The following is a 72,089-nucleotide window of genomic DNA, read 5'->3' as shown; positions in this document are numbered from 1 at the left end:
ATATTTATATTTATGAAACATTTCTTCTAGTGAATTTTCTTTTGTTTAATTTCATTTTAGTCTCCATGCATGTTAATTTTAGTTTACTTTTAGTCTTTAATTATATAAACTTTATATTTTAGTTCTTCTAGAAATAGACGATAGAGATTAACAAAGACAAAAATGATGTGTATATTGATTAAAATGGAATGCTTTTAACTATAGAATAAGATACAAAGTTTACAAAACTGTAAGGATTAAAAAGGTAATAAACTTAATTTTTTTATGCAAATCTAGAGTATCTTTTGCATGAGGTAATTTTGCTCGAGAGTAGGGTTCTTAAAGTGAGTCAAAATCTGTGAGCTAATCTAGTCCACTATGAGTTTGAGTTAAGTTGAGTTAGAAAATTTTGACCATTCTAATTATAAGAAAAATTTGACGTGACTCACTATAAGCCAACCCGTGGGGAGCCAAGTTGGTGACTCACAGGTTGGTTGACCTAGTATACTTTTAATTTTTTATTTTTAGATCAAATATGATTTTAGTCCTTTAAATTTAGGGTGAATTTATTTTTTGTTCCTCAAATTTGAAACGATTGATTTTAGTCTTTGTAATTTTTTAAAATTTTATTTTAGTCCCTCATATCATCAATAACATATATAAAAGTGACATATATATTGAAACAGTTATACAGTATCAATTGAGTTTAATGTGATGTCTTCACTAATAGGGACACTAGTAGATAGATTTTATGCAATAGTATTTAACATATTCCTTAACAAAATTTGAATATAAATACTAAAACAAGATATTTTTTTAAATTATAGGGACGACTAAAAATAACTATTTTAAATTTGAGGAAACAAAAATAAATTTATCATAAATTTGAGGGATTAAAAACATATTTAAGCTTTTATTATTTTATTTTATTTTTTAGGTTTCTAAATATTAATTTATGTGATTATAAATTTATATCATTGACTAAATTGTATATACTAGTTGTGAATTATGATAATTAGTACCAATTTGATATTATTTATCAATATTTTATGCAATAACTTTGATTTTATAAATTGATTAAGTTGATTGTGAATGATGCCTATTTTTTTATATTTTATTTATCTTATTTGTTGACATAGTTATAATTTTAAAATATAATATTATAATATATATATATATTATAAATTTCAATATTTTTTTATTTAAATAGATATATATTAATTTAAATAAGTCAACCTGTTTAACTCACTAACTTGTGGTGAGTTAGGTTGGGTTGGGTTGATTTTTTTAAACTCATCTAAAAATAAGTTGAATTAGGTTAGCATACACCTATTTTCCAACTCGGGATGAGTCAGATCAGGTTGAATTATCCACTTTAACAACTCAACTCGAGAAGTGAAGATAGATAAGATTATATATTATAAATTGCAGAACTCTTCTATTAATATTTGATATTGTTGCATAATAATAAATTAAATTCAAAATTAGTAGTTAAGTTTGGACAATTTCATGTTAGTCGATTTATATAATAACTATAAAGTGGTTAAATTATTTTTTTTATTTCTATAATTTTTCAAAATTTTAATTAAGTCTCTATAATTAAAAACACTTAAAAGAATTCCTTATAATTTAAAACTCATGTAATTAATTCTTCATTCGCTAAAAGTGTCACTACTGTGTTGGTTTATATTGATCCGATATTGTGATATAATAATTAAAATTTTATTTAAGGTTAAATTAATTTATAAGTTCTTATAATTTTTTTAAAAATTTGTAATTAAGTTTCTATAGTTAAAACACTTTAAAAAAATCATTGTAATTTAAAAATTTTGTAATTAAATTCTCTTTCACTAACGCTGTTACAATGCCGTTAATAGCTTTTTTACAAGTTAGGGGTATTTTTTTAAAAAAATTCTCAAAATGAATATTTCTTTTTGAAAAAAAAATGGATAAGTCATATCTGTGAAATGCTGCGACTATCATTTGGAAGTCGTGTTTCACATACAAAACTTTGACTTTTATTTTTCTTCTTTTTAGAATTAGAAGTTGTGATTTTCAAACATCACATTGATCATTATTTTTCATTTTAAAAATGATAAGTTATGTTTTACACTAATAATACATCACCAATATATCTTATTTTAAAGACTTCTGATTAAATCTCTAATTTTATGTTATAATTTCCAAGGGAAATTACGTAAATAATTAATCATAATTGCATGCATCGAGTTTCCACAATATAGAAACAATTAATCATCCCACAAATTATTCTTGGAATAATAAGTACTTACTGCTATATGTACACATAAAGTATATATGAGTCCTTTGTGCTCCCAACAAACTCACAGAATAGAGGCACTGATTCGGACACATCCATTTATTTTAGATTTTAAGCATTATCATACTTATCAAATGCGTGCCATTAATTACTCCACTTCCCATGCTCACATATGCAACCTTGTTCACAACTTTAAGCATCAAAATCACAAAATCTATGCCTTTCCTTTAATGATCTGATTGTGATACCACTAATTTTTTTGATATTGATGCCAAAAGCAAGATATCTTGATGCTAATCTCAGCTTTTGAAATTCCTTTGTTTAATTATTATTAATGCATGCATCTAACTATTCAAGCTAAGAGTCTCATATACATGTGCCAATCCGAGCACGTGTTATAATTGATCCTACTTTTAGAGTCATGAAATATATTTAGACCTTCTTATACATCACATTTTTTTTAATACTTTATTATATCATTTTTTTTTATTTCTCTAAATATGTTAACTAGAGATAGATATCACTATTTTCTTTCTTAATTTTCTACACCGAAACATGATTTAAAAGGGAAAAGGAACTAGTGATGATATGCTGTACATGATAAGATATAAAGAAAAATGCTTTCAAAAATAAAATATATATGGATAAAGATGAAGCATATGGCGTGCAAAATTTGACTGATACTTCCCGCATTAATGAAATTTCATCCATAAATAAATGGATTAGTGAATCAGTCAAATCAAGCAACTTTTTATTTTTTTTAAATTTGGCTTCGTAAGAATAAATTCAATTTGTATGTTGTAGGAATTAAATAAATCATTCAATATTTTTTATTTATATGTTAGAATTAAAATGTTAATAACAATAATAATATAAAATATATTAAATTGAATATATTATATATATCCACACAAATTAACAAAGTTTAATTTCACTTAATAAATAAGTAAGAAGTTTTAGTCTAATCTTAATTTATTAATCTTTAACTTTTTTTATTGAATTTTTAGGCTAAATACCTATTTTGGTCCCTTATAATCTTTTTTTGTTTTAATGTAGTCCTACTTTTATTTTTGGTCTCAATTTAGTCCCAAACTAATTAATTGGTTTCAATTTAGTCCCTAATAAATTAATTGGTTTCAATGTGGGATTTCCGTCCAAATTTCTTTAACGAAGTTAACTGTTGCACGGGTGGATGCCACGTGGATGAATAGGTGGATGCCACGTAGATGCCACGTGGATGCCAATTTTTTGAAAACACTTGGAACTAGAACGGCCCGTTCTGGTTTCAGAACGGGCCGTTCTGGTTCCAGACTGCTAAACATAAACCATCAATGATTATAGTTCACGGTTGTGAATCATGGAAGGAAAAAGACCCAAGGTACAAAACATTTCAAACACTGAATTTGGTAATATTGTCAATGGAAATTGATAACTTCAATTGCTAAACAGTTAGATTATACAATGTATTATTAAGAACAATGCAATGTATCACTAAAGGATGAACCACTTACTACCAAATTGACACTATACAGTAAAGGATGAAATGACACTATATTGTCAATGAAATGACACTATACAGTAAATGATGAAATGACATTATTAATTATATTTTAATTATGTTGTTATATCTAATATAATAAATATATTAATATTTTTATATATTTTATTTTATTGTTTAATTGTTTTTTATTTTGTAGTAAAATTATTTTTATTTTTAATGAAGAAAAAATTTACTTACTTCAATAGTAAGTCGTGATAGATTTATTCTATTTAATAATTAATGTTCTATATCAAATTTTTAAGAATTTAATTGTTAAATTAAAAAGTTTTTCATGTATAGATCAAATTTATAAAAAATTAAAAATCATATAACACTTTGTTAAATTAATTCAAATTAACATATAAAATATTTTTATTTTAAATGAATGTAAAAATTTAGAGGACACTAAAAGAAAATAAATTAATATTATGTTTATCCTATTAATTTTTATCATTTTATTCCTCTAATTTTAAGTAAGTTACAAAAAATTATAAAGTGACACTTAAATATTTCTTCAGATAGAAAGAGAAAAAGAAAAAGTTATTACTCTATTTATAAGGTAATTGTATTTTATAAAAATAAGTAATTTTAAAATTTTTACCATAAAAAAATATTTTTCAAAATTATTACATTTTTTTATAAAATTAATAAATAATATTTTATTCTCAGTTTTGGAACGGGCCGTTCTGATTTTAGAACGGCCCGTTCTGAAACTAGAACAGGCCAGAACGGACCGTTCTGGTGTACTCTTGTGTGTAAATTTTGCATTTGGAATGGCCCGTTTCTGATACAAAGTTAACACACCAAAAGCGCATCCACAACGGCCCGTTCTGGTTTCAGAACGGGCCGTTCTGGTTCCAGGTGTTTTCAAAAAAATTTCATCCACGTGGCATCCACCTATCCATCTAGGTGGCATCCACGTGGCCAATAGTTAACTCCGTTAAAGAAATTTGGACGGAAGTTCCACATTGAAACCAATTAATTTATTAGAGACCAAATTAAAACCAGTTAATTAGTTTGAGACCAAATTGAGACAAAAAATAAAAGCAGAACTACATTGAAACAAAAAAAGATTATAAGAGACCAAAATAGATATTTAGCCGAATCTTTAATAAATTAAGAAAGTAACTCAGATTTAAAGTATTTGATTGACAGCATCAAAAAGTGTATCTGATTATAATTAAACTGAACTGTTTTGATTCAAATCAAACAAATAATATAAAAGAATTATGGAGTGTTAATTTGAAAAATGAAGAGAGAGGGGGGGGGGGGGGGGCACAAGGTTATATAAAATACAATCGGTTTTTAAATAAATTAATTTTAAGGTAATTTATTATATTGAAATTTTAAAAGATTTTATTTATTATAATTTTTTAATAGTATTCAATTAAAAATTTGAAATAATAGAAATAAAATTTGTGTTATTCATTTAGGACTATCATTTTTCTTAAAGAGAATATTAAATTTTGGTAATTTTCAATTGGGACTATTTATCATTCACAAGAAGTCTCACAGTATTAAAATTTTTTTTTGATAGATTATTTTATAAGACAAATTTTGTGACTTTTTTTTTTTTAATTTTTTTTATAAAATTTATAAATATTTCACCAATCCAATAATCTCACTCAAATTGTAAGATTTTGTGATACTTTTTTCTATTATTTTTTTTCTTGCTCTCTTTTCTCACCTTTCTTTTATTGTCTTTCTCTCTTTTTCACCTTTCCCCTCCCTTTCTTCATTTTCTTTCTTCTTTTCTTGCGTCTTATTGTTTCATTGTCAAACATTCTCTATATTCTCTCTCAATATATCTTTCTTCTATCTATTAATATTGATGAAAAATTATTGACATTTTAATAATTAATATTTTTCAATAAAAAAAAAAAATTAATAAAAAATTATCAATATTCACTGCTCAAATTTAAATTTTTTAATATAGAATTAGGTGATATAAAAAAGTGAAGACTTTTTAGATTAGTTAATGAACCAATGCTAAAAAGGCTTTTTACATCATTTACGAGTAGAAGTAGAAGTGGTGTAAAAATGACATTGAGACATTGTCTATATGCTTTTTGCGGATATTGCTGTTGAAATGGTTTGAGGTGTGATATTATTAAATGCCACCAAAATGTTGCATTTTTTTCTTTGCTCTAAAACACATTTATTTTTTCCTTCCCATAAAATCACGGTTGAATCATATTCCATCAAATATTAAATAGCATATTTTAGAGTTTTTTTTTTATAAAAACAATCGGAGTGTTTTTGAACATAATTAATATTTTGAAACTTTTGATTATTTTTAACCGTTATTTTTCCTACAAAAATATTATTCCCAAATTACCCAAAAATTTTGAACAACTTTTTTTTCTTCTTTCTCTTAAAGCATTTTGCTCAACACTTTATACCCTCTTTCATAATTTATTAAGTGAAAGATGATTTCATATATTATTTTTTTGTCAAATAGGGGCTAAGCCCCAAAGAGAAGATTGAAATTAAAAATTATGATAATATGAAATATTACAAACATCAACTAAAACCTTAAAAGAAGTAAAATTAGAAATTGACTCACAAATAAACAAATTAGACAAATATAAATCATAATTGACTAAAGTTGTCAACTACTTGATTGACCTTCCTTAAAACATGAGACTATAATTGTACTCCCACTCCACCTATCATCTGATGAATGGATTAAAAAAGTCAAGCATAGTGGTAATCATGATTACAATAACTATGAAAAAGGTTGATCGCATACTTCGAGTCAGATTCCATAAAAAATATTAGTAAAACCTATACAAGCTAGCAACTTAATTTTCATCTTAATGACTATCAATTCAACCATATTAATGGAGGGTGCCTTAATCTTAATAGAGAAATCAAACACAATAGTATAAAGAGAATCCCTAAGCACCCCACCACAAGCTGCATTACCAAGATGAATCATAAAAGTATCACAATTTATCTTAAGGAAACCTTCAGGAGAATGATCTCAATTAATAAAGACACTTTTATCAACAACAAAATTTTTGGGAGGTAAAACCAAGTTGGCCTAAAAACAACTTGGATATCTGAAACACCCATTTGCATTAATGAATCCACTGTATTCACCAAATTAGAGAAAATGAACTTGTTTTTGTGCCTCCAAATGGTATTATAGACAACTCTAAAGACAATATACTAATTGCCCATAAGGTGATTTATCAAGGTCTTTAAATTAAAAAGCATCCACTAATACAAATACAAACCAAAAAGATTATTTGACAAATTTATGGAGTCTAAAGAAAATAACTAGACCCGTCGTGCCAAGGAGCAATCACGCAAATAATGTAAAATAGATTCAACATGATAGTTGCATAAAGAACACACCTTTGAGACAACCATCTGTCTCCAAAACATAACCCGATTTGCTAGCAAAGCATTGTGAGCAGATTTTTAAAGGAAAAGCCTAATTATTTTTGAATTGTGCCATTTCCAAACGATTCTAAATAATGGATCCTCCATTTCATGCACACCCAATATGAATCTTTGAGTTTGTACATGACACTAGTGGAAAAAATACTTTTAAAATCAGTCGTTTTTTACTTTTAAAATCGGTTCTATGACCAATTTTAAAAGAGCCGATTTTGAAAACTGGCACTTTTAAAATCGGTCACTGACCGATTTTAAAAGTCGCACTTTTAAAATCGGTCACTGTTGACCGATTTTAAAAGTCCCACTTTTAAAATCGATCACTTTTGACTGATTTTAAAAGTGAGACTTTTAAAATCGGTCATGCCATGACCGATTTTAAAAGTTGTTAATTTTTTTTAAATATTTGACTTATTTTAGGAGGATCCCTGAACAAAACCTGCAAATTAATAAAATACCAGACAATTCATATATTTTTAATATACCAAATTACATACAAATAACAAGAGTTGGTAAATGTCAACCATATATGTAATCAAAGTAACTTACAAATTATTTACATCCTAAACTACAAAATGATATAACATACAATCATTTGGGGACGCATGTATCTTCTTATACTCCAAACCCATAGGACACAACACTTTTTTTGCCTCGTAGTTACGATTAGGCAATGTGTTACCCTTTGGAAGCATTTCTTTCAGTAGCTCTAACAATTCTGTGAAGCTTTTATCACTCCATCCATTTCTTGCCTTCAAATTGAACAATCTTAATATCGCTGAAAGTCTTGTGAATTTTATGCATTTTGGATACAACGGCTTCTCCAAATCGTTGCACATAGTTTCATACATATGTGCACGCTTGAATGATTCTGGACCAACATCACGAAGCATCTCCTCTAACCGATCATCCATATCTATCTCTTGTGTAAATGTTTGAGTTTGAGTTTCGACTGATTCACTTTGAATGCCAACATTTTCACCATGCCATATCCAACGTGTATAATTGTTAAGAAATACATCACACAAAAGATGTTCTCTTATAACATCAAGTTCTAGGCGAGTCGCATTACAGCAATTAACACAAGGACAAAAAAACCTTCCATTCATATCATCATTAGCATTTCGTATTACATATTCAATAAAATATTCTACTCCAGTCTCATACTTATCACTTATACGTGATGCATATGTATCCAACTTCGATTCAATAACCAACTTTTATCCATAACTTCTGTTCTTCATAAAAAAAAACATACACCATGAACGCTAATCTCACTATTTTAATCATTTATATTAAATTTCAAAAGGGAAACTAAGGTTCACTCAATATGTGCATAAATATAACATCATACTAATTTATAAAAATCAAATAAACCACCTAATTTTTCTAAACACTAAATTACTAGGTAGACATTAATTATATCACAAATTATTAATAAAATACAAATATATAACACATACATACAAGGGGTCCAATTTAGAAAAATGCCTAAAATTGCTTCAGTGTCTGGAACGGCCCCAGAATGGGCCATTCTGCAAGCAGCACGACCTGTACTGCTTGCAGAACGGCCTGTACTGCTTGCAGAAAGGCCCGTACTGCAATCAGAACGGCCCGTACTGCAAGCAGAACGGGCCGTTTTGGGGCCGTTCCAGACTCAAAGTTCGCCTAGAAACAACGAAATAAGACGCATGAAACGAAAATGTTACCTCAATGTTGTATTCGTCCCAGAAAATGAGAAGCTGCATACTTCAGATGAGAGTCCCAGAGAGTAAAGAGGAAGAATATATGATATTGAAGCAAAATAGTAGAGAATGGAGCAATAGGAGCAAAGATAGTGTAATTAATTCTCTAATACTACTTTTAAAATCGGTTGTTCAATAACCGATTTTAAAAGTCTCACTTTTAAAATCGGCTGTTCAAGAGCCGATTTTAAAAGTAGCGTTAGAGACTTTTAAAATCGGTCATAACGTAGCCAATTTTAAAAGTAATGCCATTATTTACAAAATTGCCACTGCATCACTTTTAAAATCGGCTACCTGATGACCGATTTTAAAACCCCGATTTTAAAAGCCATTTTTGTACTAGTGTGATTTTTAGCAAACAAGCTCTCGCACCCTACATGACCTTCATTTAGAAGCAATTTATGAGCAAACGAGCTCTTGCATCCCTTACACGAACCTCCGAGTTCATGTGCGATTTTCAAGTGAATGAGCTTTCGCATCCTTCACATGCGATTTTTGAGAAAATGAACTTTCACGTCTCTCACAAGAACCTTTGAGTTCATGCACGATTTCTAAGAAAAAAAGTTGTCACACCCTTCTCACAACTATTCCAATGCAATTTTTGAGCAAACAAGCTCTCACATTCCTTACATGAACCTCCAAGTTCATACACGATTTTCGAGCAAACGAGCCCATGCGCCTTTCACATACTTCATTAACACTCAATTTTTGAGCTAATGAGCTCTAACACCCTTCACACAACCCTCGTTCATATACAATTTTTGAGCAAACTAGTTCTTGCTTCCCTTACACAAACATCATTTTTAAGAGATTATTGAGAAAACAAGCTATCCCACTCATAACAAAGGCATAAACATGAAGGCGACAACCAAATCACTAACAAAGAACAAAATCCAAACAAACAAGTTAAATAAAAAATCACACAACAAAACATTTTTTCATATACAAAACAACAAAATACACGGAATGCCTCTCCTATCACCTCGACCATTAACATCTTTGGAAGTCTTGCCCATAAAAATAATATTCTTCTTGTTGGAAACTAAACCCATAGCAGAAACACATCGACCCCAAAGGCCATGAACTTCTAAATTTATGGGTGATGTTTTAGCAAATGAGTTCTTATGCCTTAACAAAACATTCATGTGCAACATCGACCTTCCAATTGTCACGAATTTCGACAACTCCTACACTACACAATAGTGAATTGTCAAGTACCCATAATATTGAGCTTCCAAGCTCTCACAACTTAACAACCAACCACAAGCTCCTAAATCCAAAAACAATCCCAAAACTCTTAAACCAAGAATTCCCCGCGCCACCACAACTACAAATTCCCTACCTTAGAAACACGCAATAACAAAATATGATGTCGACAACCAAACCTCTTACAATGAACAAAGTTCAACAAAACAAAACAAACACAAGATGATCTTTTTACCATAATGATCACAAACTGATCACTTAAATCTTTCAAGCTCTTATACTAAAATGATCACAAGATGATCTCTTTATCATTATGATCACAAGTTGATTACTTCAAGATTTTGAGCTTTTAAATAATCACAAGATGATCTCTTCACCATTATGATCACAAACTAATCATTTTGTCAAAATGATCACAAGTTAATCCCTTTTAAGCTCTTTAACTAAAATGATCACAAGTTAATCTCTTTATCATAATGAGGAGAGTTCAAATGACACCGGTAAAAATGACCACAAGCTAATCTCTTTAATGAGCTGTGTAACACTTAGTAAAAGTTATATCGGTATCGTTTTAACCTCTTTAACTAAAATGATCTCTTTGTAGGTGTCTCTCCTTGTCATGAAATTAGAGAAACTAGGACGTTGTCCTCGCCTTTGAAATACTTGCAAATATTGGTAAGAACATAAATTTGTTATTCAATAAATGGATTGACAAAATTTATCTTTAATAAAATTATTATCGATATAATAATTATTGATAAAAGTTATATTGTTGTGATTTGATTGGTTCATTTCTAATATATATATATATATATATATATAACTTAGGTATTTAATTTTTTTTATTGTAATAATTTAGTTATATAATTTTTTTTTCTTTTTCAATTAATGAAAATAAAGTGTTAGTTATACAATACGCATAAAAAATCACTTGCCCTTGACACGTCACATGTGAAAAATCGGCCGCCATGATCCTAAACAGTGACCAATGATACGAAAAGCATAGATAAGTTGGCCATAGCCGTCATCTAAAAGATAAAAGATTGTGAAAGGGGAAGTCGGAAGCGGTTTCTACTTTCTATTCTCTCTCATTAACTCAACTGTTTTTTTTTTCTTCTTCTTTTTTTTTTAACAAGTAACTAAAAAGTAAAAAAAAAATAAAAACAGTTTAAAAATTTACAACGTGGAGAAATGTACAAGGTTGGGAGTAGTCATGGAGATTTGAGAATTATTGACAAGACATAAACTTTGCCAAGTTACAATGTAGGAGAATAAAAAGCCAAACCAGCTGTGATCCCAATTCTTAACGTGTTTCATGTACACTATTAACTTTAAAAAGAAGCCCATTGGTGGATTAATTTACTCGAATTACTCTTCAAAAGATTGGACTAGGGTTCCTTCTCAAACCCTATAGCATAGAACCCACGAGCACTATAGGGTTTATTGAATTTAAAAACACAAACGCTTGTACCCACTCCAAGTACACAAAAATGTTTTCACATGTAACATTATGAATTGCATGTGGAGATATTCTTTCTTGAATAGAAAATAAAATATCTGATATGAACACTGAACTAAATAAAAATCATTATTATTATTATTATGTGACATTAAGCATATGTTTAGTAGGAGCCAATTTCTTTTGACTGTGAAACGAGATTTAGCGGATAATATTGGAATCAGAATTTAGCACGTGGGCCCGGGTGAGTCGAGATCCGGATCCGGATAATGATATTGGAGATTAATGCGGTGACGACCACAGAAAACCGTTGGAGGAGCGTGTGAACGCTTGCCACGTAAGATGAAACAGTCAAAAGAGGGCTTCAGGCACTGACACGTGTACGACGCTGGGTGAGATTAGTGTTATGGGTGTGGTGGCATTTCCGTCACGCGCTTTTGCACTGTTACCGCAGCAGATAACAATACTAATAAATAATGTAATATAACGTCACGCATGAGTCACGTTGGCGCGTGTGAACACAGCGTTATTTAATGCTTTACTTCATAGTCCAAGCCTTGGACCAAGTCTTTGTCTTTCCTTGATTCCAAGAGGATCCTTCTTGATAGGGTTTTGTTGTCTTAATCACCCCCTCATGCTGCTTTTCTTTCACTAATGACACATGTAAATAGCTTTTCTTTATCCTAATCATGAAAGGATGAGAGGTTAATTTTTTTTAGTTAAATGTAAATATCTTTTTTCAATTATTCATTTCATGCAACACAAAAATATTTAGTAAGTATGATACATCTTCTCACAAATATTTATAATTAAATTTCACAATACACAAATATTTCGTTATATATATAATATATACTTGTATAAAGTTCTGCATAAATTTACACAATATTTACATGAAATTTTCCATGACTTGTTACTATTTACCTTGATTTACACGTTAACAAATCAGTTGAAATATTGATGTGGGATTCTTCCACCCATAATTGATTTGTTTTTCACTCCTCGTCCCCTCACCTCTCATGGATGGTAGTTGCTGGTTGGAGGCTTTATATAGTATTAGCAGGAAAAAGATATTTCGTGTTTACATTGTATTAAAAAAAATTAAAAATTAAAAAATAAAAAATTATTCATAAAAAAAAATAATTATTAAAAAATAAATAAAAGATAAAATAATTCATATAAAAATAAAAATTAAAAATAATTATTGTAAAAATAATTTATTAATTTTAAAATTTTAAATTTAATTAAAAAATATTTTTTTTAATTTTTAACATAAAAAAATATAACAGTAAAAAAAAATAGAGATCAAAGTAATTACTAAAAAAAGTACTCTTTTATATATTAGTAATTTAGTATAAATATTAAATTATAATTTTTTACTTTTTTATTTATGGGTAGAAATTATAATCATTTAATAAAGTTTAAATTTAGGATCGTATATATATTATCTCAATTCATCATTAAATCAATTTTAATAATTCTAATTATAATATTTTTGTTATATAATTATTGTTTTTAATATTAATAATATTATCAATAAGCTAAAATTGATAATTAAACTCTAATTTATTATTCTTATTTGCTAATCATAGAGACTGGTGATAGATCTGTTAGAATAACATTATAACAAAAAATAATAATTTTAATAAAAACAGAAAAAATTGTTGAAACTTAACAAAAAAGTCTTGTCTTGTCAATTATTATTTTTATAAAATTTTATAATATTTATTTATAATTAATAATCACCGATGAATATTAGACAACATACGTTCAATAGGATATTATGAGATCGAACACAACTTAATCTCATATAATTAACTTGTACATAATTGCCTTTTATTTCTACAAAGTTTGAGTTTTTTTTTTCATAATAATTTTGTTACTATATACTAATAATTATATTTCATATTTTATGAATTTTATTATCATTTTAAAATATAACTGAAATTAAAAAACATATAATGCAAAACACTCGGTGTCAGACACAATCCCGAACTTTGTGGACCTTAAAAACTTGGGTGAAACTTGATTACCATGATTTATTGTTACCTAGTTTGATGTTATATATTCCAACTAATATCAATTTGAGTTAGTGAGAGTATTACTGATTTACTCAAGTAGTTAGAGATTAAATTTTTAATTTTCATAAATATAAAAATTCAAATTAAAAGATGAAGTTTACTTATTTAGTGTCTATCAAATTTCATAAAATCTATCTCCATAAAAAAAAAAATTCTATATTCAACGTACTCTGACTAATAGTATACTAATTTTTTGGCCTCAACAACAATCTTTCTCTTATAGATTTAGTAACAAATGCTAAAAAAAAAATTAAAATTCTACAAATATTACTTCATATTTTAAATTATATTTTGACAAACCCTAGTAATAAAAAATATTAAAAACCACATTAGTGACATAATCATGTGAAATTATGTTATCATGGTGTCATTAATGCTTAAAACGAGAGAGTGGAAGCACGACCCGCGTAGAGGTGAGTAGAAAGCGCCACGAATGTTCTACGGCAAGTCCCAACGTGTGGTCGGCTCCGTTTAAAATACGCGCCGCAACTACGCATTGCTATCCGTACGATTTCAACCATTCCGTTACCGTTACCGTCACCCTTGTCATCCTTATCACTCTTCGCTCATACCCAAACACTTCCTTCTCTATATATAACATCCAAACACCCTTCCCCTACTTCATCTAAACCAAAGCACGCACATACCAAACACAAATCATCATTAACAAACAAAAAACATCCAAGCTACACAATTTCACAGCCCAGTTCAACGAAGCCCAACACTCTCAACTCTTTGAGGTGATTTAATCTTTTTTTTTTTAATTTATTTATTTTAATTTTCTGTTTTTTCTTATAGTTATCGTTCTTCAGGGACTTGTCATGTTAATGGACACGTAATGAATAACCCATCACGAGATATGTGTATGTTTTCGTTTTGCCTTTGTTAGCATTCTCGATATTCCAAAGCAATACGACGTCGCTGGTTGTCTGAATTAAACATTTGACTATGTATCTGTTTTCCCTGTCTTTTTATTTTGTTTTATTTTTATTTTGTGTTTGTATTAGTTCTCAATGTTTCAGCGTGCTGCTTCTTTAATTGGATTACTTTTTTTAATTAAAAGGTTTCATCATGGATTTTTTTTTTTTTTTTTACTTAATTTCAGTTATATTACACCATTTTTTATTTCATAGTAGTTTGGCTTGGATGGGGTTTATATGTGGGTTTTGAATTAGGACAGTGATTTCTGGGTTTGGAACAATTTTTTTGCTTTCAATTGTTGAAAACATTTTAATGCTGTATTTGTATGAAATCCACCAACCGGCCAACGGAAGTGGGATCAATTATAAAATAAAAAATATAGATGGTATTGATTTTCATAGTGGTTTACTTTGATATTAATGATTTTGCTATGCAATCATGGGAGAATTTTCACTTGCTGATTTACATCTAAGAAGTGAATTTAATTTTTCAAAGTTAATCAGCTTGGATTTTCTAGTGTTTGCTCACTTCCTTTATTTCTCCTGTGTGCACGTGTTTATCTTCTCCACAAATTGCAGTTTCGCTAGATGATTGATATTATGAACTTGTGATTGTGCTATTATTAAAATACTCATTCGTGCTTGTCTATGTTGTCATTGCAGGTTTGTGTAATTTTATTGAAACTGCTGCGCTTCAAGTCTGAAGCAAAATCTTGAGAACTTTGCTAGTCAAATTATAAAAATCCCTCTTCACATTAACAGCTGATGCCATAACCTTAGCATGGATTCACAACAGCTTTTCAGTTTTGGTGTTACTAGTGCAGAATTACCTTACATGTCATCTTTTCCCACTGTTCCATCTCTACCCAACAGGCTACTAGGACCCTTGAAATATGACACAGGAAACTCACCAAACTCACCCTTTTCCACTCACTTTGATTCTGATACTCTTTCTGCATTGAGTGACAGCCAGGAGCAATACAGCCCCGGAGAAATCCTCTCTAGTGTCACCCCCTTTTGCAACTCTTTGCTGGAAACCAACCATTACATGCACAGATCAATCTCTCTTCTACAGAATGCTAGTTGCAACCAAAAAATCAAACACGCATTACTTGAGCTCGAAACCGCTCTGATGGCCCCTGATGATGATGAATTTACGACATCAAAAGCATTGGCTGAGACCACCTCCAGGCCAATGGCATCTGGCCAGAGAGACAGATCCTGGAGCCATGAGAATCATGGATCACAATATACTCAGAATCAGCCATCATATGTTACCGGCAATAGGCAGTCTAGTGAGGTTGTGCGTGTAGAGAAACGGCAAAAGTTGATGGAGGAACCATCACTGCAAGCTTTCCCTCCCAACAATTTGAAGCAATTGTTGATATCATGTGCTAGGGCCCTTGCTGAGAACAGCATGGATGATTTTGATCAATTGCTAGCAAAGGCTAGAGATGCTGTGTCCATCAACGGTGAGCCGATCCAGCGGCTTGGCGCTTATATGGTAGAAGGACTTGTTGCAAGGAAGGAAGCATCAGGGAATAGCATCTACCATGCCCTTAGGTGTAGGGAGCCTGAAGGTGATGAGTTACTCTCTTACATGCAACTTTTGTTTGAAATCTGTCCCTACTTGAAATTTGGTTACATGGCTGCCAATGGAGCCATTGCGGAGGCTTGCAGAAACGAGGATCGGATACACATCATAGATTTCCAAATTGCTCAGGGATCTCAATGGATGACACTTCTTCAGGCCCTTGCAGCAAGACCTGGTGGTGCTCCTCATGTTAGGATCACGGGGATTGATGATCCTGTTTCAAAGTATGCTCGTGGTGGTGGATTAGATATTGTTGGCAAAAGGTTGGCCTTGATGTCTGAGAAATTTGGCATCCAAGTTGAGTTTCATGGAGTGCCAGTTTTTGCTCCTGATGTGACAAGGGAAATGCTTGATATCAGGCCTGGTGAGGCCTTGGCCGTGAACTTCTCCTTGCAGCTCCATCACACAGCTGATGAGAGTGTTCATGTGAGTAACCCCAGGGATGGACTTTTGAGATTGGTGAAGTCACTTTCTCCCAAGGTGACCACACTGGTGGAGCAGGAATCAAACACAAACACAACCCCTTTCTTACTTAGGTTCATTGAGACCTTGGATTACTACTTGGCAATCTTTGAGTCTATCGATGTCACCCTTTCAAGAGATAGCAAGGACAGGATCAATGTGGAGCAGCATTGTCTGGCCAGGGATATTGTGAACATCATTGCTTGTGAAGGCAAGGAAAGGGTTGAGAGACATGAATTGTTCGGCAAGTGGAAGTCTAGGTTAACAATGGCTGGTTTTACTCAGTGCCCTTTGAGCTCTTATGTGAATTCTGTCATAAGAAGCCTTCTGAGGTGTTATTCAGAACATTATACACTAATGGAGAAGGATGGTGCCATGTTGCTGGGGTGGAAGAGCAGAAATTTGATATCAGCTTCAGCTTGGCATTGATAAAAACATAGATAGAAAATAGTGTTAGTGGTAGTAGAAATATCATGATGATGGAAGCCACATGGTATTTTGGGGTGGTAAATCTAGGAAGGTTTAGCATCTAGCTGATTAAGGTTTATGTTCATTGCCAGTGCTATCTCATCTCATGTACTAGTGACATAGTATATTGATTCTTTTACAAAATGTAAAGTATGTTAACTGTTCTTGTTCTATGGATATTTTTATCTTGTGCCTGCAAGTGGTACTTTGATTCCCTATAAACTATGGGAATCACAAAAATTTTGAACTGTTTAGCTTACTAAATACATACTTAGGGGAAAAGCCGAAAAGCTCTTGTGGTGATGTGGTTTTCGGTTATCTAAAAAAAGATGACAAGTAATTCACGGAGAAAATAATGATAATCATAATGGGCTATGTGTAACACCCCAATTTCCTTAAAAGGATATTTTTATTAGTAATGGCATTTTCGTAATTATTGATGACATTTTCGTAATTTTATAAAGGTATTAGGGGCATTTGAGTAACTCGGAACGGGCTGTTCCGAAAGTGGAACGGGCCGTTCTGAGCATTTAAAATAAGCTAAAATTTTAGGTTGGGAACGGGCCCAGAACGGGCCGTTCCAACAAGGAGAACGGGCCGTTCCGGAGGGAGAACGGGCCGTTCTGCTGGGTTTGAGAACGGGCTGTTCTGGTTTCAGAACGGGCCGTTCTGCTTTTTGGGAACGGGCCGTTCCGATTTTGGAACGGGCCGTTCCAGTTGAGAAATTTGCACAAATTCGAAGGATCCGGAACGGGCCGTTCCGAATTCAATACGGGCCGTTCCGGGTACACCAGTTTGCCTATAAATAGGGCAGGGGGTGAAAATTTTTATACAGAGGAAGAAAGTGAAATTTTAGAGAGAGAAAGAGAAGAGAGAGAGAGAGAGAGAGAGAGAGAAAGAAAGAGAAAGAAAGAAAGAAAGAGAGGGAAGAAAGAGATAATCCAGAGGAGGAGGCCCTGCCCAAGTTCCAGCTCCTGCTTATCCAGGTAAGGGGGGGAGTGAGAACCTCGCTCAGGGGTGTGGGGATAATTGTTGGATAGTTGTTTGTCGGATTGGCCCCCAATCCCTTGCCGTTGTTCTGTCTGATTTTCTATTTACTCTATTTTGTTCCTTGTTGAGGATGCCGTTGTTCTGTTTGATTTTCTATTTACTTTACTTTGTTGTTTGTTGAAGGTGCCGTTGTTCTGTTTGATTTTCTATTTACTCTACTCTGTTTTTGTTAAAGGTGCCGTTGTTCTGTCCGATTTTCTATTTATTATACTTTGTTCTTTGTTGAAAGTAATAAATGAGTATGAAATTAATGTTAATAATAAATGAGTTTTAATATGAACAAGAATGCTCTCTGTGAATACCTATGCGGACCTTATGAGGAGTATTGATGACATGACCATGTGAAATATGGACAAATGACATGAGACCTAAGAATTGACTATTGAGACAAACTATGATTATGAGACTATGACAAATGAGGACATGATGTACTAAATGAAATTATGTAATAAGTTAAATATTGAGTCAATGAGATTATGATGGTATGGCATGCATCATACGCATATATTATTCCAGGTGTGCCGCTGAGGCCGCATACCAGTGATGTAACTTGCTAAGGAGGTGTACCTTGGGGTCACCAGTGATGTAACATGCTAACAAGGTGTACCTTAGGGTCACCAGTGATGTAACATGCTAACAAGGTGTACCTTAGGGTCACCAGTGATGTAACTTGTAACCAGGTGTACCTTAGGGTCACCAGTGATGTAACCAGGTGTACCTTAGGGTCACCAGTGATGTAACCAGGTGTACCTTTGGGTCACCAGTGATGATATGTGAAACTTCCGTATGGCGCCACATGCATGCATTTATAAGATGAGTCCATGACATCATTGCATGATAAATGAATGTATTTGTAATATTGATGATGTATGTGTATTGTTTACATGCGAATTATATTTGTTGTGTGTGTGTGGGTGCTATCTAACCTTTATTTCTGCATCTGAAACTGAGTGAGATGTTTCTCACTCCCTTGTTGTTTTTGTATATGTTTTAAATTGTGTTGCAGATGATCAGCATCATGGGGATGTTGGTGATGAGGCTTAAGGCTTCAGTGGGACATGCTCTGATAGGATGTGACATCGGGCATAGCTAGGCTTGTTTTTTTTTAGGGATGTTATTGTTTTAAAAGCTTTAATTTTCTCTTCTTATGTAATTTTGAACGTTCTTGAGAAAAGACCAAAATGTACATCTTTGTTATATTTATTATTATATGATTTGAGAGTATAAATTAATCCCTAACCAGGAGGCACTGCCACCTTTACTGGGGTTAATTTATATTTCCTTTATTATTATTTGTATATATATGATTTCTTGTTTTTCACTAAATTGTATTGAAAATCTTAACTTCTTTTCTTTTATAATTTCTACACTGGAGTTATGATTTATGAGTTACGAATGTGAATCTTCTACCTTGTGATATTTGAAATATTTGTCAACTATGAAAGATTTTATTTACCCAAAAAGAAGAAAAGAAATATTTTATTGTTACATTTGTTGTATATTAATAATGGGGTAGAGGGTGTCACACTATGAGGCATATGAGATTATGGAAAAAGTGACTGAATATAGCTTAAAGGAAGAATTGGAGGTCATAGAAGGATCGAACCCAAGATGAGTTTTTGCTTTTCTTTTCTTTATGATATTGACATCTCTATGTAAAAACAAATGATGCTGATTAAAAAATTAATATATAAATTATTATTATTATTATTGTAAACTACATAAAATTTACACGGGGAGATTATGTTGTTCCACTTTACAATATATATTTTTTATTCCTTAACCTATAGGTAACAATTTTCAAAAACCAAATATAAGTTAAATGTACTGCAATTAATTAATATGACGAGGACATTACTATCATTTCTTTTCTTCATTAATTGCAAATCAAACAAATGAGGGTATAAATTTTTTTTTCCTGCCATAGTATCTCCAAGTCTATTAAGTCAGAGATTAGTACAGCTCAAAGTACTGTAATTGTTGTCAATTTGAAGATTTGCACGCCACAAAGATTGAACACAGAATAATTCGTTAAATAATTTGTTTGTACAACATACGAGCACAAAAATTTTATCAGTGTGTCAACTTATTTAAAGGAAGGTATAATGAATAACATCTGTTCTTTTCTTCCATTTCTTATATGCGTACAGCCAGTCTATCAAATAAACGCTTAGTGACTAATAAGATAAAAAGATAACAATCGGTTCTCTTAAAATTTTAAAGAAATTAGCATTTTAATTTATATAATGCATAATATAAATATTATTTTATATAATTAAAATTTATAACAAATAATAATGTTTGAAACATATAAATTACATTTTATATTCGTTAAAAATGATTTTATATTATGATATATTTTTAATTATTGATAATTTTTTAAAAATATTGAAATTTAATTTATAAATAAAATTAAAAATAATATATCTAAAAAGATAATATGTAAGAAGAAATTTTCAAAATATCATCTTTGAAGGAAAATTCTTAAAATATTATATTCAAGTATTTTAATTTGTATATAAGGAGAATTATTCAAAAAAATTTAAGCACATTTTTAGAATTTGAGTTTGGACTTATCTCAAGTCCCAAAACTAACTCAAAAGATGAAAATTGCTCCCTCCACTATTACAGATTATTTTAAATATATCAATATTCAATGTTGATCAACACAATGATTATTTATTTGGTTCTCATATTCCGTGAGTAGTTGACACTGTGAGGAATATCTAGAAAGGCTTTTATAGGAAATCACTTTAATTCTATATATCTATTCATTTTGTTTGAAGAAAAAAAAGAACCCAATAAAAAATTGATCTTTCTTTTAGTTGTTGAGTCTCTTTGGATGGTATGCGTGACATTCCAAGTCCGTATTCATATCAGAATCAAAATGATCCTTGTATTAATAAGAAGATCCCTTTAATTGATTATAATCTATTACTTAAATGAAACTAGTTCGTGTGAAATCATATTAAACAATTGATGATACATTTCATATATACCTTGCTTAAAAATTAATCATTGTTTATTAATTATAATTTAGTCTATTTGGATAAATTTATTCAGAAATAATTATAAAAGAAAAAAATAAGAGAAAAAATTGACACAAGTTTCTCTCTAAGTTAAAACTATCATATTCGTAAGTTATAATTAAGATTTTGTAGAAGTTAATGAGAGAGAGTTTCTATAAATTTATTTGTAAACTAATTTTATCTTAAGGAGAAATTTATTTCATTTTTTTTCTTATTTATCTCTCATAGAAATGTTCTTACAAAAGTTTATTTAATCAAACCTATTACCTTACTAATAAGACTATCTTGACAAAATAGTCACATATAAATTTGAGTTAAATTTTACACAAGAGTATCTGCTTATTTTTCAAGAAGAGATGATAAACATAATCAATTTGATTTTATATATGTTAAGAAGATCTATAATAAAAGTCATTTATCTTTTATGGGATACATGGAATGATATTATAACAAAACAACATACTTGCATATATGGTATAAAATGAATAACTGCATTGCATTGATCGAACTGATCCAATTCCAAAAAAATAATTCATATTTTAAAAATAATTAAAACGATTCACTTTATAAAAAGTAATCGATCCATTTTTATAAAATGAATCAGTTTGATTTTGAAATGAATTTTTAAATAGTCTAATCCATGAACACCCTTACCCACACCTCCGTGGGCAAATCCAACATTTTACTTTTGCAATTTTTGTATTTTATTTTGAATTTGATCTGACCCAGATCAGAATTGGAAAGATGGTAGTCCAATAGAGTGAAAACTTGGATCATTTTCTTTGATCTTACGTTTTGCAAATCAACATTTTAACAAGCATCATACACATTCAAATCCAAGATAGAAAAACATAGGTGGTAGATCATATGGTGTGTAGTCATATGGAATATTTGGGGACACAGAAAAAATTTCATAACTCAAAATTCATTACTCCTTGAAATCTTCTTGATATTATACTTGGTTGTTCCGATGATTCAGCCTTTCTTTTTCTTTCTTTTTCTCACAAATGACGCCACTTGTTGGTTTTAAAATAAGAAAGAAAACAAAAAAAAAATGACTCTATCCAAGAATAAACCAATAATCATAGAAATGAGAATACCCAATAAGAATGTATAATGTAAACGCATAAAAAATGCAATAACAAAACAAAAAAGATCAATTGAAAAGAACACAATAGATTTACGTGGTTTAATGAATTTGTCCTACATCCACAAGAGGGAGGAAATTCTACTATTTGAAAATAAGATCAAATTTTTACAACAGAGTAGCTTTTTGCTCTTCTAAAAAATCTTTTGATCTCGTCAATTAGTTCTTTTTTTTCTCTCTCTCTACATATCTTCTTCATTGCTCCAACACATATGTTCTCACTCTTCCGTGCTCACACATAACACTTTTCTCTCATGCTCTCTTTGTGTGTCACACTTAAAAAGGGATCCTCAAACGAATATATATAGGGATTCAAGACACTAAGACCAAGTCTTATAAAATAAAACAAATTAAACCCATTTGATTAATAAAGACATATTATGTATAGTTTGAACCCATCAATCAAATGGAGATACACTGAATGTATAAGAATGTATAAACAAAAAACCTTACAGAATATATAAATTATATATTAGATTTTGAGTCATAATCAACATAAATTAATGGTAGGGAATAAAAAGAATTAATCTATAAGATAAAGTTAGTAAAATTATAATAATTTTAAAGAATAATAAAGATGAGAAGTAAGTGTATTGATTATTGAAAAAATAATAATTAAGAAATGAAAAGTAAATAAAATATCAATCTAGAGTAATTAGAGGATGATAGAATAATGAAGAAAAAAAATGAGTGAATGAAGAAAATAATTTTTTAAAATGAAATATACTTTAAAAATAGATTAAATTAAAAAATAATCAATTTTTTAAAATAAATAATAAAAGACATTATTAGTAAAAAAAATGGAGGTGTATATATCATTGATTCATTTGCCTTACAACATACCAGATAAAAAGAGACACAATATGGCATAGGATCATCATATATATACACCTTTTATTTATTTATTTATTTATTTTTATTTTTTATAAATACACCCTTTTTTTAATTTTTTTTATTTAAAATATTATTAATTTTTATTATTTTTTTAATTTTACACTCTTAATATTGAACTTAACACTTTTTTTTTACATACATCTTTCCCTTATTTTCACATGCACCCCCTTAATTTTTCTTCCCTACCGCCTATTTTGGTAGGTAATTTTAATTCTTTTAATTTTATATTATTTTTTTTCCTTTCTCTTTTAGCTTTTTCACTGATTTCACTATCCGCATAGTACTCTAGAATAGTAAAAATTTATTTTTCATAACACTAAACTTAATATTAAGGTTTTTGGAGGGGTGAAAGGAAAGGAAGTGTTGGAAGAAAAAATGTGTCTAGTTTGATAGAAACTGTCGAAGAAGCTAAGCTACATGTACCTATAATGTTGTCACTTACCAATTCTATGATTTGGGTGCATGTGAAAAAGTGAAAAAGGTGAGAAAATAAGAGAGTAATATAAAAATCGAGAGAACTAAAACTACCCACTAAAAAAGTGAGGAATCAGAGAAAGACAAGATGTTGTATGTGAAAACTAGAAAAGAGAAGAAATGACGTGTATGGAGATAAAATAGTAAATTGAAAGTTAGAAATGTAAAATTAAAAATTTTAAAAATAAAAAATTATAAATATTTTAGGGTTTTTTTTAAAAAAATAAAGGAAGTGTACTTATTAAAAAAAAAGGAGGTATATATATCATTAACATATGACAGATAATAAAAGGGTAGATGATAAACACACCTCCACTCTTATATAAACACACCCCCTTTTTTAAAAAAAAATATATAAAATATCTAAATTACCCTTAAATTTTTTTTTTTTAAATTTACACTCCCTTCCCCGCACCCCCTTCCCCTCACCCCCAAACTTCCTGACCTCAAGCTTTCAGGTGACACTCTCCTCGCGCAACCCCAACGACAAAATCGGAATCTACTAGGATCGTCTGAACACCTACGTGACCTACCGGAAACAGCAGGTGACGTACCGCACCACCATCCCTCCCTCCTACCAGGGTCACAAGGAAGAGGACGTGTGGTCCCCCTTCGTCTACGGCACCAACGTCCCCGCCTACAACTTCCTCGGCCTCAGCCAGGACCAGACCAACGGCAACGTCCTCGTCGTCGTTAAGATTGACGGCAAGGTACGATGGAAGTGGGGTGTGGGTGTGGGGTGCGGGGAAAGGAGGTATAGATTTAGAAATTTTATTTTTTTTAAGGGTAATTTAGACATTTTATATATATTTTTTTAAAAAGGAGGTGCATTTATACGAGAGTGAAGGTGTGTTTATCATCTGCCTAATAAAAGACACGAAACAAGCCCTGCAGCAAGCGTAGGCCCATAAGGCCATAACACGCCTGATGGTGGCATAGCAAGAGGTGCAGTAAAGCAACGGCCCATTTCCTCCAATCCAGACCCAGGCTGCGGCTGCCATATTGATTAAGCAGCCCAAAAGCTGAAATGGCGTGTCATTATTTCTTAAACAGAGGCGTGCTTTATAATAACATGCATGCTACACCTATATATATATATATATATATATATATATATATATATATATATATATATATATATATATATATATATATATATATATATATATATATATATATATATATAATCAAGAATATAATTCTCGAGAATAACTTTTATTTCACTTTTTTACAAAATTATTTCCATGAGGCGAAAACTTAACTTTTCCAAGTTAATAGAAAAGTTTAATGCATATAAAAAGACCATTGTATCATTTTTTAAAATAGAAAATCTTTATCTCTCTTTCTATTTCTCATTCTTTCTATTTTTGTCTCTCTCACTCTCACTCTTCCTCCCTCCCATATCTTTTTTTTTTTTTTTTTTTTTTGTATTTTATTATTTATTAACTTTATCAATTTTAATAATATTATTAAAGTTTATTTTATTTTTATAGTTTAATGATATTTGTTAACATTTATTTATTTATTTTTATTTGAATGAAATAAAATAATATATTTTTATCCTTCTTATTTTATTATGTAACATTTATTTTATTTATTTCTTTTGTTGAATTTTGTATTTAAATAATTTTAACTATGAATTTTCAACTTTTTAAAATAGTTTAATGTTATATTTGTAATAAGAGTTGAGTAAATAAATATATCTAATGAGTTTATTTTAACAACTGATATTTTTTAAAATGTATTTATATATCCAATAATATACTACTGTAACCAAACATGAAAATATTTAATTCTTGAGAATCTTATATAAATATTCCCAAAAACTTTTATAAGTAATCAAACATATTTTAATTATTCCAAGAAATTTCTCCTCTACCAATTGTCCCATAAGAATAAGTATTATAGACTTAATTTACTCAATAACACATATTATATATCAAATTTTAATGAACCAATTAGTAAATTAAAAATTTTTAATACACAGATCAAGTCTACAAAATTTATAAAAAAATTAAAACTATTTAATACTTCATTTTATTAATTCAAATTAATAGATAATCATAAAATCTTCATGCATTGATTTGATTTATATAATAAAGTATCACATGATTTTTTTTTAATTTATACAAAACCATTCTACTTTTAATAATATATAGAATATAAATATAAATATATAGATATAGATATATGAATAAGTATGACATTGATATATAGATTATTAGCATTTAATATATTAAAATATATTTCTTATAATATTTTAAATTTTCTATGAATGATTATATACGTGCTTAATTAATTTACCTAATTAAATTTATTAAATGTTCATAAATTTATTTTACAATTAATACGAATCATTAATTAAATTCATTAAATATTAATAAATTTGTTTTACAATTAATACGAAACATTTAAATCTTGAATGGCCGAAAAGATTTAGAAAAAAAAGTGGGTTCAAATTCTGTAGCTTTGGATTATTTATGTTCTTAATTGGTGTAATTTAATTTATTAAATGCTAACAAATTCGTTTGAGTTTAAAGGCTGAAATATTTTACAAAATAAACAATTGGACCCGTGATATGTAATTTTGAACAGAAACTTTTTTTGAGATTGTTCTAACTAGTGTTGTTAGACTCAGCTTGGATCGACCGATCCGATCAGTTAACCTAAAAATCGATCATTTAATCGCTCCAAGTTGGCCAATGTAATTTTACCCTAGTGCAACCCGATTTGACTTGGTGGATGATCCAGCTGAGTTAATGCGTTATTTTTTAGAAATATATGACATTCGTGACTCTTGTTTTATAGTTTTAAGAATCGGACCGGTCATTAAATTAAATCAGTTAGGACTTAGGATACTAGGTTAGTAGATCAAAGATTGAATCGGTAAATTATTAATTAAATTGCATGACTCAATTTTTATTTTTATTTTAAAAAAAATATTTATATTAAATATATTTTATACTTATAAATTCAATCTTATTTTAAATTTCAATTTTTATCTTATTATAAAATTATCTTTATTTTTACTTTGTATAAAGAAATGCATGAAAAAATTACATGTTAAATTATATATTAATACAAATTTAAAATATAAATAATATGTACATATATAATATACATACTTGCAATTAATATCACAAAATAATATATGTAATATCTACATAGATATTATATTATTAAATGTATAAGTTAAAATTAATAATATACTATAAAAGTTATTTAAGTTGCATATATTACAAATAAATACATTAGAACAAGTGGTCATTGTTATGTTTAATAAGGTTCTTTGCTCTTTCATGAGCATGATTCAATTTCCATTGTTATTTTTATAGTTTGTGGTCCCTTCAATTTTATTTTTTTATGGTTGAAACGGTTTGACCCACCGGTTCACTGTTGAACCGAAAAATTGACCAATTCATTTTGGTTTGAAACAGGTCAAATGCATAATTGATCCAATTCAAGGTTCAGACTGACTAGGCCACTGGTTCCTGGAACAACTGGTCGGACTGAGTTAGTTTAATTTTAAAACGTTGCTCTCGTCGTCTGTCTCCTCCATTCGTCACTCTCCTTCATCTTACAGTTCTGACCACACCACACAACGATTGTCATCTTTCCTCTCTCACAATCACGTACTCTAATAATTGCAGTGCAACCTTGCTGATGCGTGTTGATCATCTCCTCATTGTATAATGACATATCCTTCAACATTTGTCACCGTTCATTAAGGATGACAAAATTACCCGTATTGACAGGTATCCAAGGATAAAATTCGGCACGAATAATAAATGGGTAGTTTAAAAGAATATTCGTGAATAACAGATCATACAGTGATGGATCCAGAAATTTTAGATAGTGGGGGCAATACTTATTCATATATTTGTAGTACATAAATATATATCATAATTATTTTTTACAAGTTTTTATATCTACGATTACAAGTAAAGATGAAAATAAATTAGTTTAGACTAAATTTTATTATAATTTAATAGGTTTGAACCCAACTTTCTTTAAAAATATATATCCTAAATATGACTTATTTATCTATCATAGACATTTTTTAAATGTTTGGTTAGAACTACAATCCTAAATACCTACTTTATAATAATTTAACACTATTAAAAATATAAAATAAATATGTCAAATTTTATAAAAATCAAGTTTAATTTATTTATGATATAAACATATTTTTAATATCTAATATATATTTTTAGATGATAATTTATTTTAAAATATATTTTATATAACAATTCTAAATGGAACATAAATCTTTCAATTTTTCTTATTTTAATTTTTTTAATCAACATATACAATAACTAGAAAATGTACAAGGTAAACATGCATACCGTAAATTTCATTTTTATCAAAAATTGATTTTTTTAATATATTACATTATATGTGAGTATTAAGATATATATATATATATATATATATATATATATATATATATATATATATATATGAGTTAATCATCTATACACTGCTAGTGTAAATTTTTTTTACACTGGCAATCAATTATATCTTTTAATTGTGTCATGTCACTGTAAACACATTTACTTTTAACAGTGACATGACACAATTAAAAGATATAATTGGTTGCCAATGTAAAAAATTTTTACACTATCAGTATATAGGTGATTAACTCTATATATATTATAATTAAACTTTTTAAGAAAATTGATTCGTTATTAAGAAATATTCTTTATCACATAAGAGAATTAATATCCTTCAAAAGTTTGATAAATATCAAATAAATGAATTTCTTTTCTTAATCTATATTTTATACATATGATAATTTAAATATATTTTATTTATTTTATTAAAATATAATTTTTTTTAAAAATATATTATTTTTTAAATAAAAAAATATTTATGTGTGAAATATGCCCCACTACTGACAATGTGGATCCTTCAATGAATACATATATTTTTTTACCTGTTTATAAACGAGACGGGACAAATATGGTAGTATCCATACTCGCGGATACTACGTTTTAATTTTTTTTTATTCTATCTATTGTTTGTTGGTTGGACAAAGTAAAGAGTATTTTATTACTACTTGTTTATGTATGAGTTTTGAATTTTTTTGAATTTTATTTATTATGTCACTCAATCTAATTTTGATTTGATGAATTTTACTAGAACAACGTCTTGCCATGGTGCACGTAGCAATCGCACTACTTTGTCATCCTGGAAGCAACATGGTTTCAAACGATTGTTTCCCTCATACTAAACCCTAAAAAGCTTGGCATCAATAAGATCCACCTTTTCAAGTTGTGGCATCGGATTTTTGCCACTCAGTATCTTCTCACTAAACTAGATCGATTGAGCAGAAGTCCGATCATATCAGGCTGCTTGATGGGGTGTGGTTGCACTATAGCGTTCGCCATAAGGGTGCCCATATGGATCATGTATTGTTCCTAAAATTTATATTACTTATACTATAACACCGATACAAAATTATATTCCACATTTTATATAATTTTTAAATTTAAATATAAGATACTATTTAAATTTTAAAAGATATTATTTATAATTGAAATATATTATATTTATTTTAGAGATTTATTTTCTTTTTTAAGATTATGATTTTAAATCAATAAATAAAAGTTATTAAGATAAGAAAAACTACTCAACCTATAAGATGAAGGAATTAGGGATTGTCAAGTTTTATTAAAAAACTTGTGTCAAGAATTTTCAAGTTTCATATGTAAAACTAGTGAGAGAAAAGTTTTAAAGTTTTATTCATAAAACTTGTTGTGTGGGAAGAGTTTCAAAGTTTTACTTATAAACTTGAAGAGAAAATTTTCAGATACAAATGTAACACATTTTGAAATAATGAATATTTTTGTAAATGTTAGTATGAGAGATTAAATCACATTAAATAAATTTTATGTGATTTTTTCTTATTTCTTTTCAACGTTAATTTGTTTACGTTATCTCATTTTTATACATAATAATATAATCGATGTAGAAGATTATATTCTATGTGAATTTTAACATTAATGTGAGATATGCTTTTGATTTGATATTTCTGAGATCTACATTGTTTACTGTATCGATGCAGAATTGTCTTTTAATTTATGTAAAAGTTCTATTCTTACTTGTGATCATCTTTTGATAGCAATGGATTAGAATAATGTTGCTGCAAAAATTGAACAAAGTTTAGTAATTATTTGCAATGAAAATATGTAATAGTTTAAAAAGCATAAGATATACACTTTGGATAAAGCATAACTCAACTTGGGAGTATTTGGCCACCAAAAATAAATTATTCTGTGCAAGTCGTCTTTGAAATCAATATATATTCTTCAAAACAATATTTAACATCAACATTAAGAATACAATATCTACCAAATTATCATCAAATTCAAAGTGCAATATTTAACATTTAACATCAACTTTAAGGATACAATATCTACCAAATTATCATCAAATTCAAAATGCAATATTTAACATTTAACATCAACTTTAAGAATACAATATCTACCAAATTATCATCAACTTCAAAATACAATATTTAACATCAACTTCAAAGATATATATTGTGATTTTATGATGCTGACTCAATAGTTTTAATATCATACTGATTGTATAAACACATTATATTATATATTTTTTGTATAAACACATTATATTATATATTTTGATTGAATATTTTCAAAAGGTTAATACTTTCATATAACTTTTTGAGATGAATAAAGACGTTTCATTAAAAGTAATGAAGCGTAGGTAGAAGTGTAAGGGATGCCCAGCCAAAGATGACATGTTACCAGTTACCACCAGATCATAAAAAAAACGTGCCACCTAACTCAATAAAAAAAACATGCCAACTAATATTTTTTTTAGGATTAAATATATTTTTGTCTTTCAAATTTATGATAAATTTATTTTTATCTTTTAAATTTAAAATTATTATTTTTAATCCTTATAATTTTTAAAAATATTATTTTAATCTCTTAGGTCAACAATAACATTTGGAAGGAATATATTGAGCCAGTTATATAGTATTAGTTAGAAATGACAACGGGCGAGGCGAGTACGAGTGTCATTATCTTCGTCCTCATTTTGGAATCATATACCCACTCTCGTCCCCATACTTGGAAGGTATAGAATTTACATCCTCATTCCCATCCTTATCCCTATGGAATATTGGATATAATATCAGTTCAAAATTTTAATTACATATTTTTCTTTTTGCAACAAAACATAAAAAACCAAAATTTTCGATATAGAGTACCAGTTACAAAATTTCATTAATTAAGTTTTATTTAGAATAAATTTAAAATAGAATAAAAATTATTTAAATACCAAATAAATTCTAAAAACAAAATATATTAAGTTTATAAAAATTTAAAGTGGATACAAGACATGGTAGATATGTATATACTTATCCTCATCTTTGTATCAGATTCAATAAATCATATTTTACCATCAAAGTTAGAGCGAGTTCAGACATTACTCACATCTACAAGTTTACTTATCATCCCTAGTATTAGCTGGATTTAATGTAATATTTTTATTAATAAAGACACTAATATAGGTAGATTTTATGTTATAATATTTGACAAATTTTCTAGCAAAATTTGAATATAAAGACTAAAACAAGATTTTTTTAACTAAAAAGACTAATTTAAAATTTGATGGATTAAAAACAAATTTATCTTAAATTTAATGAATTAAAAATATATTTAAACATATCATTTAAATATAAAAATTAATAAAATAATTTTGACCTCCTCCGACAAAGTCTTTGTCAGGTCGACTAAATAATCAAATTTATGGCAACATGTCTAAGACTGTTTTTTTTTTTTTTTTTTCCCAGTAAAAATGTCTAAGAATGTTCAACCTTAAGTGGGTGTTTACATTAGAAATGCTGAACTTTTACCCATCAAAACAGAATCAAGACTAACAAAATCCTATAAAACCCATCAGAATAATTCTAATTAATTAATTTAGAAAATCTTTTTAAAATCCAAATAGTACTTATTATAAAATTAGATATTTTATTTTAAAAGGGTTCTCTTTTCCTATCATGTTATTTTCTTGATAATTTTTTCCTGCTAATATTTACTTTTATTTCCTGTCAATGATAAGTCTTTTGACCGAACAACTCAAATCATCTCTAATTAACAAATATATTTGCGGACGATATAGTAATAAATTCTCTAAAAAGTTTTTTTTAAATTATTTTTATTTTTTATAAATATTATTTATTTATTTAATTTAATTAAAAATTACAAAATTATGAGTCTTATATTAAATATTTTTTCCTCTCTTAACATTCACTACAAAAAAAAATGTTACATAAACATATAAAAAGTGTTACTATAAGTATAATATATATATAAATATATATTTATTTGATATATAACTATACACAATTTTAATATTAATTTTGAATGAGATTTAATTATATATTTTGTATGTCACTATAACCTATACATGCACTTTTTAACAATATATCAATATATATTATACTTATTGTGTGAATAAAAATAATTTTTAATAAAACATATTGTATCACTATAAAATATATATTACTATATGATAATTTTCTTATAATGACTTGCAAATTTATTATTATTTTTAAGTTACAGCCATTGAGTGATCTAATTTGTACCGTATATTTGGTTCACTAAGATTCATGATAGCATATTATAATTATTAGAGGTTTTTCAACCTTTATTTAAGATTTTTATACCCATAGTCAAATGGATTTTTCTATTACGTTATTTCTTCTAGTGTAATAATATGATTGTAATATTTTGCAAAAAGGTAACCATATGATTACCCATAAAAATATGAAATTCAATTTAATTAACGCAAAAGCGATCCAAATGAACTAAACTAACCTATTTAGTTTTACATTGCACCGGAGGACATGGTGTTTTAGCAATGCATTTAGAAACATTTTGTAGCATTCCATTTTTTTTAAAATAAAATAAATAATAAATAATAAATTTAAATTAATTAAGATATAATATAAAGAAATATTTATATAAATTAAATGAAATAAGATGAGTTAATTGTAAATGGAGAGTATTCAATCTGAGTCTAACCTGAAAGTTTATTAAAAATTAAAAAACAAGCGGTTAAGTCGTATTACACATCTTTTGAAGCCCTAAGGAATGCTTGCAAAAGAAAATCTAAAGGAGACCACTGAAAGGAGTACAAAATAGTAGTTGAAGCTACAAGGAAAACATAGAATCGTGAGAATCATCACTCTAAGTAAGGGGGGAGTGAGATTATCACATATATGGGTATATGTAAGGGATAGAGGTAGAAAGGCAATCCCTAAGCCTCTTAGATTTCAAATTGAATTTTTATAGATGCCTTTGTGTGAAATCTATTGTTGTAGTTTTTCATTGTATTTGTAATTCATGCTTGAACTCTGATTGGATTGAAGTGAAGATGAATTCTAATATTTGAGAGTTCTTGATATGGATGAATGATTTAAAGTATGGCAATGCATAATGGTTGTTTTGTGTCATGCAATGTTAATACATGTATAAATTGAGTAAAAAAAAATGTGAATGTGAATAGACAAGTTGTGGAGAGCATAGATCACGTATACGTAGATCACGATTTTGTGGGTGTAGAATCTACAACCACATCGGACGTGCCTTCATGCAAATGCATAATTCCTAGCACTGGGCTTGAATGGGGTCAAGTGCAAATGCACAATTCCTAGCACTGGGCTTGAATGGGGTCACGCTAGGCATGAAGATGTCAAAGAAGTCTTTGACTTTCTTGCACCAGGCGAGAAGTTTCACTCACGCCTAGACCAAGTTGGACAAGCGAGTTTCCAAAGAGGTCCTTGACTTCTTGACGTTGGGCATGGATGATGAAGAGATTAATTTAGTACCACATATATATAAATTTAGGTGCATGCATTTGCACAAGTCATTATAATTATAATTATGAATGTTTAAATGACATGATTGCCCGATGTTGATGATGTATGAATGTGTTTTGAGTGGTGTCACGAAGATGAATGTGGTTGGATGTGAAGATGAGGATAAATGTAATATATATGATTTATGTGTTGAGTTATCTGTATGCTTTATATATATTGTACATGGGCAAGATGCATTCTCACTCCCTATATATTATTTTGTATGTATTTGAGTTGATCGTCATTTGCATGCTTAGACTAGATACAAGCAAAGGAGTTTGACGGAGGTGAGACTTAATGTTTTATAGACTTTAAGAATTGCTTTGCTAGTATGACATCAAGACATATAACATTATTTTTTTTTAGCAATAATAGGAGTTAAATTTTTATGAATGATTTCTCTTATTTGAAAGCTTAAGTAAATAGACGAATTGTGCCTTGTCATTGATTATATACGCTTTTATTTAAATTAATAGTTAAGTGCATTATTGCACTCTTTATAAATTCAATTACATTTTATACAAAATATGTGTTAATTAGTATGAGGAATACAAGTGTGTCGGCTTTTTGTTTACCAAGGGTTTGAATCCTTCTCTTTTTAAATCTTTAACAAATTCATCAATATTACCCCTTACAATGTTTCAAATAACAATTCATACCTTTATTTCAATTTTTTTTTATATGGACTCTCTATTCCTAATTTTTTTTCCTGATAATATAAAAGAGTGGAAAAAATGAACAGGGAATGTCAATTTTCCTATATCCATCTCTATGATATATGAATGTCGAAAAATCCTAGGATTGAAACTCATGTTATTTTAGTTAGATTTAAGTCGGAAAAGAATAATGTTTTGTAAACAGTAATTCATTTATTTTCAAATTAACCCATTTATTATCTATTATTTGATTGATTAATCCTTTAAATTGGAATGAGAAAGCCAAATGATTTGGTAATGTCTCACCAGGGGTTGAATCAAGATAATTTTGAATTAGAGTTTTAAATTTTTGTTCATCCTTCACTGCAATAATATCTTGAGATTTGCAATAATAACTTGGATACATCTTTGGTCACAATACTTTTTTTTCTTCTCAAATACATTATTCTTTGATATTACAAATTTTCATTTGAAATGACATTTTTTTTTATTTGATAAGGTATAATGCTCTTCTATCAAATAAGTCCCTCCCTATAAGAGTAAAGTAGTATCTTTAGTCACATTTTATGTTTAAGACAAGGTTTAGTTCCCAATTCTTAATTAAAATATACAAGTATCAAATTAACTAAGCTAACAAATTTTAACAAAATGACACTTTATAATCTCCAACATTTACCAACAATATAATGTTACATAAAATAAATAACTATAATGAAAGACACATGCAACACATCACTTAATGTCATCTTAAATATAAAGAAATTTTTACCAACTTTATACATATTATATATATATATATATATATATATATATATATATATATATATATATATATATATATATATATATATATATATATATATATATATATATATATATATATATATATATATATATGCTAGATCCAAATAAACTAAATTCAGTGATTTAGTTTCACGTTGCACTTAGTTAATTGTGATTCAAGACATATATTACATCTTCTAATTTGTTCATGATTCAATTTAATCAGGCATAGTCGTTACAATTTAATAACAGAATTTTTAAGAATTTTTAAGTCCTAATCTAGCTTGTCATATCATAAGAGTCAATCACAATACAAAAAATCCTTGTTACAATATCATTTTTCACAAATACATTATTCTTTACCATTACAGAATATCAAATTAATTCAAATGACACTTTAATTATGGGTTAATCATTGGAATGGATGAAGTCAAATGACTTCAAGAGATAAAAACATTTCAACTTGTACATATGTCTCATTTCAACTTGTGCATATGTGTGTGGGGTAGCCTTATTATAATCAACCACTCACTTGCTAACATTGTTCAATATACTAGTTTGAAAAACTAACGCAACAGTTACATCATCCTCCTTTAGAAGGGTTATAATGTTATAGTATCTCACCACTCAAAACCTGCATTGAGGTGTATCATGAGCTAACTTTACACAAACATAATAATTAATTTTTTTCTCTCTCTTGAAGTTATGGTTAGTAACATAAGGAAAATTATTTGTAATTTCAAATTTGTTTTTCTTATTGTGAATAGGTTATTGATCATACCTTTTTCTAGTTTGGTTTGTCTTACACCATATTTTATTTGACAGCCAAAGTTTTATTGCTCTTGCAATGGTGCACTGCTTTCTGGTTGTATTTTCAAGAATAACTAGATATAGACTGTGAGATGTGTGGATAAAAAAAACTATTTAAATAAAAAAATATTATTTTATTAGTTAATATATAAGTTTTATATATAATTTTTTTTAGTTATATAATATAAGTTTGTTATCAATTTTTTTTTACAACAAATAGATTTATTATTGTTTGTAATAGGAATTGTAAAGAAAGAAAATATTATTATAAATATTTTTGATATTTATTTAATATTTCATCCTTTATTTTTTTTTTTAGATTCAAATTTAAAAATATAAGAATCAAGTAAATAATCTTTTCAAAAGTCCAAATAAATATTTTTTTATAATTAAATTATAAAATAGTATATTTCAATATTTTATCAAATTAATAAATTGATAATAAAGAATACACATATATTTATTATTTTCAAATATGTAACACCACATATACAAATTCAATTGTTGAGAGGTTTTCCATTTTTTCCTATTGTTACTTAAAATTAATATTAGTAAAAAATTTATTATTATTTTTTTATTAATGAACATAAATATCAATTAATAATAATTATATTTTTTTATAGTGAATCTACAAAACTGAAGCAATATTAATTGATATTAACTGTAGATTCACTATTAAAAAAATTGCTTTTCCGAAAACTTAATAATTATTATTAATTGACATTTATGTTCATTAATAAAAATTAATAAATTTTTAATTAATATTAATTTTAAACAATAATAAATTTTTTTTTTTGCAAACCTATCAATAATTGGATTTGTATATGAGGAGTTATATATTGGAAAATAATTAATATATGTATATTCTCACTTTGCAAGTGTGTAATTCTATTTCCAGATCAATTTGTGGATAATTCAGTTAAAAAGATAAAAATTACATAATTCCTGTAATATAATATTTTTTTTGCACATTCATTAAAATTGTTTAATTCAAACTTTATTACAAATTTTGCATGTGAAATTTTATGATCTTTTCTAACTTAACCTGTAAAATAAAAGTAAAAAAGTTAGAGAACAATAAATTATATTAAAAGATATTATTAACAATCAAACTTACTTTTAACCATTTTTTTTAAATGAAACTTGTTTAAAAAATTTAATTATTTAATAAATGACTTTAATTATAAAGAAATCTTTTAATTTTTTTAAAAATTTAACATGGAAGGTTACAATTAGCTCTTTTGTCATATTTTTTTTTGAATAAATAGTGCACATTCATTAAAACTATTTAATTCAAACTTTTACATATTTTATGTGTGAAATTTGATGATATTTTATAAATTAACCTTTAAAATTAAAAAAAATTAGAGAACATATTAAAAAATATAATAAAATATATTATTAGCAATCAAACTTACTTTTAATTATTTTTATAAAATCAAATTTTTTTTGCAAGCTTAACTATTTAATAATCAACTTTAGCTATAGTGAAATTTTTAATCTTTTACAATTTAAAATGAAAGGTTACAATTATCACTTTTATCATTAAAAAATTGATTAAATTTTATAATATACTAATAAATATCATAATGATGTGACAATATTTTTATTTTGTAAGTTACAATTTATAAATATAAATAAATATTTGTTTCATTTATAACTAGTAATGATTATATATTATTATTTATTTTCTATAACTAACATTTTAATTAAATTCAATATCTTAATTACTCGAAAAAATCATCAAAATTTTGGTAAAAAAATTAATACAATCAATAATTACATATTGTTTTCTTTTCTTTGTATAGTTTATAATATTCATTTGGTATTTATTATTTTTTATGATTGATATTTTAATTAAATTTAGTTCCTTAATTTAAAATTAATATAATCAATAATATATATAATTAATAATTAAATATAATTTTCAATTGCAAGTTATTTAATACTAATAATTTATGAGAATATTTGTAAAAATTCAAATTTTATTTAAATAAAAAATTAAAAAAAATAAATATTGTAACTCTTTAAGAAGAAAAATAATTTAAAAAAAAGAGTGAGGCAAAAAGATAATAAAAATTATATATATATATAATTATGAAATTTAAATATTTTGATAAAAAATATAAAAAAATAAGTTTGACAGGAATTTTAAGAAGTTGGTGACATTCAATCACAATTGATTTTCCTTTAGAACAATGAAAACAAAATAGAAAAAATCACTTTTGTTATTCTCAATTTTGAAATTACACGAAACATGCGGCGTGCAAAATTGTGAGAAAAAAGGCTCATATGACTATTAAAATAAAATATCAAAAGATTATTTTCACAATACAAGAGTATTGTTTTGCTTGTCAAAATATTTGAGAAGAAACAATTTAAGAATATAATGTGAAAAAAAGCTACCTCGTAATTGTTTATCACCTCTCTCAATTTTTTGAATATCAATCACTTTTGATTTTATAGAAAATAGATATTCATATTTTGATTGTAAAAAAAATCATAAAATAAAAACCAATTTCATGGTAAAAAAATATTATTTTGTTAGTTTGTGAAATAGATTATCAAATCTCAAATTATGTGAGTGGAATCAAATTAAGAATATAGTAAAAAAAAAATTTACCTAAAAATTAGTATTTAAACATGTCATGATAAGCGACAACGGAAGAGCAGCCGTTAGGGTGGGAGAAGACATAGACAATGGGGAACAGTCATCCACGTAGGTGACAAAGGTACGGCCGTTGCAGTTTTTGCTTCAACAAAAAAGCTATGGCTAGTGAGTATTTAAAAGATTTATAGGGTGGAGAAGTGACAAGGACTGATAGATGTGATAGAGGGAAATAGATAGATTAGATAGAACATAGATATGTATGAAAAATAAATAAAGAGAGTGAGAGATAAATTAGATAGAATATAAATATGTAATATAAAAGGTAGAAGAGAAAAAAAAAATGTAATTTTTTTCATTTTTGACAAAGATTACCATGTGAGATAAAAATTAAACAAAAAGGATAAAAGATAAATTAGGTAAAACATAAATATATAATATAAAGGGTAGAGGAGAAAAAAAATAAGAAAAAAGAAAAAAATAATATCATTTTGATGATGAAATAAAAATTAGATAATAGAGAAATGAGATTTAAATTTAAATTCAAAAATATAAGAGTCAAGTAAATAATCTTTTAAAAAGTTCATAACTAAAGGTAATATATTCAAATAAATATTTTTTATAACTAAATTATAAAACATTATGTTTCAATATTTTATCAAATTAATAAATTGATAATAAAGAATATATATATATATATATATATATATATATATATATATATATATTCATTATTTTTAAATATGTAACTCCTCATATACAAATCTAATTGTTGAGAGGTTTGCCAATTTTTTTTATTGTTGTTTAAAATTAATATTAATCAAAAATTTATTATTTTTTATTAGTGAACATAAATATCAATTAATAATAATTATTAGGTTTTGGCAAAAACAAATTTTTAATAGTGAATTTGCGATACCCTCTACCCCACATTCATAATTACATAATAAATAAGAATCATTAAAATCTTTCATAAATAAAATCAGAATCTCAAATATCTTACGTAGAGAATTCACATTCATAAACTCATAAACACTAGCTCAAATGCAGAAATTACAAAGGAAAGAAACTGAAAATTTGAAAACAGTTCAATGGAAACAACATCCTAAACTAGTCCTAATTATGTCATGATGTCACATATCCTATAAAGCACACCCAGTTGGAACCTAAGCTTCATCACCAACATTCTCATGTTGATGGTCATCTGCAACACAGTAAAAGACACATATAACAAACAAAGGAGTGAGAAACATCTCACTCTCTCACTCAAGTTAAGGCGTAAAAATAATAGTCAGACAACACACACAAACATACTAAGTACAATCATAACTATATATTAACTAGGTGCAAATTCAAGTTACACATACAACAGTAACACATGAACAATCATTCGTCATGCAATGATGTCAAAGACTCGACTCATAAATGCATGCATGTGGCCCTAGTCACATATCCCATATCACTGGTGTGCTTCCTATACAACACACCTAAGGTAGTACTATAAGGATGTACTGTTAGGATCTGGTCGAGATAGCGAAGTTGCGCAAGTTACATCTTGTGCTCACAAACAGACGAAATCGAGACATTCAAATCGCACTATCCCCTAGTGTAATACCTTATTTTTTTATTATTATTATTATTTATTATTAAAATGGCATTTTCGTGAATTTTATAAAGGTATAGGGGTATTATTGTAATTATTGATGGCATTTTCGCAATTTTCAAAAAGTTTGAAGGGTGTTTTGGTAACTTGGAACGGGCCGTTCCAAAAGCAAAACGGGCCGTTCCAAGCTTTAAAATTTAACTAAAAATCTTGAGTGAGAACGGGCTCAGAATGGCCGTTCCGACAAGGAGAACGGGCCGTTCTGATTGTGAAACGGGCCGTTCTAAAGGGAGAACAGGCCGTTTCAAAAGGAGTACGGGCCGTTCTGCTGGAAATTGGGAACGGGCCGTTCCGTATTTGGAACGGGCCGTTCCAGTTCAAAAATTTGCGTAGCTTTTTCGAGCCCAGAACGGGCGTTCCGCTTTTTGGAACGGCCGTACCGGGTAGAGGAGCCAGAATTGCTATAAATAGGGGCTTGGGGAGTTACGAAAATTCATACCTTGGGAAGAGAAAATCCTTAGAGAAAGAGGGAGGAAAGGAAAGGGGGAGAAAGAGGAAGAGGAATCCGGTAGAGGTGGTTCTGTCAGAATAAAGAAAAGAGGAGAAAGAGGAGGAGGTTCTGCTCAAATTTCGGTTCAGGATTATCCAAGTAAGGGAAGTTAGTTTTTGAAATTATTAATTGTTTGATGATTAATAATAAATGAATATTTTTGAACTGTGTCAAAATTTTGTTGTTGAGTCGAGCTGAATTATATGTTGATTTTTAACAGTATTGTACTATATAATGCTGAGCTGTATGCTGATTATACCCACTTGAGGTGGTGTTGTTGCTGCTGTTATAGCCGCTATGTCGGTGCTGTTAGCCACTATTATGGTGCTGTTGTTGCCGCTAAGTCGGTGTTGTTATAGCCACTAGAGTGGTGCTGTTGTTGCCGCTAAGTCGGTGTTGTTATAGCCACTAGAGTGGTGCTGTTGTTGCCGCTAAGTCGGTGTTGTTATAGCCACTAGAGTGGTGCTGTTGTTGCCGCTAAGTCGGTGTTGTTATAGCCACTAGAGTGGTGTTGTTGTTGCCGCTAAGTCGGTGCCGTTATAGCCACTAGAGTGGTGCTGTTGCTGCTACTAAGCAGTGTTGATATAACCGCATTATGGTGCTGATGTTGTTGAGCAATATAAGCTGTGTAGATGTGTTGATAATTATAACGATGAATTTATTTACATTGCTAATCCTTTGCTAGTATGATTTTTTTTTTAAAAGAATACTAGCTTACCCTTGCATGTTTTCCATGTGGTTGGAACTGCGATGATCATACTATGTATGGGAGCAGAGCAGGAATAGGTGGGCTTCTTGGGATGAGTCTCCGGCGGACTTTGGAGCTAATTTGCTTGTGTGGATATTTTGCTTGTAGCTACTTGGGATAGTAGCATTTGGTTGTAATTTTCCTTGGTACACTTTAACTCTAGTCAGACTGGAATCTAGTATATTTATATATTCTAGATCCTATATTTATATACTTGTTCTATCTGTCTGGTGTTTTAGTGTGCTATACCGTGTGTAGTGACCAGCCGGGTCGTTACACTTTAATGGTATCAGAGCAGTTAGAGTCTAGTGGACACTCTTTGGGGGTAGTTCCTTTAGGCTTTTTGCTGTGTTAGCTCTGTGCTGTGTTGCTTTGCTGTGATGTCTGCTGTGCTGAAATTGTTGTGGTGATTTGTTGTGCTATTGATTTTGTGTGGCTTAGTTACTGTTTACTAAAGAAGTTGTTATCTTTGTAGAAGATGACTAGGACAAATGAGCAGATAGCCCGTGCCCTCGAGATGTTGGCCATGGCTATGCAACAACAAAATACCTATTTTGCTAGGATGGAGGTTGAGAGAGCTGCAGTTAGTGCAGCAAGACCTGCAGGGTCACAGGAGAGCCGGGATCTTGCTGAGTTCCGAAAGTGTAACCCTCCGCAGTTTACTGGAGATGGGGATTCAGAGGTAGCTGACCGCTGGATCCGTGAATTAGAGAAGATCTTTACCGTACTGGGATGTCCTCCAGAGAGGAGGTTAGCATATGCTGTGTACATGCTTGTGGGAGAGGCTGAGCATTGGTGGAGAGGCACCTATCAGATGCTTGTTGCTAGAGGAGTTACCGTTGACTGGGAATGTTTCAGGACAATGTTCATGGAGAAATACTTTCCTGACAGTGTAAGGCACGCCAAGGAGGTTGAATTTATGCGACTGCATCAGGGTGGGATGACAGTTTCTGAGTATGCGATAAAATTCGAGCACCTGGCCCGTTTTTATTCGCAGGTTATGCCTGAGGCTTGGAAATGCAGGAAATTTGCAGATGGATTGAGATATGAGCTGAAGAGGATGGTGGTGCCTATGGCCATCACGGAGTTCCCAGCCTTAGTGGAGAAGGCGAAGGTGGTTGAGCAGTTGGAAGGTGGCAACCGTACTGTAAGGACTATTGGGGGACCATATGGGTCCAAGAAGGGTGAGAGTCAGAGGAAACCATATGACAGGCCCCAACCACAGCGAGGGGGTTCTGTTTATAGGCAATCTTTCAGTGCTGCTAGTGGAGATAGACAGAGTGGAGGTGCCACTCTGAGATGTTTCAGGTGTGCTGGGCCCCACTTTATCAGGGACTGTCCGCACACGGAGAACCGTTGCTTCAGATGTCATCAGATGGGCCACGAATCGGCAAATTGTCCTACGGGGGATAGACCAGAGAGGAGCACTCAGAGGAGTAATGTACAGAGGGCTGATACTCAGAGGAGTGGTGCACTGAGAGCTGATACACAGAGGGGTGACAGACCTACTACTGCTGGTAGGGTATTTGCTTTGACGGGTGCTGAGGCTTCGACTTCTTCTGATCTTGTGAAGGGGAAGGGCAAAGCCGCTGGTAAGGATGTGATGATTCTATTTGACTCTGGTGCTACGCATTCATTTATATCATATGCATGTGCTGCTTTGTTGGGTGTGCCTGTGTGTGAGTTGGGGTTGAGACTACTTGTGTCGACACCCGCTTCTACTTCTGTGATTGCTTCTGAATTGTGCGTGGGTTGTCCAGTTGTGGTGGATGAGAAGAAGTACAAGGTGAACTTGATTTGTTTACCTTTGGTGGATATTGACATAATCTTAGGGATGGATTGGTTGTCTGCCAATCGCATCCTTATAGACTGTGCCAATAGGCGGTTAATCTTCCCTCAAGAGGAGGATGAGCTGTTGATCTCAGCTGTTCAAGCTGAGTCCTTGCTGAGGGATGGGGCAGAGTGCTGTCTTCTGCTTGCTACCACGAGTGTGGAGACCGAGAGGATCTTAGCTGGTATCGATGTGGTGAAGGAGTATGCCGAGGTGTTCCCTGACGAGGTGCCTGGGTTGCCTCCTGTTAGGGAGATGGAGTTCAGCATTGACCTGGTTCCAAGTGCGGGACCAGTGTCAGTAGCTCCCTATAGGATGGCTCCTGCTGAGCTGGCTGAGCTGAAAGATCAGTTGGAGGACTTATTGGAAAAGCAGTTGGTGCGACCGAGTGTTTCGCCGTGGGGTGCTCCTGTGTTGTTGGTAAAGAAGAAGGATGGGGGTAGTCGACTGTGTGTTGATTACAGGCAGCTGAACAAATTGACCATTAAGAACAAATATCCACTTCCCCGGATAGATGACTTAATGGATCAATTGAGGGGTGCGACGGTGTTTTCTAAGATTGACTTGAGGTCAGGATATCACCAGATTAGGGTGAAGGAGGGTGACATACCGAAGACTGCTTTCAGGACTAGGTATGGTCACTATGAATATGTTGTGATGCCGTTCGGTGTGACCAACGCCCCCGCTGTGTTCATGGACTACATGAACAGGATCTTCCGGCCGTTCTTGGATAAATTCGTGGTAGTGTTTATTGATGATATCTTAGTTTATTCAAGGACCCCGGAGGAACATGGAGAGCACTTGAGGACAGTGTTGGAGATTTTGAAAGCGAATCAATTGTATGCTAAGCTTTCAAAATGTGAGTTCTGGTTGGATGAGGTGAAGTTCTTGGGCCACGTGATTTCAGCTAAGGGGATTGCTGTTGATCCGGCTAAGGTGGAGTCGGTATTGCAGTGGGAACGCCCGAGGACTGTCACGGATATACGGAGCTTTGTGGGCTTAGCGGGTTACTATAGGAGGTTCATTGAAGGGTTCTCTAGGATAGTAGCGCCTCTGACCCAGTTGACGAGGAAGGAGCAGCCGTTTATTTGGACAGATGCCTGTGAACGGAGCTTTGAGGAGTTGAAGAGAAGGTTGACTACTTCTCCTGTGTTGGTGTTACCGAATTCTGGTGAGCCTTTTGATGTGTACTGTGATGCTTCTCATCAGGGTCTGGGGTGTGTGTTGATGCAAAACGGGAAAGTGGTGGCGTATGCTTCAAGGCAACTGAAGACTCATGAGAGGAACTATCCCACTCATGATCTGGAGTTAGCAGCTGTGGTGTTTGCCTTAAAGACTTGGAGGCATTACTTGTATGGAGCTCGATTCAGTGTCTTCAGTGATCACAAAAGTCTGAAGTATCTGTTTGATCAGAAGGAGCTGAACATGAGACAGAGGCGATGGATGGAGTTTCTGAAGGATTTTGATTTTCAGTTGATGTATCATCCAGGCAAGGCCAATGTGGTGGCAGATGCGCTGAGTAGGAAATCCATCCATATGACAAGTATGATGATTAGAGAGCTGGAGTTGGTTGAGAAGTTCAGAGATTTGAATCTCTGTGTGGAGTTAGCTCAGGATCACATTAGTTGTGGGGCAGTTACCATAACTAATGAGTTCTTGAGGCAAGTTGGACTTAAGCAGTTGCAAGACACCGAACTGGTGAAGCTTCTTGGGATGTTGGGTACCGATAAAGCTGTAGGCTTTGAGCTGGGAGAGGATGGGATCTTAAGGTTCAGAGGCAGGATTTGCCTACCTCAGGATGCTGAGCTAAGGAGAGTTGTGCTAGAGGAAGGTCACAAGAGCAAACTTAGCATACATCCAGGTATGACTAAGATGTACCAAGACCTCAAGAAGACTTTCTGGTGGTCTGGTATGAAGAGAGAGATAGCTGAGTATGTGGCGGCCTGTTTAACCTGTCAGAAGGCAAAGGTTGAACATCAAAAGCCTAGTGGGTTAATGCAACAGATTGAGACTCCCGAGTGGAAATGGGATAGCATTACTATGGATTTCATCGTGGGGTTGCCTAGGTCATCTAGGAATAGTGATGCTATCTGGGTGATTGTTGATCGGTTGACCAAGTGTGCGCATTTCTTGCCTGTCAACATCAAGTGGTCCTTAGAGAAGCTGACGCAGTTGTATATAAGGGAGATAGTTCGGTTGCACGGGGTGCCTTCCAGTATTATTTCCGACCGAGATCCGAGGTTCACTTCTAGATTCTGGCAGAGTCTACACCGAGCTTTAGGCACAAAGCTGAAGCTGAGTTCTGCTTATCATCCACAGACGGATGGTCAGTCGGAGAGGACAATCCAGTCCTTGGAGGATCTGTTGAGGGCTTGTATGTTAGATCACTTGGGTAGTTGGGAGGAAGTATTACCGCTTGTGGAGTTTACTTACAACAACAGTTTCCATGCTAGTATTGGGATGGCGCCGTTTGAAGCCTTATATGGCAGGAGATGTAGGACTCCTCTGTGCTGGTATCAGGATGGTGAGTCAGTGGTTGTGGGACCGGAGTTGATCCTACAGACTACTGAGAAGGTGAAGATGATTCAGGAGAAAATGAGGACTGCTCAGAGTAGGCAGAAATCATATGCTGACAAAAGGCGTAAGCCTTTAGAATTTGCTGAGGGGGAACATGTGTTTCTGAAGGTGACTCCGACTTCTGGTGTGGGTAGAGCGCTGAAGACTCGGAAGTTAACACCAAGATTCGTGGGTCCCTATCAGATAATACAGCGTGTGGGTCCGGTTGCTTATCGGTTGGCTTTGCCACCGTCTCTTTCAAACCTACACGATGTATTTCATGTGTCCCAGCTGAGGAAGTATGTTCATGACCCGAGTCATGTGGTGGAGATGGATGAGGTGCAGGTGAAGGAGAATCTGACTTATGAAAAGAAACCGGTAGCTATAATTGATCATAAGTTGAAGGAGCTTCGTGGCAAGTCCATAAAATTGGTGAAAATTCTTTGGGATGCAACTACGGGTGAGGCAACTTGGGAAGTAGAAAGTCAGTTCAGTGAACAGTACCCATATCTCTTCTAAGTAAGTGAATTTTCGAGGACGAAAATTTTTGTTGTTGGGGAGAATTGTAATACCTTATTTTTTTATTATTATTATTATTTATTATTAAAATGGCATTTTCGTGAATTTTATAAAGGTATAGGGGTATTATTGTAATTATTGATGGCATTTTCGCAATTTTCAAAAAGTTTGAAGGGTGTTTTGGTAACTTGGAACGGGCCGTTCCAAAAGCAAAACGGGCCGTTCCAAGCTTTAAAATTTAACTAAAAATCTTGAGTGAGAACGGGCTCAGAATGGCCGTTCCGACAAGGAGAACGGGCCGTTCTGATTGTGAAACGGGCCGTTCTAAAGGGAGAACAGGCCGTTTCAAAAGGAGTACGGGCCGTTCTGCTGGAAATTGGGAACGGGCCGTTCCGTATTTGGAACGGGCCGTTCCAGTTCAAAAATTTGCGTAGCTTTTTCGAGCCCAGAACGGGCGTTCCGCTTTTTGGAACGGCCGTACCGGGTAGAGGAGCCAGAATTGCTATAAATAGGGGCTTGGGGAGTTACGAAAATTCATACCTTGGGAAGAGAAAATCCTTAGAGAAAGAGGGAGGAAAGGAAAGGGGGAGAAAGAGGAAGAGGAATCCGGTAGAGGTGGTTCTGTCAGAATAAAGAAAAGAGGAGAAAGAGGAGGAGGTTCTGCTCAAATTTCGGTTCAGGATTATCCAAGTAAGGGAAGTTAGTTTTTGAAATTATTAATTGTTTGATGATTAATAATAAATGAATATTTTTGAACTGTGTCAAAATTTTGTTGTTGAGTCGAGCTGAATTATATGTTGATTTTTAACAGTATTGTACTATATAATGCTGAGCTGTATGCTGATTATACCCACTTGAGGTGGTGTTGTTGCTGCTGTTATAGCCGCTATGTCGGTGCTGTTAGCCACTATTATGGTGCTGTTGTTGCCGCTAAGTCGGTGTTGTTATAGCCACTAGAGTGGTGCTGTTGTTGCCGCTAAGTCGGTGTTGTTATAGCCACTAGAGTGGTGCTGTTGTTGCCGCTAAGTCGGTGTTGTTATAGCCACTAGAGTGGTGCTGTTGTTGCCGCTAAGTCGGTGTTGTTATAGCCACTAGAGTGGTGTTGTTGTTGCCGCTAAGTCGGTGCCGTTATAGCCACTAGAGTGGTGCTGTTGCTGCTACTAAGCAGTGTTGATATAACCGCATTATGGTGCTGATGTTGTTGAGCAATATAAGCTGTGTAGATGTGTTGATAATTATAACGATGAATTTATTTACATTGCTAATCCTTTGCTAGTATGATTTTTTTTAAAAGAATACTAGCTTACCCTTGCATGTTTTCCATGTGGTTGGAACTGCGATGATCATACTATGTATGGGAGCAGAGCAGGAATAGGTGGGCTTCTTGGGATGAGTCTCCGGCGGACTTTGGAGCTAATTTGCTTGTGTGGATATTTTGCTTGTAGCTACTTGGGATAGTAGCATTTGGTTGTAATTTTCCTTGGTACACTTTAACTCTAGTCAGACTGGAATCTAGTATATTTATATATTCTAGATCCTATATTTATATACTTGTTCTATCTGTCTGGTGTTTTAGTGTGCTATACCGTGTGTAGTGACCAGCCGGGTCGTTACACTTAGGACTCCCCCAAGCTATTACACAAGGAGGGTTTTCCCTAATAGTGTACTCCACATCGTACCCATCACATATATGCACATGATGTATGTCATACATTCACACTTCATTGACTCATCATTTCACTTGTTATAGAATTTCATGTCTTATCCCATTTAATCACGTTTCATGTAACGACCCGACAGGCCACTACACTCACAACCACAGCACACCGGAAACACTAGGTAGAATAGAACGAGTATATAAATATAGGATCTAGAATATAAATATATACGAATGTTCCAATCCAACTAGAGTTAGGGCGTACAATACAAACATTTCATCAAAAGTCACTATGCCAAGTGACTGAAAAACAAACAAAGCATCCTAAAGGATTCAGCTCCACCTTCTAGCTACAGATACACCACCTATCCCTGCTCTGCTCCCATACATAGTATGATCATTGCAGTCCAACCACATGGAAACAACAAAAGGGTAAGCTAGTATAAAAGAAATAACATATAGAAAATTTAAGAAATATAAATAACCACAACTATCAACACTTCATCAACATACATCCCATTGATTTTTCAACTTGGTCATCAATATTCATGTAATGCGTCGTCATGCATATCAACTCGGAGATCTCATACAACAACTCAGCCTTTCGACCTACAACAACTCAGCCTTGCGGCGTACAACAACTCAGCCTTTCGGCCTACAACAACTCAGCCTTGCGGCCTACAACAACCAATATCAACACACAACACAACACAACCGTACCGCTCAACATAGCAACTTACAATAATGTACAACTGATACAACTCAACTCGTCTCAACAACGTTAATCAATATTAGTCAACATATTCATGAAATAACACATCCAAAACAACCTTCAACATATCTTAATCACTCATTGTGAAGTGACAACCATTACTAATCATAGAATATCTGGAGTTATAATGCTCCTATCAGGCTCATCCTTATCTCATATTAAAGATAAGAAGATTTCCTATAACTCTTATGAAGACACCAAATCCTAATTCCTTCATCTACCATGTTAAAAAAAATGATAAAAACCGCAACAGCTATAAGGAATACTGGCAGCTTGACCCCTCTTCACTAAAACAGACATATATGGCGTTATAGCACTCCTATCATACTCATCCTTATTTCATATGAAAGATAAGAAGATGTTCTACAACTCTCATGAAGACACCGAGTCCAAATTATTTCATCTACCTTGTGAAAAATTATAAAAACCGAAACAGTTATAACCAATGCTGGCAGCCTGACCTCTCTTCACTAAAACTGCCATATCTAGAGTTATAGACCTCCTTTTTGGGTGATTCCAACGCCATTGGAAAGATAACATCCAGGGCTACAACTTTCATGAAGACCTCAAGACCAAATTCGGTCATCTAGGCCCACCGCTGCAGCGCTCAATCCAGCGCTTTAGCTGTAACTCTCTGCCAGCTCATTTTCTCCTGGGCTTCCTTTTTCGTTTCAGCACCAAGTGCAGAAATTCTACACTTCCATGGCTTCCCTTTTTATTTTTCAGCTAAAATCCATCAATGTTTACCCTCAAAACATGATCTACCAACCACATACAATCCAAAAACATCAACAATTACAATATACATGCATCAATCATCAAAAACCCCAAATTTTCATCAAGCACCACCATCAATCCACAAAAATCAGCCATCAAGTGAGTTTCTAACTCACTTCTAAACAATCAGCATAAACAACTAACTTCCCTTACCTTGGCTCAAAAACTCCAAGCTCCGGGAAGACGAGTATGGAAGGGAAGAAGAGGAAGAGAACTCCGCACACGGTATGCTACCCTTAGCTTCCAGCTTGCAAAGAAGGGTCTTCAAAATCACTCACGGATTTAGCTAGAAAAAGAGATTTGAATAAGGTTAAGAATTGAGAGAAAAGAAAGATCAACCACTATGTGCCCAAAAGAGAAAACAAGTGAGAGTGGGTGAGGGTCCGGGGAAGAAGAAAAAAAAAAAAAAACAAACATCATGGGTCTCACATTTCACATTCTCATAGTCATAGTCATATGGTCACACACACATTAGTTTTCACATTCATAGTATTCACACTAGCACATAATTCACATCAGATTAGTAGTTATACATCACACAATCAATTAACCATTTATAAGCATATAAAACATGTAAAACATTAACCAGGGGTTGTGCCCGGTGCACCCAACTCGCGCTCGCCGAACTAAATGTCGCACCAAAAGTAGAGCAGCATGCCTAGTGCGCCTGGCGAAATTAATGTCGCGCCTAAAGTAATGAAATTAATTAATATCAATTAATATTGCTTCATTTTTATTTATAATTAAAATTATTTTGTTTGTAATTGAAAATTTAACAAAATTTAATCTCTTAATGCATAATGTTTTTTGTATTTTATTTTTTATAATGAGCACTTTAATTAAATTTTGTTTTCCTTCATTTTTTTTCAAAACAAATAGTTGCATATTAACAAGTAATTTTAAATTTAAGTTCAATGAATTAAATCCACAGATAAGAAAAATAAAATTAAAGCAATTTTTGTCTTTATATCTTCTTTGTTCAGAATTTCATAGTATCTAATTTGTGATTCTTCTTCTTTTGCAAGACTGGGTATCAAATCTCATATTATGTGTGACAAATTGAGAATAGTAAAAAAAATGAAAAAAAGTAGTACCTTCTATTTCTGGCAAAGATTATCATGTGAGATAAAAATTAAATAAAGAAGATAGGAAATAATTTAAATAAAATGTAAATATGTAATATAGAGAGTTGAGGAGAAAAAAAAAGGGAGTAAACTTTTATTTTTGACTAAGGTTACCATGTGAAATGAAAAATAAACAAAGAAGGTGAGAGATAAATTAGATAGAACATAAATATTTATGAAAAATAAATAGAGAGAATGAAAGATAAATTAGATAGAACATAAATATGTAATATAAAAGGTAGAGGAGAAAAAAAAAAGGAAAAAGTGAAAAGATTGACATGTGAAATGAAAAATAAATAAAGAGGGTGAAAGATAGATTAGATAGAATGTAAATATGTATGAAAAATAAATAAAGAGGGTGAGAGATAGATTAGATAGAACATAATTATGTAATACAAAAGGTAGAGGAGGAAAAAAAGGAAAAAAAAAGTGGTACCTTTCATTTTTAACAAAGATTGCCATGTAAGATGAAAATTAAATAAAAAGAATAAGACGTAGATTATATACAACATACATATATAATATAAAGGGTGAAGGAGAAAAAAAGGAGGAGAAAAAAAGTAGAACCTTTTTGATGATTATGAAATAAAAATTAGACGATAAAGAAATGATGGATATATTAAATAGAATGCAGAGATATGTAATAAATAGAAAGTAAAGAAAAAATATGATAGAAGATAGAAGTTTAAAAAATTAATTTAGGAAATTTTTTACATAAACAAATATGCTGACATGATAATATGTAAAATTAATTTTATAATGATATGCTAACGTAATAAAATTTAACTCAAATTTTATATTATAAATAAATAGACAAAAGTTATGAAACTTGACATGAATTTGATTTGTTGTTATGCTTTATAAGTTATTAAATGAAATAAATCTATCAAAATTTATTTTTAAAATAAGTGATTTTTTATTCTTTTATATATATATATATATATATATATAATATTAATTACATGCGACCTAACAACTCCAAATAAAAATATATAAAAATCAAAATAATTTTGGAGAGAAATGATTATTTTTATAACCAACTTGCATGCATTAGGACAAATTCACGTGATGTCAACATCCATGAATTTTCTTTCTCATTTTCCAGCTGTCGGAGTGGAAAATCGAGCATGGTGATTCAATGTCAAACAATTTCTTATACATGAATAAAAAAAATGTTATATTTTTAAACTGATCAACGTTGTTTTGCATCATGCACTTAATTAATGTTAAAATAAAAACAATAAATTGCCCTTTATTTATTTAATTTTTCATTTTATCATATTGCCCTATTTTATCTGAATAAATTAGCCTTGAAGAAACTAAGAAACACAAGCAAGCTGCTTTCAGAGTAAAAAGTTAAACTGCGATTCCCTATAAATACCTAGATAGATGTTTGGGTGTTTCATCAATATAAACTACAGAAATTACAAAGCACTTAAATTTGTATAGAGCAAAAGATGTCCCTTCCAGCTTCAGCAGTTGTTTCAACCCAAAATGCAGTATCTGATATCAGACGACCTTGCGCGAGTTTTCCTCCCAACATATGGGGAGATACTTTCCTTCAATATGCTTCTGAGTTTATGGTATTATATATTTATATTCATATATACTCGTGTAGTTTGAAATAGATGTGAGTTCTATTATTTTACTGTTCTTTCATGATGTAAATTTTGCAACATTTCCTTGCGGTTAGTCTAATTCCTAACAACAAATTACTGTGAATAGTTCAGCCGCATATTGAGATAAGTGTATAGTATTTAATAAATTATAGAATATATTTTATTTGAAAAATTAAAATTTTCTAATTAATTTAAAATATTAAACAAAAGAAAAAAAAGATCACATTTTGATTTTATTTCACCAAAAATACCATCAAGACCCAAGTATACTCAATTCTTTCATTCTTTTTCTTTTAAGTGTAACACATATGCCTCCATATTTAGTAGATTATTATATCATTCTGTTATTTTAAAAAAATAAAAATCAATAATTTTTTCTAATAACTATTATTCTTTTTTAATGATTATCCACTCTATTATTTTTATTTTATTTTAGTTTTTTTTAATAATTATTAATAGGCATGAAAGGTCTCTTTTTATCTCTAGTGTTTATAATTAATGTTGTTGCCTTTTTGTTTATATGTTATTTTTTAACCGGGTAATATATAATTTTCGTAGTTTGCATTATCATGTTCTTGGATTTTTTTCTTCTTCTTTTTCTGGGAACCTTTAATCAAGTCTTCAAATTAAAATAATTTGTATTCAAGTTCTTCATCTTGTACAATTTTTGTAATTGGGTACCTAAACAAAGTGTTATTTTTCTAATGGTTTCAAACCACTAAATTAACTCTAGGACCTAATTACAAAAATATAAAAGATTAAGGAATTAGTTATAAATATTTTTAATTTATGGATTTAATTAAAAATTTTCAAAAATATGAATAAAATGTTGATATATTAAACCTTTCTTTTATGCTTTTACGTAACATATTCAACGTTTCGACGTCAAAATGAATCTTCATTGTCATCCATACATTGAGAATGTCATTAAGGGGCTCATATATATATATATATATATATATATGATTTTCTTTATTTAAATTGTATAAAAAATATTAATTAGTTGATGAATTGTAATTTAGTATAATGTTTCCTCCATGAATATAATATAGTTTCCTTAACTTATTATGCGTATTTCTAAAAACTTAAGTCTTTAATTTTTATTTTTATTTTTATAATGAAATGAGCATTATAGTTCAAAATTATGTCTCTATGTTAAATTATTAGTTTTTAAAAATTACATAATTTTGTTTTAAGCCTACATATAAATTAGACCCCAGCTTTTGGAAAAAATTCATTGACACACGAAGCATCGAAGAGAACACACACAAAATACATCAGAAATAAAAATAACAAAAGACATACTTTAACTTCATTTTGGCATATCTTGCTGGGTAATCTTTTTTTCCTGTCACAAAAGATACGAATGTATATTCTAAACCTCTGTAAACGATTAACTAAATGCAGCTATATTTGCAGGAAGTCAGTGACAATGTGAAGCAGCAAGCTCAAATGTTAAAGGAAGATGTGAGAATGATGTTTCAAGCATCCGTAAATCAAAATATCATCGACAAGTTAAACTTAATTGACTTAATCCAACGTTTCGGTGTATCCTACCAATTTCAACAAGAAATTAACCAAGCACTGAAACAAATTAACGACAGTTTCAATGAAGATGAAAATCATCACTCTCTTGCTCTACTTTTTCGGTTGCTTAGACAACAAGGATATCAAATTTCATCAAGTATGTATACATCTTTCTCATTGATATTTAAATATGAAAAATTAAATTATGCCTATAAAGTTAATGTCAAAACTCAAAATCTATTAAATAATTATTATTTCTTATAAATGTTTAATTAATTGAGCAGGCATATTTAACAAATTAAAAAATGACCAAGGAAACTTTGATGAAACACTTGTCAATGATATTCAAGGATTGTGTAACTTGTATGAAGCTACACATCTAAGAACTCACGAAGATGATATACTAGAAGAAGCGTATGACTTCTCCAAGACTCATCTGGAGTCCTTGGCCAACCGAGTGAGTCCATCTCTTGCTATCCAAATCGATCATTGCTTAAGGAGACCTCTTAATAAGAGTGTACTTAGGTTTGAGGCAAGGTATCACATGACTATATATGAACAAGATCCTTTTCATGATGAAACTCTACTAACCTTTGCAAAAGTCGATTTCAATATTCTTCAAAAAATACATCAAAAAGAAATTGGCAATATCAACAAGTAAGTTCGTCACATTTATATTTTTATTCAATGACAACATTTTTCTATGCTTCGAAATACATTATCTTGCTACAAATTTTAAACATAAACAATTAAAATGGAGTATATTTAATTTGTTATGGTGTAATTTATTTTTTCAACAGGTGGTGGAGAAAATCAAACTTTGCAATAAAGGTTCCTTACGCTAGAGATAGATTGGTTGAAGCCTATCTTTGGTCATTAGCTACATCATCCAACAAACTTGAATACAGTTATATAAGAATGTTTATGGGAAAATTGACTGCTGTTGTTGCTCTTCTAGATGATACTTATGATGATTATGGCACTATTCAAGAACTTGAACTCTTCACAAAAGCAATTGAAAGGTTGATGTGTTTCATAAAGTATAGCTTATACTATATATTTAATAGAAAAAGGACGACTTTAAAAATACATGATTGACTTTTAACTTGTGATCTCACATTTACATTAAGGTCTTAAAAATAACTTATTTTATTAATTTCAGATGGGATATTAATCCCTTTGGATGTCTTCCACAATGCATGAGAGTAGTGTTTGATACGGTTGTAGAATTTTGTGAAGAAATAAAGTTGAAGACAACTAAGACTGGAAAATCAAGTTTTGTGATGCCACATTTTAAACAAGCGGTAAATTAATTATTCCAATTTTTTTCTTATTTGAATATTTTTTATGATTCAATTTATCTTATCAACAATGGTTATTTTGCTTGTAGATTTATAACTTAATTAAAGGCTACATGGTTGAAGCCAAATGGTGTCATGAGAGTTACGTTCCAACATATGATGAGTATAAAGTTAATGGAGTTTTAAGTTCTACTATCCCCTTTTTCATAACATCCTTTATTTGCATTGGAGAATTTGCAACAGAAAATGTGTTGGATTGGGCTTCTCGTGGTCCAAATATCATTGAAGCTGCATCAATTATTGGCAGAGTAGTGGATGACATGGCCTCACATAAGGTATTCATTTCTTATTAAAAGTAAGGAATTGATTTGACATTCTCCACCCAAAGTTATTTATTCATTGGATAGAAGCTGAATACAATGAAGCTATATATGAGATATATATATATATATATATATATATATATATATATATATATATATATATATATATATATATATATATATATATATATATATATATATATATATATATATATATATTGGGGAATGCTAATATACTCCTACCTATTTTTTAGTGGGAGTATGTTAGCAACCTACACCAAAATTTTAGGACAAAAAAACCACTCATTTCTTTTGATTTGGTTAATTTGTATAAAAAATATTATAGTAATTTAATTTAATTTTAAATGAAAATTAAATATTTTCTCTCTCTTATTAATTTCTTTCACTAAGTCATTTATCTCTCCTATTAAATTTCTTCTCCAACCCATTTATCTTTCCTATTAAGTTCTTTCTCTAACTTATTTATCTCTCTCCTATTAAATTCCTTCTTTAACTCATTTCTCTCTCATCTCTCATAATGTCTCTCCCCTCTCTCTGAACAAATAAAAATTAATTAATAGAAAAAAGAAATGACTTAGTGAATGAAGTTAATAAGAGAGAGAAAATATTTAATTTTCATTTACAATTAAATTAAATTACTTAATATCCTTTGTACGAATTAACCAAATCAAAAGAAATGAGTGGTTTTTTTATCCTAAAATTTTGGTGTAGGTTGCTAACATACTCCCACTAAAAAATAGGTAGGAATATATATATATATAAAAGGAGAAATATATTTATTTTAGGAATAAGTTTATTTAAATTTACTTCATTCAATAACTCATGTTTTATATAAAATTTCAACAATTCAACCATTGAATTTAAATAGATCAAGTGTGACACCCTCTACCCCAACATAAATACACAATAAATGTCTCATAGTTTCATAACATCTTTCATGATAAAACAAATGTCTCAAATATCATAAGGTAGAAGATTCACATTCGTAACTCATAAATCATAAAAAGTCAACATATAAGTATCAAAACTCAATAAATCATATAAAGGAAAATATAGATTAATTCCAGCAAAGGTGGTAGTGCTTCCTAGTTAGGAATTAATTTATAATTTCCAAATCATGTAATAAAAATAATATGACAAAAATGTACATTTTGGTCTTTTTCTCAAGAACGTTCAAAATTACAAAAGAAGAGAAAATTAAAGCTTTTAAAATAATAACATCTCAAAATAAGCCTAGCTATGCCCGATGTCACATCCTATTAGAGCATGCCCAACTGAAGCCTTAAGCCTCATCACCAACATCCTCATGATGTTGATCACCTGCAACATAATTTAAACATATACAAAAACAACAAGGGAGTGAGAAACATCTAACTCAGTTTTAGGTGAAGAAATAAAGGTTAGATAGCACACACACACAACAAATATAAATCACATGTAAACAATACACATAAATAATCAATATCATATATATACTCATTTATCATGCTATGATGTCATGAACTCGACTCATAAATGCATGCATGTGGCGCCATAAGGAAGTTTCACATATCATCACTAGTAACCCTAAGGTACACCTGGTTAGCATGTTACATCGTTGGTGACCCTAAGGTACACCTTGTTAGCATGTTACATTGTGGGTGACCATAAGGTACACCTTATTAGCATCTTACATCGTGGGTGACCATAAGGTACACCTTATTAGCATGTTACATCGTGGGTATGCGGCCTCAGTGGCACACCTGAAGTAATATATGCATATGATGCATGTCATACATTCATAATCTCATTGACTCAACATTTAACTTATTACAGAATTTCATTTAGTACATCATGTCCTCATTTGTCATAGTCTCATAATCACAATTTGTCTCAATAGCCCATTCTTAGGTCTCATGTCATTTGTTCATATTTCACATGGTCATGTCATAAATACTCCTCATAAGGTTCGCATAGGAATTCACAAAGGACATTCTTATTCATATTAAAACTTATTCATTTTTAATGTTAATGACATAATCATTTATTATTTCCATCAAGGAATAAAGTAGAGCAAATAGAAAATCAGACAGAACAATGGCAAGGGATTGGGATTACATAATCATTTATTATTTTCAACAAGAAATAAAGTAGAGCAAATAGAAAATAAGACAGAACAACGGCAAGGGATTGAGGGCCAATCCGACAAACAAACTATCCAATAATTATCCCCACACCCCTGAGCGAGGTTTCTCACTCCCCCCCTTACCTGGACAAGCGGAGTTGAAACTTGGGCAGGGCCTCCTCCTCTGGATTCCCTCTTTCCTTCCCTCTCTTTCTTTCTTTGTTTGTTTCTCTCTCTCTCTCTCTCTCTCCTCTTTCTCTCTCTAAGATTTCACCTTCTCACTCAGTATAAAATTTTCACCCCCCTTGCCCCTATTTATAGGCATCCTGGCGCACCCGGAACGGCCCGTACTGATTTCGGAACGGCCCGTTCCAGAGTCTTCAAATATACGTAGATTTTTCAACTGGAACGGCCCGTTCCAAAATTAGAACGACCCGTTTTCAAAAAGCAGAACGGCCCGTTCTGAAATCAGAACGGCCCGTTCTGGGATCCATGTTAACACACATTGACTATAGTTGTAACGGCCCGTTTCCAACTTAATTTTCTAGGAATTTTTCTTACACTGGAACGGCCCCGTTTCACTTTGGGAACGACCCGTTATGGAAAAACCCAATTAGGCGTTTTTACAAATTTTGGAACGGCCCGTTCCACCATTTGAAACGGCCCGTTCTGGTCCTTCAAAATAGTTCACTTTCATCCTTTGGAACGACCCGTTCCACTTTTTGGAACAGCCCGTTCCGCTTTTTGGGAACAGCCCGTTCCGCTTTTCGGAACAGGCCGTTCTAGGCCTAAAAAATCATAATTAACTTTATATAAAATTTTCATAAATAATTTTAAATTAATACAAACCTCTATAAAACCCCTGTAATTAACAAAAATAACTATATAAAAATAATAATATTCAACATTGTATTAGTAGAAAATTCGGGGTGTTACATCAAGTCTACAGATTTTTAAAAAATTTGAAAATCATTTGATACTTCCTTTCATTAATTCAAATCAATATATAAAATAACTTTATGATTATCCGTTAATTTGAATTAATGAAAAGAAGTATCAGATGATTTTAAAAATTTGTAGATTTGATTTATACATTAATAACTTTAAATTCAACAGTTAAATCGTTGAAATTTGATATAGAACATAAGTTATTGAATGAAGTAAGTTTAGATAGATTTAAGTAAATGAATCCCCCCTTGATTTATATATATATATATATATATATATATATATATATATATATATATATATATAGATATAGATATAGATATAGATATAGATATTGATATAGATAGATATAATTATTATGTTCCTAATTAAACTTTTGAAATTTCTTTGATATATAGTTTGAGCAACAAAGAGTACATGTTGCCTCAGCTGTTGAATGTTGCATGAAGCAATATGACATTTCACAAGCAGACGCCTATAAACTTATTCACAAGGATGTTGAAGATTGTTGGAAGGTTATAAATAAAGAGTATCTCAATTTAAATGATATCCCAGAGCCGGTGCTTGATTTTATTCTTAATTTGACCCGAATGTGTGAGGTTTCATATGAAAACCACCAAGATAGGTTCACAAATGGGGAATTGCTGAAAGAATACGTCTCTTCACTGCTTGTGGATCCTATGTGCATCAATCAACACCGCTAGGAGAAGCCATATATTTCACATATTATAAATGTGTTATGATCTTTGTGCTTTAAGAGTAAAAACGTTAACATGTGGTCCCCTTCAAAAATCTAGATATATAGATGTTTCGGTGTTTCATCAATAAACTACGCAATATTTTTCATAAAAAGTACTTTGTATAACCCAAAAATGTCTTCCAGCTGTAACATTAATTTGTTTCAACCCAACATGCAGTACGTTATCCCATCTTTTAATTTGTTAATGTATGAGGCACACCCTTTTAGTTCCCATTTTTTTCTTTTATTTATTTTTTCATTCGTTTATTATAAGCGATGCTGTCTTGTTTTAATTAGTATGTAGTGAACGTATCTGGGTCGATTCGGCATAGTTAAGTTTTTATTCTTTTTTTTTTATTTTAAGAAAAGATAATTTTATTAAAATTAAGATAAAACAAGTTAACCTCCATATAGCACAAGGAAGGATTGCTAGTCTCGAAATGGGGCTTATTACGCTCCTGCAGCTTCAGATTTTAGGAAAAATAAACCCTAATTAAGAATGTAATTAGTGAATTTGGATATAATCAAACAGTTTTTGCTTTTGGGTTGTCATCACCGAAAGATATGAGAATATCTTTTATTCAATTTAGATAATTATTTGTAAAATATTTTGTTAAATATTAGTATTTTAATTTTATCTTATTAATTAGTAGAATCATTTTAGTTTTAGTTGTTTTTGATTGTTTTTTTTTAGTTTTGAAATACAATTAGGAGGAAGGAGCTAATAGTAAAGGAGTTGAACATTGAAAGTATTTGCTTAGGGTGAGAGGAAAGCAAATTTTGAGTGACTTTATGCTCACTCAAAGTGAGCCATTTGGGTTTTGTGAATGAGCTAATTTAGAAGATATTGCTAAAACACCATGAAGAGTTCGCTTAAGTAAGCCAATTAGTAGCTTTGAGCAAGTGGACATCAAAAGTCCAATTAGGGAAAGCCTGTTTAAAATCTTATAAAAATAGAGTTTGTAAAAAATAATTTTTTTTACATATTGTATATTTTAAAGTGATTTGAGAGAATAAAGGGCTCGTTGTTGAGATTAACGTAGTAGACTTTACTTTATGTAACACTTCCTATTTTTATTCAATAAATATTTTTATTTAGTTAATTATTTTTCTTTTATTCTTAATACTTGTTTTGTGATATCTTCTACCTCACATGTTTAATTAAATAAACATAATGATCATAAAAGGGAATATGAAAATGGAATAACTTCAAACAAAGATAAAGAGTATCACATTTGAAATTCAAAAAAAATTAAATCAATGCCTAACTATTACAAACTTAAAGAATATATGTTTTAAGAAAAGTAAACTATAATTCTTAAAATAGAAAGCATAAAACATAATCCAAGATCCTTCGATATCACATGTATTAGAGCTATCCCTTTAATCAACTAGATTCCTCCAAATGAAGCCTCTTGCAATCACATATAAAACATCCATTAGGAAAATAAAGGAGTGAAAACATATCTCACTCTAACTATCGGTATAGAATAAGGCTGGGTAGCCACACACAAATATTATATAAAATCAATAATTTAATTTCCCATTAATCCATACAATAATTTTAACTCAATTTATATCTCATTCCATCATGACATTAATCAAAATATAGTTCAAAAACGAGCTAAATGTTATAATCATACATAGACTAGACATTCCTGAACTATATGCATGTGGCGTCAATAAAAATACTTTTCTTTGCCCAAAAGTTGACTAGTCTAGGAGTAGATGTCATGTCAGACCAAGTCATCACTCACAACAGTCTCACTAGAAAGATATACTACTAGGATCTTATCGGGATAGTTGAGCTGTGTAAGATACGTCTCATGCACACAATGAGCAAGATTGAGACTTCCCAAACCAAGCTATGCCAAAGAATAATCCCCAAGTATTTACACAAGGATACCTTCTCTAGCGGTGTATATCGCATCGTACCCATGACAAAACACAAATGTCAATGATGCATGACATTCAAGACTCAATACAGTTACCACACACAATCACTTATCACTTATAATTCATATCACATCATGCTTTGTGACTCATCAATCTCCTCAGGCACCGCCACGCCTAATCACATCGTTTACATCACTTATGATCTGTGTCACATTGTTAATTACCACTTATGATCGGTGTATAAAATTCACCCTGCTAATCACCACTTATGGCAAGGGAGAATGTGTATGCAACGTGCACAAATGCTCATGTCATGTCACCTCATCCATTCATCATCTCCATCCATGCCAATGCACAATTAAATATCAAGCAACATCCACTCACATTTGTACATCAACACATCTAAATGCACATCATTCTTCCAATAGTCACCAGTAGATAGTGACAGATCCAGAAATTTTAGATAGTGGAGGAAATATTTATTTATATATTTGTAGTATTAAAAATTTTATGTATAACTTTTAAAGGCATAAATATATATGATAACTATTTTTTTACAAGCTTTTATATCTACGATTATAATTATATATGAAAATAAATTAGGTCTGACTAGATTTTATTATAATTTAGTAGGTTTGAACCTAACTTTCTTTAAAAATATATATCCTAAGTATGACTTATTTATCTATCCTAAGTATGACTTATTTATCTATCATAGACAATTTTTTTAAATGTTTGGGTAGAACTATAATCCTAAAGACATACTTTATAATAATTTAATACTATTAAAAATATAAAAATAAATATGTTAAATTTTATAAAAATCAAGTTTAATTTATTTATGATATAAACATGTTTTTAATATATAATATATATTTTTAGATGATAATTTATTTTAAAATATATTTTATAATAAAAATTCCAAATGGAACATAAATCTTTCAATTTTTCTTATTTTAATTTTTTAATCAACGTATACAATAAATAGAAAGCACAAAAGGTAAACATATATACTGCAAATTTTATTTTATCAAAATTTGAGTTTTTTAATATATTACATTATATATATGAGTATTAATATATATATATATGTATATATATATATATATATATATATATATATATATATTATGATTAAACTTTTTTAAAAAGTTGATTCGTTATTGGAGTATTTTTTATTACATAAAAGAATTAATCTCTTTTAAAAGTTTAACAGATATTAAATAAATAAACATTTTCTCCGAATTTATATTTTATACATATGATAATTTAAATATATATTTATTTTATTATAATATATTTTTATTTTTTAAAATAAAAAATTATGTATGTGTCAAATAGTAGTGGGGGTAAGTGCCCCCACAGTCCAAAACGTGGATCTGCCCCTACTAGTAGACATTATACCCTTCACAACCATCATCAAAAGTCATCAATATATATATAACATATTCATAGCCTACTTTGGGCTTCATTAGGCCGCGTTCGACTCTAAGTCACAACAAAGAGCACATAAAATTTTCATGCCCGACCTAATTATAATTACGTTGAACGCTAATGAACCATGCATAGAGAGCACATAACTCTTTCATGTTGCACCTGGCGCTAATGAACCAATTAGAGCACACAACATATTCATGTCTGGCGTGATACGTCCCACGCCTGATGTAACCCTATCTGGGCTTCACATTCATCAGTATGAATGCAAGCCCGATGCCAAGGACTCAAGCCTAGCGCCCAACGCATGCATTTTCCAGAAACTTAGCATTGACAAACCATCACCAACATTTATAATCAAACATATATACAAACATCATTTTATCAATCCATTTGGTCAAAAACACTTATTTTTACCCAAGAACACATTATATAGTCTTAATTCAAGAATTTACATACCAATTAACAATAATCAGATCACTCAAAAACCTTAACCCATAGAGACATTTCAGTGAATTCAGTTATCATTTAGATCATCAATTTTAACAAACAATACAAGAAACACAACCCTAAACCAATACAAAGCCTAATTGAATCGTGGGTTACAACATCAGAACAAAAATTGGGAAATCTTAGAAATCTAGGGATTGCTCCTGTTACCCATCCTCTATTGTAATCCCACACATGAATATTAGCTCATTTCCCTCCCCATACCTTATTGTACGTGATGATCTGAACAATTTGATGCAGTTTGAGACTATATGAGTACTTCTCCTTATTTGAGTACTTCTTCCTCTTCCCTCTCAGCCCTTCTAAAAATGTCAAATGAGACAAGTCAGGATAATTTTGCGTAACCCATCTCCTAAAAATTCACTAAACCGAGTCAACCTAGCCCATTTCCCCTTATCCCATTAAATTAAATAAATTAATATAATAAAATTGTTTTCCACATGTAAAAATAAATATTAATTTTGACCATAATGTAACAATATTTTAATAATATTATTATTTTATAAAATAGGATGTTACATGTGACCTATTAGTAAAATGTCCAACTAATTAACCTCACATATTTGAATTTAAAAAATTACTTAGAATATTTTATTCCTAAATTAATTAATTAAATAATCTTTTATTAATCTATTTGAAAAAGTGGGAGGTTACATGTTTTGCTTGATCACCTATTTCCCGATCTAATAAATTTAATTGAGGTTAAAAAATTCTTTTGAAATTAAGATCTTAAAAATAACACTAATAATGCTTATTACTAGAAATATGACAAGTATTATTAGTTAATGTTGTAGTTTTAAACATATAATTTTAATGCGGCTTGCTTAATAAAAAAAACACATAATAAAACTAAAATATGCTACTATAATAAAACTAAAAAATAAAAATATTGTTTGGAAAAAAAACCCTAATTATTTGGTTTCCTATCATATAGATAGAGATAGCATAATAATAATAAAATATACTACTATAATAAAATAAAGTAAACAATAAAAAATAAAATATTTTATTTTTCATTCATGTTTTTATGTGCATGTTTTGTCTTTTATTTATCATGTATATTAATTCTTTTCTTTTCTTTTCTTATTTGTATATATAATAAATGTTATCTTTTTCAACTTTCATTCAGCACGCACTTGGTTTTGTGTCATCTCTTCCGGACTTGCGATTTTTTTAATGAAAATTTGGATCGGATATGATAAGCACGCGGCCGAACACACAATTATTATATTTTGTCTCTTAATTTAAAATCTTAATTATACATTTTAATTCCTATCACGATTGTATAATTTTTTATATAATTTTTAACTTATTTAAATTACATATATTATATTTTTCATTTATTATATTAAATGATATATATATATATATATATATATATATAATACCAGTAACTTAAATAGGTAAAAATAATTTATATGATAATAATGTTTGAAAGACTAAAATCATTTAATTTTGATACTTTAACAATTAAAATTTTTCAATTAAAAATTGAGGGACCAAAATTTACAATTACAATATTTAAAAAAACTAAAATTATTTAATTAAAATTTGTAAGATTAAAATCGTATAATTATTATATACTTAAGAGATAAAAATATAATTAAATTTAATTTAAATTAAGGAGTGAATTAGGCTCTGTGAATTCTTGTCTATTTTAAAAGGGACACGAGTTTGAGATAGTATATAATTCTAAATATATTTAAAATAATTTGTATGATATATTTTTTTATTACGTAAATTAATTTACAGATGACATTTTATTGATCCTATAATTTTAAAAGAGGCATATAATTAAGTTATGATTTGGTGATCTTAACTTTGTTTTAAATAATATTTTGTTTTGTCGTGATTTATTTATTTTATGCTAAAAGGGTTAATTTAGACGAGGTGCCAATAATGGATGCAGAACACCACTTTCTACATTTTTTATGACACATAACTTAGGTAAATCTTGGATTTCGGGGAATTATCTAGTACTTTGTAATTGATAGATCTAATGCATGGTGAATTATACTACGGGCCGGGAATAGATATATTTTTAATTAATATTTAGATTATTTTTTATAAGACTATTTTTATGAAAATATATTTTTATTAAGAATTATATTTATGTTATTTATTAAAAGGAGGAGATATGTTTAATTATTTTTATTATTTTGTGAGAATAAAAGGAGGGACGTAATGATCTTTTGCTAAATATTATTATTATTGTTATTATTATTATTATTATTATTATTATTTATTTTTATTATTTTTAGGAAAGGAGGTTGCCGAGAGTTATTTTCACGTTTCTCACTTTCTTCTTTTTCTACGCGTTGTGCTCTGAAGACTCAAGAGAAGCATGAGGAGGAGGTCACTGGGGAACCGTACTTCTACTCATCAAGGTAAGGGGGAGTGAGAGACCTCACTTGAGGGTGCGAGAATATATGTTGGGTAGTCATATTGACCCTTAATCCTTTGCCTAATGTATGCTTATGGAAACAAGCACCTTATGAACATTTTCTATTTTACTTTTTGACTATTTTGTTGCATTCCTTATATGATTCTGAGTACACTACTAGAAAAATACTATTTAACATCGCTATATTTATATCGGTTCCAATAGAAACAATGTAAATAAGAAATGTGGTGGCAATTTTGTAAATAAATAGAAGATGTAAGCATATTTACATCGATTTTGTGGAGAACCGATGTAGAAGTGAAGGCAAATTTGCACGACACTCACGAAAACCCTAATTGTTAGTGTTCCAAATCCACAAACAGTCTCAGAGGGGCTCTCCAAAATGTTGTGGTGCTCCAACACCATCTCTTCCCCTACTTCATCTCTTCCCCTACTTCATCTCTTCCAGAAATCAACGCCATCCCCTTTCCTACTTCATGCTCGTCGCCGTCGAGGCCGATAGCCTCCTCTACAACCTCATCCTCCTCCTCTCCATTCCCTTCGTCATCGTCGCCTACCTCTTTGTCTCTGAAGCCCAACACTCTGGTGCGGCGACGCGTGGCAGGCAAGTTGGGTCTGGTTCCCTCCACTGTGGGCGGCACCGCCATAAGGGAGTGGGCGCTCCTCATAGTGTCCGATGCAATGCTCGCCCAAACCCTAAGGGGATGCTGGCATGTGCTATTTTCCAACGTCCAGGTCATGATCCTGTCCCTACTGAGCCTGCACCTGATAGGGCCGCGCAACTTCACCAACGCGGTGGCGGCATTGGCTATGGTGGCCTCGGTGTCCGTGGTTACGCTCCCAGAGCGGAGCCACTTGGTGATTAAGCAGCTTGTGTTTGGATAGTTGGTGAATGTGTTCGTTGCTTAGGACTTGGTCCAACACCTTCTCAACTATGGGGCAGTAAATCTTCCATTGGAAATATTCTTGGTAGTAATACATTTAATGGGATAATACAAAAGTTAGAGCAAGAGGTGAGAGAGTTAAAGAAGTCAAAGGAAAAACAAGATGAAGAGATGCATTTGATGAAACACATTCAAGATAAGTTAGCATCGCAATTATCTTCCATGACCCAAGTGTTTTATAAACATTTTCCCACAGAGTTACCTTTGGCTCTAAACTTTGGGAGTTCATTCGAACAGGTAATATTATAAATGTAAATGTGTTATTTATTTTATTGGTTTTTTATCAGGTCCTAGGTATTAATAATGGTTTTGAGCAGGAATATAAAGTTGAAAAAATTGCAACTCCTTATAGTAATATGTTTGAGGCAAGTGGTTCAATCAAGCGTGAGGTATGCTCCATTTCCTTATGTTTAAAACTTTGGAACCTGTATCATTGTGTGTTCTGGACCTATTTCTTATACCTCCACTATTTCATTCTCTATCACATTTCATTTCAATTTTACTTCTTCATTTAATCACTCAAATTGTGAATTATAAAAATAAATCTGCATTATTTAAAAACATTGTATCTACAACTTATTGTTGTCTCACATTAATAGCAGTAAATTCAACATTAGCAGATTCATTATCTTTTGCTTCATGCGTAGATTTTTGTATATTTCTAAACCTTTAGTGGTAGTGTTGTTTGCAGATTCATATTTTTAAATTATGTCTCTAAATGAGTTGCACCTCATTGCTATCATGATTCTTGAGCTTAATTTTGCTGTAAATATAAACTTGATTTTCCTGTAAATTATGTTAGCAATTATGTCTTTTTAACTAGAATTCCACATTAGGTGTAGTGTTGTTTCTATAGTTTGCTCAATTACAACATTTTTCATATGATTGAAGTTTAAGGCAACTCCTGATTAAGTTCAATATGAATGTAGAACCATTTAGATAAAGCTTTTGAAAAAAATGCCCCTGTTAAAAAGATAATTGATTTGGGTACTCCTTCAAGTGGCTCTCCATCAACTATAGATGCATATGAGAGGATGTTTTCAACCATTCCAAAGTGTGCAAGATTTGGAAAGCTTTTCAAGGTTCTTTCACTTTATTCTCCTTTGAAAATTTATATTTAAGGTTATGTTATTAACACTATATGTTTGTGTAAATTTTTAAGAATGTGGACCTTAGAACCTGTGAAGAGAAGAAAAATATAGATTGTGTTGATGATGGAATTCAGCCAATAGGTATTACTCATTAAAAGACAATATCCTAAGTTGTTTTTGTAAATGAAAAGTTGATAAATGTATACATGATTATTGTTATATTTAATAATGAGTTTTGTCTTTTTTAATAAGCAGAGACAAATCAAAAGAGTATGACTAAAGATGGTGACATCACTTCCTTGCTAAAGCTTCTTAGGAAAAATAATGATGAAGATGCTCGAAAACTAGCGGCAAAGACTTTGTTTGATAGGCAAATGTTGGAGGATTACTTCATTGGATAAACCTTTCTTATAATGATGAGGCTCTTAAATATTGTAGAAGTTGGAAAATGCATTTGTGTTTCTCTTTTCCTCCTTTTTTTTTCGAGTCCCTTGTTATACTGCTGTACTTATAGTGAATAATAGTATTTTGGTTATATCAGTTGATTGGTTTTGAATGAATGATCGATAGCTGTAATACAGATAATGTCACAACTTGAAGTTTACCATCAGCTATATATTGTCTTGCCTATGATTGATATAATTGTGAAGTACATGTATGTGAATCTGATATGGCTCACTTTGTCAACTGCCTCCTGCAAGCCAATCTAGAAAAGAAAATGATTTAAGGTTTCATTGGCAATAAATAAAAGCCGCAAAAGGAGTGGGAAAGAAACACTTTTATAAAATAATTTTTATGGCCTTTAAAATAGCCACTAGAATTGTCACTAAAAAATTTAAGTTTTTCCAACAATTAAGTGAATTTTTACCAGCATTTAATATAATTGCCGGTAATAGAATTAGCGACTTTGGATATACCAGCCATTATATAATTGCTGGTAAAAATAATAATGATCATTTATATGACCCCTAAAAGATAAAATAATTGCCACAAAAACTCAACTTTGGTGTAGTGATTCAAGATTAAAACAATACAATATTTTATACTAAAATTCAAACAAAGTCATAATACCTATGTGAATGCGCGTAAACATAAAATATGAGAAAATTGACTATTCACTAAGACTGTAAAATTATTTTACGCGATTATTCGATTAACTACGGATTCTTTATGAACTTATCAATTAATTATTCGATTACAGTTATTACTTTGAAATCTTGTACCAATAATTTGATATGAATTGATAGTGTAAAATATGGATGCATGGTTATCAGAGTAATACCAAAGATTCTGAATCATATTGAAGGAAAATATCCTCCCAAATGTTTGGAGGAAAATCTGCCCGAGGTCGTGCGATGTCAGGTACTTCAATCTGGGTGGAAGCTGCAAGTGCCATCTTAATTACTACCTTTCAACAGGTTTCTTCTAAGGAAAAAGGCTTTGTTTTGTATGCGATTTTGTGCCAAATAAGTGTTTTGTTGGGACTATAAATACATGCTTGGACACATATGTTGATTGGGTCACGAGTGAATTGCAATTAAAATAATAAGTAATTAAGCAAGCATAAGATATACAAGTTGATTTTGGACGAGGCATGCAAATCTTATGGGAAAATCAACACTCTTCAAAATAATATACAATATTTAACAATATTTACAAAATCTTATGAGAATATCAACACTCTTCAAAATATATATATTTACCATCAACTTCAAAATACAATATTTAACATCAACCTCTCCTCTTACTGAAAGATACATAAATAGCTTTCGGAGTTATTTAACAATATTTACAAAATCTTATGGCAATATCAACACTCTTCAAAATATATATATTTACAATCAACTTCCAAATACAATATTTAACATCAACCTCTCCTGTTACTGAAAGATACATAAATAGCTTTCGGAGGACTGAGCCAAAAGTATAAAAAGTATAAAAATATAGATGGTATTGATTTTCATAGTGGTTTACTTTGATATTAATGATTTTGCTATGCAATCATGGGAGAATTTTCACTTGCTGATTTACATCTAAGAAGTGAATTTAATTTTTCAAAGTTAATCAGCTTGGATTTTCTAGTGTTTGCTCACTTCCTTTATTTCTCCTGTGTGCACGTGTTTATCTTCTCCACAAATTGCAGTTTCGCTAGATGATTGATATTATGAACTTGTGATTGTGCTATTATTAAAATACTCATTCGTGCTTGTCTATGTTGTCATTGCAGGTTTGTGTAATTTTATTGAAACTGCTGCGCTTCAAGTCTGAAGCAAAATCTTGAGAACTTTGCTAGTCAAATTATAAAAATCCCTCTTCACATTAACAGCTGATGCCATAACCTTAGCATGGATTCACAACAGCTTTTCAGTTTTGGTGTTACTAGTGCAGAATTACCTTACATGTCATCTTTTCCCACTGTTCCATCTCTACCCAACAGGCTACTAGGACCCTTGAAATATGACACAGGAAACTCACCAAACTCACCCTTTTCCACTCACTTTGATTCTGATACTCTTTCTGCATTGAGTGACAGCCAGGAGCAATACAGCCCCGGAGAAATCCTCTCTAGTGTCACCCCCTTTTGCAACTCTTTGCTGGAAACCAACCATTACATGCACAGATCAATCTCTCTTCTACAGAATGCTAGTTGCAACCAAAAAATCAAACACGCATTACTTGAGCTCGAAACCGCTCTGATGGCCCCTGATGATGATGAATTTACGACATCAAAAGCATTGGCTGAGACCACCTCCAGGCCAATGGCATCTGGCCAGAGAGACAGATCCTGGAGCCATGAGAATCATGGATCACAATATACTCAGAATCAGCCATCATATGTTACCGGCAATAGGCAGTCTAGTGAGGTTGTGCGTGTAGAGAAACGGCAAAAGTTGATGGAGGAACCATCACTGCAAGCTTTCCCTCCCAACAATTTGAAGCAATTGTTGATATCATGTGCTAGGGCCCTTGCTGAGAACAGCATGGATGATTTTGATCAATTGCTAGCAAAGGCTAGAGATGCTGTGTCCATCAACGGTGAGCCGATCCAGCGGCTTGGCGCTTATATGGTAGAAGGACTTGTTGCAAGGAAGGAAGCATCAGGGAATAGCATCTACCATGCCCTTAGGTGTAGGGAGCCTGAAGGTGATGAGTTACTCTCTTACATGCAACTTTTGTTTGAAATCTGTCCCTACTTGAAATTTGGTTACATGGCTGCCAATGGAGCCATTGCGGAGGCTTGCAGAAACGAGGATCGGATACACATCATAGATTTCCAAATTGCTCAGGGATCTCAATGGATGACACTTCTTCAGGCCCTTGCAGCAAGACCTGGTGGTGCTCCTCATGTTAGGATCACGGGGATTGATGATCCTGTTTCAAAGTATGCTCGTGGTGGTGGATTAGATATTGTTGGCAAAAGGTTGGCCTTGATGTCTGAGAAATTTGGCATCCAAGTTGAGTTTCATGGAGTGCCAGTTTTTGCTCCTGATGTGACAAGGGAAATGCTTGATATCAGGCCTGGTGAGGCCTTGGCCGTGAACTTCTCCTTGCAGCTCCATCACACAGCTGATGAGAGTGTTCATGTGAGTAACCCCAGGGATGGACTTTTGAGATTGGTGAAGTCACTTTCTCCCAAGGTGACCACACTGGTGGAGCAGGAATCAAACACAAACACAACCCCTTTCTTACTTAGGTTCATTGAGACCTTGGATTACTACTTGGCAATCTTTGAGTCTATCGATGTCACCCTTTCAAGAGATAGCAAGGACAGGATCAATGTGGAGCAGCATTGTCTGGCCAGGGATATTGTGAACATCATTGCTTGTGAAGGCAAGGAAAGGGTTGAGAGACATGAATTGTTCGGCAAGTGGAAGTCTAGGTTAACAATGGCTGGTTTTACTCAGTGCCCTTTGAGCTCTTATGTGAATTCTGTCATAAGAAGCCTTCTGAGGTGTTATTCAGAACATTATACACTAATGGAGAAGGATGGTGCCATGTTGCTGGGGTGGAAGAGCAGAAATTTGATATCAGCTTCAGCTTGGCATTGATAAAAACATAGATAGAAAATAGTGTTAGTGGTAGTAGAAATATCATGATGATGGAAGCCACATGGTATTTTGGGGTGGTAAATCTAGGAAGGTTTAGCATCTAGCTGATTAAGGTTTATGTTCATTGCCAGTGCTATCTCATCTCATGTACTAGTGACATAGTATATTGATTCTTTTACAAAATGTAAAGTATGTTAACTGTTCTTGTTCTATGGATATTTTTATCTTGTGCCTGCAAGTGGTACTTTGATTCCCTATAAACTATGGGAATCACAAAAATTTTGAACTGTTTAGCTTACTAAATACATACTTAGGGGAAAAGCCGAAAAGCTCTTGTGGTGATGTGGTTTTCGGTTATCTAAAAAAAGATGACAAGTAATTCACGGAGAAAATAATGATAATCATAATGGGCTATGTGTAACACCCCAATTTCCTTAAAAGGATATTTTTATTAGTAATGGCATTTTCGTAATTATTGATGACATTTTCGTAATTTTATAAAGGTATTAGGGGCATTTGAGTAACTCGGAACGGGCTGTTCCGAAAGTGGAACGGG

At 30.8% G+C, this 72,089-nt stretch overlaps 4 protein-coding genes and 1 long non-coding RNA gene across 7 annotated transcripts; 4 read left to right on the top strand and 1 right to left on the bottom strand.

Moving 5' to 3' along the window:
- Window positions 1-14,276: 14,276 nt before the first annotated feature.
- On the top strand, window positions 14,277-17,336 carry LOC114915495 (chitin-inducible gibberellin-responsive protein 1-like). Of its 2 annotated transcripts, XM_083065011.1 has the most exons (3): window positions 14,311-14,433; window positions 14,506-14,556; window positions 15,277-17,336. In XM_083065011.1, exon 3 carries the CDS (start codon window positions 15,395-15,397, stop codon window positions 17,096-17,098), a length of 1,704 nt encoding a protein of 567 aa, XP_082921137.1. In that variant the 5' UTR covers window positions 14,311-14,433; window positions 14,506-14,556; window positions 15,277-15,394; the 3' UTR covers window positions 17,099-17,336. The 2 variants fall into 2 exon arrangements, with proteins under 2 accessions (XP_082921136.1, XP_082921137.1); XM_083065010.1 differs by lacking the exon at window positions 14,506-14,556 and having other exon boundaries at window positions 14,277-14,433.
- A 22,643-nt stretch (window positions 17,337-39,979) lies between these two features.
- Window positions 39,980-47,800, top strand: LOC145952716 (uncharacterized). Its single transcript, XM_083065655.1, has 7 exons — window positions 39,980-40,738; window positions 41,863-42,979; window positions 43,148-44,224; window positions 44,428-44,480; window positions 44,899-45,079; window positions 45,500-46,983; window positions 47,658-47,800. Exons 2-6 carry the CDS (start codon window positions 41,866-41,868, stop codon window positions 46,291-46,293), a joined length of 3,219 nt encoding a protein of 1,072 aa, XP_082921781.1. The 5' UTR covers window positions 39,980-40,738; window positions 41,863-41,865; the 3' UTR covers window positions 46,294-46,983; window positions 47,658-47,800.
- Window positions 47,801-48,129: 329 nt separating this feature from the next.
- On the bottom strand, window positions 48,130-50,064 carry LOC145952603 (uncharacterized). The gene is made up of 2 exons (XR_014430084.1): window positions 49,653-50,064; window positions 48,130-48,326 (listed from the first exon to the last, which is right to left on the bottom strand). It is a non-coding gene; the product is annotated as an uncharacterized LOC145952603 (long non-coding RNA).
- Window positions 50,065-51,983: 1,919 nt separating this feature from the next.
- On the top strand, window positions 51,984-59,437 carry LOC109793809 (putative terpene synthase 2). 2 transcript variants are annotated; one of them, XM_083065752.1, is made up of 7 exons: window positions 51,984-52,206; window positions 53,662-53,926; window positions 54,054-54,426; window positions 54,570-54,791; window positions 54,932-55,073; window positions 55,160-55,425; window positions 58,865-59,004. In XM_083065752.1, exons 1-6 carry the CDS (start codon window positions 52,081-52,083, stop codon window positions 55,421-55,423), a joined length of 1,392 nt encoding a protein of 463 aa, XP_082921878.1. In that variant the 5' UTR covers window positions 51,984-52,080; the 3' UTR covers window positions 55,424-55,425; window positions 58,865-59,004. The 2 variants fall into 2 exon arrangements, with proteins under 2 accessions (XP_082921878.1, XP_020208873.1); XM_020353284.3 differs by having other exon boundaries at window positions 51,986-52,206; window positions 55,160-55,405; window positions 58,865-59,437.
- Window positions 59,438-69,447: 10,010 nt separating this feature from the next.
- LOC109794491 (chitin-inducible gibberellin-responsive protein 1) lies at window positions 69,448-71,771 on the top strand. Its single transcript, XM_020353937.3, has one exon. It carries the CDS (start codon window positions 69,830-69,832, stop codon window positions 71,531-71,533), a length of 1,704 nt encoding a protein of 567 aa, XP_020209526.1. The 5' UTR covers window positions 69,448-69,829; the 3' UTR covers window positions 71,534-71,771.
- The last annotated feature ends 318 nt before the right edge of the window (window positions 71,772-72,089 follow it).

Source organism: Cajanus cajan, chromosome 10 (genome assembly GCF_000230855.2).
Source record: "Cajanus cajan strain Asha chromosome 10, NIPB_CcT2T_4, whole genome shotgun sequence".
Classification (NCBI taxonomy): Eukaryota; Viridiplantae; Streptophyta; class Magnoliopsida; order Fabales; family Fabaceae; genus Cajanus; species Cajanus cajan.
The sequence above is the reverse complement of the archived record's forward strand: the minus strand, read 5'-3'. Positions and strand labels throughout refer to the sequence as shown.

Bases quoted from the DNA above. Each gene is read 5' to 3' on its own strand.
- LOC114915495 (XM_083065010.1), top strand. From the start codon at position 15,395: ATGGATTCACAACAGCTTTTCAGTTTTGGTGTTACTAGTGCAGAATTA.
- LOC145952716 (XM_083065655.1), top strand. From the start codon at position 41,866: ATGACTAGGACAAATGAGCAGATAGCCCGTGCCCTCGAGATGTTGGCC. The intron at 42,980-43,147 runs GTAAGGATGTGA...TGGGTTGTCCAG, and splicing joins GGGGAAGGGCAAAGCCGCTG to TTGTGGTGGATGAGAAGAAG. The intron at 44,481-44,898 runs GCAACTGAAGAC...GGACTTAAGCAG, and splicing joins GTGGTGGCGTATGCTTCAAG to TTGCAAGACACCGAACTGGT.
- LOC109793809 (XM_020353284.3), top strand. From the start codon at position 52,081: ATGTCCCTTCCAGCTTCAGCAGTTGTTTCAACCCAAAATGCAGTATCT. The intron at 55,074-55,159 runs GTAAATTAATTA...TTTTGCTTGTAG, and splicing joins TGCCACATTTTAAACAAGCG to ATTTATAACTTAATTAAAGG. The intron at 55,406-58,864 runs GTATTCATTTCT...TTTGATATATAG, and splicing joins ATGACATGGCCTCACATAAG to TTTGAGCAACAAAGAGTACA.
- LOC109794491 (XM_020353937.3), top strand. From the start codon at position 69,830: ATGGATTCACAACAGCTTTTCAGTTTTGGTGTTACTAGTGCAGAATTA.